The 60,216-nt window shown below is 40.0% G+C and overlaps 1 protein-coding gene across 4 annotated transcripts; it reads left to right on the top strand.

Moving 5' to 3' along the window:
- The first annotated feature begins 5,433 nt into the window (after nt 1-5,433).
- Nucleotides 5,434-30,198, top strand: EXOC5 (exocyst complex component 5). 4 transcript variants are annotated; one of them, XM_014947039.1, is made up of 19 exons: nt 5,434-5,554; nt 9,351-9,498; nt 9,888-10,082; nt 14,566-14,630; nt 15,534-15,562; nt 15,793-15,902; nt 16,397-16,416; nt 16,531-16,555; nt 16,653-16,793; nt 17,952-18,034; nt 18,497-18,706; nt 18,971-19,006; nt 19,904-20,051; nt 22,163-22,271; nt 23,000-23,120; nt 23,967-24,053; nt 26,586-26,694; nt 27,140-27,355; nt 27,807-30,198. In XM_014947039.1, exons 2-19 carry the CDS (start codon nt 9,394-9,396, stop codon nt 27,993-27,995), a joined length of 1,998 nt encoding a protein of 665 aa, XP_014802525.1. In that variant the 5' UTR covers nt 5,434-5,554; nt 9,351-9,393; the 3' UTR covers nt 27,996-30,198. The 4 variants fall into 4 exon arrangements, with proteins under 4 accessions (XP_014802525.1, XP_014802527.1, XP_014802526.1 ...); XM_014947041.1 differs by lacking the exon at nt 18,971-19,006; XM_014947040.1 differs by lacking the exon at nt 16,531-16,555 and having other exon boundaries at nt 16,397-16,441.
- The last annotated feature ends 30,018 nt before the right edge of the window (nt 30,199-60,216 follow it).

The raw sequence follows: 60,216 nt of genomic DNA, 5'->3' as shown, positions 1-60,216 counted from the left end.
GGGGGGGGCCGCGCTGGGCCTGGGAGGCGGTGCCGGTTTCACGAAGGGGATGGGGCGGCCGGGGAGCTCCTGCTCGGGCGGGGAGGGAAGCGGGGTTGGGGGGAGCAGCGCGATGCCGGACCCTGAGGGAATGGGCTGCCGGTGCGGGGGGTGGAGGGAGCGGGGTGATGCCTCGGGAGGATGCGGGCCCTCGGCTTCCCTCAGGCCGGGGCCTGTGGTGCCCCCTCAGGCCGGGGCCTCCTTCCCCCCGAAGGGGTGCTCCTAGGTCTGTGCACAGGGTCATAGGCCGTGCCAGGCCTGACCGCCGAGATAGCGCGACCCTGCTTCTCCTGAAAGCACTTAATTGACCCCCGCACCGCCGTAGCTCAGCACAGCTCCTACTCCTCTGAAATAAGGAAATAAATAATTTTCCCTGCCCTTTAACCGCCGTGGATCCGGGGCACAACAAGCCAAACAGGTTGGCTGAGGCTGTGCACGAGCAGGGCAAGGGTCTGGCAAATTCTTCTCTCCTGGCCTGGACCACAGGATCTCCTAATGTGATTAACATAAAGTGTTCGCCCCCGCTTACTAGTGCATGGGGATGTAAGTATCATTACCAGGTGTGCTGTAATTGCTCTCTAAGTCACACCAAGTTGTTCATATGGTGCCTTTAACAGTGGGACACGCTTTGCCCAGCCTTCAGGAAAGGTCTTCCTGTTTCTCTGGGAGATCCTTTATCTGCTTTATATAAATGCATTGTGTGCACTTGTATTTGTGAATCACTGTTGTGACACATGAGTGTTATGACTCACATCTTTTGGCTTGCCTGCCTTAAAAAAATAGCAAGACTAATATACCATGTTCTAGGTAGCTAGATACCAGGTTTTATACCCTCTCCAGCTGTCCTAGGAGTCTTGTTGATTTCTCAACGTGATGACAACGCGGTTGGTTCTGTTCTTTGTGGGAAGTTGAATGTGACATAACTTGCATGTGGAAAGGAAACTGTATGTTTTGGCTGCTTTGGATCAGGCAGCAATTTTTGCATTTTGCAATAGCAGTGAAGATGAAATTGCAAAGTAGGTGAGACCTTTGGCCAAAGATAGGCCTTGGAATTATGTTTTCCAATATAGAAAACAGTACTTCTTTCTCTCCACCTCTCCATTCTTTTCCAGTCCAAAGGCAAGGGAGGTTTTATTGACATTCATTAAATTAACATTGCCTACCATGTTAGTTTGAAGTCACTGCCATAAATGTTAGAACATAAAAACGTGTGCTTATTATGTCAGTAACTCTTAGCTGCATAGTGAGTGTAGTATTTGCCTGCCATGTTCACGTGTAAGTGTGTTTGAAAGTCATTTTCAGTATATATGTGTTGAAGGGTCTGTGGTTGAAACTGGACACAGCATGGACTCAGTTCTCTGTCACATAACTCAAAGAGTAATTTAACAATTATGACACTTCTAAACTGGATTTTAATGTGGCTGGGTCCAGTGTAGTTTCATATATACAGACCAGATCAAACCAGGTTATCATCCACTTCAGGCGTATCTCTTATTAAATCAGTAGTATTGGCTGAATAGCTAGGATCGCATTAATTCATCTAGAGCTAGAGGGAAGTTCAAAGCTGTGAAGAAATTGACTGTTGGGGCTCATCTGATAACAGGCAAAGGACTTGCAAATGACATTTGTAATAGCTGATTTTCAGCACTGTCTGCAGAACTGGATAGGAGACTTAAAATGGGAATTTAGGCTGTCAAATAGCTATAGGTAACTCTCTTATCAAGATAGCATTAAAAAGAGAAAATGTGTATGGAAGATATGATACCCAAACAAAACTAAAAAGTTTTGGGTTTGCAGTGGAAATTGTGAAATCGTGTCTTAAAATGACACTGTTGAACTTCATTTGTTCGTTATACATCAAATAGATTATTTTTAGCACACTCTCTGTGAAAATTTGGAAGAAAAAGCTCATTTTGCTTCTCTGTTGGTCAGTATTCTGCACATAAGAGTATCTCCTATGGTTACGATTTCTGAAGTAATGCAGAACAGGATTTATATGAGTAAAAAAACCAAAGGACAGGTCTCCTGTGAAGTGCCCTTGAAAAACAGATATTTTTTTCAGGTTACGCCCCCTTAAAATACTGCTACACCTGCCATCATTTAGGTCTGACTGAACTAATTAACATGTCAATTTTTTAAAACAAAATGCAGGTTTCTAACTTTTGCAGAAGAGCAGATGTTGCAGAAGGAGAGAGGCAGGGTGGGAGGTGGGATGAGCACTGTGGAAGAGGGGGACGCACGTGAGTGCCCGCGCTGTGGGAAGGGCAGCGGAGGGGACTGTGCTGCTGACAGCTCAGTTTGGCCTTGTGCCTGGTCAGGTGGCACTGAATTGGGGGTCAACCACAGCTTTTGTTGCCATGTGGCTGCCTAGTTTTGGGGGTGCAGGGGAGGGAGCTGCAGGTACTCTGTGTACACATGCACTGGAGGGAGCTTTGGATCACTAGGCATAATGGATAGAGCAAGATTGGCATCATAATTAATTTTTTTGAGGGTCTAAGGCATGTATATCAGATTTCCTCAGGAGAGGAGGCTTTCATAGGCTTGCAGAAAAACTCTTCCAAAAAAACCTCAAGGTCACTATGTGTGTGTATCTAATTATCTTTCAGTGAAGGGAGAAATGCAGAAAATGTTATATACACACACAGAGCATCAGTAAACAGTGCACCCTTTATATAGGGTTCTTCCATAGCACTATACTTGGCGTTGAGGTCCTTGTAACTAGAGTGGTACTCCAGCTGAATTATGGGATCTTCAGAGGAAAGATTGTGGTTGTGATTTTCATATAAAGGAGAAGTGCTGAGAAGAGGTAATATATAAGGTAATTAGGAAGCTGGAGGACTCCCCTGAAGGGAATGTTACAGTATCGAATGGCTCATTTCACCTATAATTAAAATTGCAAAATGTTCCCAAACATTTAGATGTAAGGATGACATAAGGAGAGAATTTACACTTGGTAGTTCCCAAACATTTAGATGTAAGGATGACATTTCACTTGGCGTGAAAACACTGCGTTATATCTTTTGAGGAAAAGGATTCAAGTGAAGGAAATTTAACACTGTGCTTAGGAAGAACCGCTGCGTTATATCTTTTGAGGAAAAGGATTCACGTGAAGGAAACTTAATGCTGTGTATCAGGAAGAACCAGGTTAAAGAGATGAGTGACTTGTTTGTGTGTGGTAGCATCCAGTTATTTTTGAAGCTTATCCAAGGAAGCTGAGCAAAACACAGTTACTCCAGTCAGTCTTTGAGTGAGGAGTTACTGGGTGATCTCTTGTATCCTGTGTAGCAGAATTCAGCATGTTGCAAAGTGTATTTTAAAAAACATTTGATATTTCCCTTTAATAGCTGGGCCCAACTGGGTAGGGCGTAATGTGATTTTGAGGAATGAACTGGCAATATTTGCTTTCCAACCCTTGTTTTTAGTTATTTAAATAATACTATAAAGCTGTTTCCTCTCTCCCTATTACTTCTGACAAGGTTTTAGACCTATTGATACAAGAACCAGTTTGATACTTGTGGATGTCTGTTTATTTTTTATTATTTTTATTTTTTTAAATCAAGCTTTATTAAAAGCAGGGGTGGCATGTTTCATTATCAGAAATGAGTTGTGGTAAGTATCACTTACTAAGCAGAGCCACTTCCAGCTCTGTGTTGGGTTGTGTTTCAGGGTTTTAGAACCACTGCTGCATGTACTTTAAGAGCTTTCTTTGAGTGAGGAGTTACTGGGTGATCTCTTGAAAGGGAGAAACTTCTATCCTGTGTAGCAGAATTCAGCATGTTGCAAAGTGTATTTTAAAAAACATTTGATATTTCCCTTTAATAGCTGGGCCCAACTGGGTAGGGCGTAATGTGATTTTGAGGAATGAACTGGCAATATTTGCTTTCCAACCCTTGTTTTTAGTTATTTAAATAATACTATAAAGCTGTTTCCTCTCTCCCTATTACTTCTGACAAGGTTTTAGACCTATTGATACAAGAACCAGTTTGATACTTGTGGATGTCCGTTTATTTTTTTATTATTTTTAATTTTTTAAATCAAGCTTTATTAAAAGCAGGGGTGGCATGTTTCATTATCAGAAATGAGTTGTGGTAAGTATCACTTACTAAGCAGAGCCACTTCCAGCTCTGTGTTGGGTTGTGTTTCAGGGTTTTAGAACCACTGCTGCATGTACTTTAAGAGCTTTCCATGAAATTCTGGTGGTTGTGAGAATACTTTGCTCAATGACCTTAGATGTGCTGGTGTTACCACCTAAGCAATTGTGGTAAGTATCACTTACTAAGCAGAGCCACTTCCAGCTCTGTGTTGGGTTGTGTTTCAGGGTTTTAGAACCACTGCTGCATGTACTTTAAGAGCTTTCCATGAAATTCTGGTGGTTGTGAGAATACTTTGCTCAATGACCTTAGATGTGCTGGTGTTACCACCGAAGCAATGCTACTAGGTTACCAATGAAGCTGAAGGGGTAAATACTTGATGCTACTAGGTTACCAATGAAGCTGAAGGGATAAATACTTGGTTTTTTTTAAGGACAGGTGTTGGACTGTGTTTGGAGTATTTATTATTAACTATGTGAAGAAATGTTTGAGCTGGTTTAAATATTTGGCCAATTAAAATAGGAGCTTTTGGTTTTATAATGAAGTCTCTGCCTTCAGAAAACATTGTTGGGGGGAGAAATAATCTTAACAATACTACACAAGGGTGAAGAGTTATGGAAGGTCCAGTAAATATTATGGAAGAAACTTGACTGACCTTGTGTTTTTAGCATCACTCATGCCCGGTTTTTCCTTCTTGTGAAAGTCCATCGTCTGTTTTTATTTTTGATTTGTGTTTTTCCTTTTTATCTGCTTTGTTTCTGCAGCTGCAGTTTGATGTTGCATAGCGTCCGGGGACAATCTTGTGCTTGTTTTTGCCACAAGGCAGGGCCTTGGTCAGTTCTGCTGGGGATGCTGTGTTGCAAACTGCACCAGAGAGTTGAGCGACTGCAGAGAAAACTTAACTTTGCCACGTAATTTTTTTAGACAGATCAGTTCTATCTGATTTGCTACACAGCTGATGGCTGGGCCTCATGATGTAACACCTCAAATCAGTGTAGCTGCAGCGTGGTACAGACACTTTGTAATGACAAGCCATAAACTCAGCTGGAAATAAGGCCAGGTAATTTAGAGCCAACTCTTCACAGCCCTACAGCAAATTCTTTGATAGTAGTAGTCTGACAATATCTAGCCTAGATGTTCAAACCCACCATATTGAGAACGGTGTTCTCTATATTAAATATGTAAACAGAAGAGGTGACGGGGTAATTGTCAACACTGTACTTGCTCTTGATTGTAGTAAAGCTTCTAAACGCTTTCAAAATGATGTGTAAGCAGCTGCTTAAGGAACAACCCGCTGTGGCACATTGTAAGGAGTTTTTATTCTGTGGCTAGGAGCCTTTTGTGGCAGATGAATACATTGAACGCCTGGCATGGAGAACACCTGGAGGAGGTTCCAGAGGTGGAGAAGCTTTTGATCCAAAAAGGTAAAATAAAAATGCATAATAGTCAAAGTGAATGTATCTCTAATTGTACTGTTTTATTACACGTATTACAAAAAGCCTGTATGTAGTGTTGGTGTGTGTCCAAGGAGGTTTTCATTTGGGAGAATTGCTAGAATTTGTGACCATGAGCCAATTATTCAGAACCAATTATTCAGTAACAAGAGTAGGGAAAGTCACTTTCTGATTTAGACCTTTTGAATGAAGGAGAATTGATGTTGTTTGTCCTTGTCAGACATGAATGTTCCAAAGCACTGGAGTTGCAGGATTAAAGCATAATGCGAGGCTTCACTGCTATGATAGTTAAGTTAATTTAATGAGTTTCTTGCTAGTTTAGCTCCCTGAGCTGGCTTGTTGTGAGACCTAGTAGTTTACAGTCCTGGTGCAAACAAAAGGCACAAACAGGTAGGATGGAAAGAAAGGCAGGAACGTTGACATAGATTGTTTTAAACTAAGTTTGTGTGAATTTATATAGTCTGAATCAAATGGAACAGCTTGCTGCTGCTCGGTGGAGATGGGCTTGTGCCCCTCTTCCTTGCTCTTAGCTACAAGCTGTGATGGCTCATGTTGAGCTAGCTCTAGGCACGTGATCTCATGATAAGCTAATCTAACTCACTAAAATATCAGAAAACTAACCTGACAAGAAAAAAAATCCACTTTTTTTCCTAGTTGGCTTAGCAATTTTGGGGGACTGGAGAAGCCTTGGAGCAAGTGCGAAGGGGAGAGGCTGTGTGTCTGTGAGCTGGTGGTGAGAAGGGATGGGGGTGTGGAAAGAAGCCAGGCTTGAATAGGGGAAGTGGGGAAGGAGGAGGTCGTGCAGGGCCTTCTCTTGTATGTGGTGAGCTGGCTTGGCTCTGCTGGGAAACCTCACCCTGAGAAACCAGCCACCATCGAGTGGTGCATTGGTAACTGAGATGCACAATCTTATACAGCAGTGTTCAACATCTAAGCTTCTGTAATTCATATGGAAAGGACCCTTAAGATCATCCAGTCCAACAATTAACTTAATGCTGCTGAAACCACCACTAAACCATGTCCCTCAGCACCACATCTACCCATCTTTTCAACACCTCCAGGGATGGTGATTCCACCACTTCCCCGGGCAGCCTGTTCCAATGCTTGATAACCCTTTCTGTGAAATTCAAACCTCTGGATCTTCTTTTGTTTTGAAAAGAGTGACTCTTTCAAATAGTGCTACTTACCAGTAGTGATAGTCTTTTTAGAAATGTAATTAACTTACATGTTTTCATTTTTCATGTGATTCTAACTTTGGAAGTGAGCTTGAGCTTCTTCCTGTTTGATGGTTATCAGAATGCTGTTGAGCTAGCAGGGTCAAAAAAAAGTTTAGCTACATGAATGTTAATTTAGATTATGGTATAAATTCAAAGTGCAAGAGCTTGTCCTTAGTGACTTCTCATTCACCTGATCTTATTCCAGATGGAGACTGTTTGTAGTAACCTGAGCTATAACTCTGAAGAAGTTTAGGAATTACTAACTCCATAGACAAGCTGCTGTTATTCAAAAGCAAATACAATGAACTTCATTAGTGTGGTCAAAAGACATTCCTTCTGGAGCAGTCTGGCTTTCTGGAGGCATGCAAGAAGAGGAAGGATCTTGCTGGAGTTCTAGCAAGATGCTGAACCCTTGACGTTCAGTCTGGGGCCTATATCCTATGCAGAGCTTTATATGTGATTTATGCAGAAGCCTGGAAATGCACAACATTGCTTCCTGTAGCTCTTCCTCCACAGCTGTGCCTCGTATATATTTTAGAATAGTTAATGATTTGTACCAATACCAACTCAGTTTAACCTGTCTTCTATGTTTCTCCTGGTTTCCTTGTGTTAACTTCTGTGACGTGTTTCTGTATTTTTCAGGACAAGTGGGAAAATCCTGCAACAGTAAATATTTTTCTTGTAGGATCTTAGAGTATTGGGCAGGGAGCCAAAATTAGTATCAAAAAAGAAACAGACCTTATAGCGTATGGTTTCTCTCTTCTGTTCTTAGAAGATGATGCTTTTGTTTGGTAGAATGTTGGATTCTTTGTTTCTGTTCTGAGAAACCTGACCAGCAGCTACCTCTTCTACTTGATTATTCTTGTCTCTCACACTATATTGAATACTATTGTGGAATAATTGCTGAGTTTGCACAATACCTGTTTAAAAAACAAACCCAAGACTAAAGGGAATTAGGTTGTTAAAATTAACAGAAACTATCTGTGTTTCTTTAGGCTCTTTTTTCTTTTCTTTTTTGAAAGTATGCTTTGAGTTCACTATCATTTACATTTAATTTTAAAAATACTTCTGTAAACTTAAGTCTGTTCTTGTGGTTTTTTATAGAATCTAATGCAATATGCTTACTCTTGGGCTTTTGGCAAGCAGGAAGTGGAGGAAAGAAGTCATAAACATCTGCCCCAATCCACTTTTCTTTAATAAGTTGTGCCTTTAAGTCACTTATTGGCAAGATACCACTTGAAATTGGTTTTTAGACAATACAGTGAACAAAAAGGCAATTCGATTGCTCCAAGCAGCAGGATAAAAGCCAGTCATTTTAGCAGCAGAAGATAAAACTGAAAATTCAGTGAGCCTCCATGCAGCTAAAGAGAATCACATTAGTATCATTTAGGTGTTGCTCGGAGAAACCTCTAGATGTTGGCCAAGAGAAGTGCTGTAGTTGTTACTGGGAAGGAGCCATGTGAGTGTAGAATAATACCTTCTGCTTTTTTCTTCTGGTTGCTGAGAGTCTCTAACCTGTGCATGGGGAGCCAGGAGAAGGACAGTGTGCTCCTTCTGCCTTTCAGCAGCACTGCAGGCTGGAAGGGCTTCACACTCACAGTGTACCTTCTGAATGGGGTATATGTGAAAATGCAGATTCCTGAGTAGTCTAGAAATAGCCCCCTGGAAGGGATTTCTGTTTCTTCTCCTCTTCTGCTTTGTCATTACACCTGGGCAGCAGAGCTCTCAAATCTTTTATATGTTTTCAGTTATTAGCATGAGTTTTATGGCTATGGAGGATCTGGAAATAATCTATTCCCTAAGCATCAGTGACTGGGATGTTTAGAAAAATATAAGCTGAAAAGATGACTGGAATGGGACGGAATGAGCAAAAACAGGAATAAGAGAGAGAGACATTGAGAATAGAAAGAAAAAGAATAGAGGAAATTTAAAAATGCATTCAGATGTACTGTGTTTGAGAAGAGTAAAATACGAGTCCGAAAGAAAAATCAAAGTGATGGGAAAGGGCAGAAAAAGCCCCTTTAAATGATGTTATAGGAGGAAAAGAAGTGAAGTCAGGAAGCAACATGGTTGTTACCAGAACAACATTATGAGACTACATGATTGTATTCATTGCCTATTCATAGGGTGCTGATTTACAAGTTCACAGTAACATCTACAGTACAGTAGAAAATATTTTCCTGTTATAGACCTTACATTGAAGGGATGTAGTAGCCTAAGCTCCCTTTTCCCTGATGAGACTTATTAGGGAAGATGAGGATATAGTGATCTTTGTAACTGTGGCAGAGCCACATTCTTGAGTGGTATTTAGGTATTTCCCTCTCCCATGGCCTACAATTTATGTGATCACATAGCTTTTATGTAGATGTGGAATTTCTGTGCAACCAGGGTGGTATAGTTTAAAACAAAATAGCATTTTTAAGCTAGACATGATTGTATCAGCCTCATAGGCAAGTTCTTTTTTTTTTCCAGAGGTTTTTTTAAGCTCTCTGTGGAAGACAGTATCTTTTAAACTAAAGTCTGCTTTACTGTATTTTATTTTAAATCAGATTATTGGAAGAATTTGTAAATCATATCCAAGAATTACAGGTAATGGATGAAAGGATTCAGAGGAAGGTGGAGAAACTGGAACAGCAATGCCAGAAGGAAGCAAAGGAATTTGCCAAGAAAGTACAAGAACTGCAGAAAAGCAACCAGGTAAAATCTAAAGAATATAGTCAGTGCTAAGCTGTGCAAGTTCTAAAAGCATCACATGGTCTATTAACATTTCTTGGTACAGCCTGCTACTGTTTGAGATAAAAATAAAGAGGGTTTGATGGAAAACAGTTTCCCCTGTCAAAGGGGGCTTATCTGCATGTTCCATTAATGAGTATTAGCTATTCTGAAAGTAGCAAGTCTTTGCAGTAGTTTAAAGGAAGACACTAAACTTTAAGCAGTTGTTTGTAGTTAATTAGTGGTTCTGAGATACGGCACCTGGAAAAGTGATGCCTACGTTCACTACCCTGCTTACTGAAGTAAATTTAGTGTTTCCCAAAGTACAGTAAATGGAAATAATGAGTTTTGTGTCCGTGTCTGTGTTATCCCAGGTTGCCTTCCAACATTTCCAAGAACTAGATGAGCACATCAGCTATGTAGCAACTAAGGTCTGTCACCTTGGCGACCAACTGGAGGGGGTAAACACGCCACGGCAACGGGCTGTGGAGGCTCAGAAGCTGATGAAATACTTTAATGAGTTTCTGGATGGAGAGCTGAAGTCTGATGTTTTTACAAACTCTGAAAAGGTAAGAGCTGTCAGCGGGATGAAAGCAGTTCAAAGCAATAAGCACTACTGCCCTAATTACAAGCTGCTACCATGACTTACCATGGTCAGACTTCAAACCAGTGAGTGACTGACTTGTTAAAGTTTCATTGTTCTGAAATGTAAATTAACAACACTAGGCTGCAGATTGCTGATAAAGCATTTGTATTCAGTGATGCTTAATGTGGCAATGTTGGCATTTTTCATTTTATGAAATTATCAGAGATTTGAGAAATGCCGGGAGGGCAACTTTAGAGTGCATACAATATCTGCCTTTTTCCTTTGAACCCCTTGCCTCCGATCCACCCTGTAATGCAGAACGTTTCTGAATACAACTTCTTTGTGAAACTTTACTCTGTTGGGTCAGTCCACTGGCCTCGGATACCTTTTTGTCACAGCATGCCTTTGGGCTTTGTATAGTCCTGTGGTTATGTCTCCACCCTCTGAATTTAGAGGAACCGGGCAGGAAAACTTCAAAGAAATGTTAAAGCATTTTGTTTTTCTTACACTTCAAGAGTATATTCATGAAGCAAATGTAATTTGAATGGTGTGGCTAATAGAAATAAACTGAAGGAAAGGTGTCCAGCTCTAAGCAAAGGGGCACATATTAGATTTCTTTGTGCAGTCTGAAAGATAAGTAAAGTTGTTGGTTTGTTGTTTGTTGGGGTTTTTTTGTTGGTTTTTTTTTTTTTTTTTTTTGAAGTATGTCCTGAAGAATCTTCCAGCTCTTCTTAAATTCTGTGCAGTGGTATGATTGTAGTCAGGAAAAAAATTACACTATGTGGAAACAGCAAAAACTTGGTTTGCACAATCAGCAAAAAATAGGTGCTTGAAATGCAGCTCGGAAAGGACCCAAGAATAGGTTAATAGTCATCCCCTCTCTACTGAGCTGAAGGTGTCTCTCATGGAAATGAAAAACTAATCATTTCATATAGTTGTATTTCCAAGAAGTCAGTTGCATAGTGACTTCTGATTCATGGTCTGTGGATATATGGTAATTGCCAGTTGACAGTTTGCCCTAGTGAAAGAGGGAGCACATAAAAACTTCTCTGACTTCCAAGGAAAACAGAAAAGTTTCAACATAACAAAAGTTCTTTCTTCTATGGATGCCTTTCTAGATCTGTGTAAGTTGGTTTTTTTTTTTTCCCCCTAAGTAGCAGTTTAAAAATATTTAATGGTAAATAGCAAAGCATAAGTTCAAGAGAATTGTGTGTTGTCTGCTGAAGAGTCTTATATAAAAAACAACTTTTACTTATAACTTAAAGTTTTGTAATACTTTCTGCTGGAGGGTCTGAAAAAAAATGGTACATAAATAGGATAAACCTGGAAATTGGTAAACAAATCAGTCTTTAAACACCCTAAAGAATAATAAGAGAGACAGCAAATCTGGAGGAAGACAAGTGTAGTAAAGTGAAAGTGTTGCACCAGTCTGCAGAGGAAGTGTGTGGGAGTGCAAACAAGATTTTCTGGATACAATTTATCTTACTGGGACTGATTCCAGTCAAGGTGGGTTAATACTATTACTGTTTTGGATTTTGTAATACTATTACTGTTCTGTAACTTTTTGCCACCTAGTTTATATAGCGAGTAGAAGTAGTGTTTATAAGAGAGCCCTGCCTAGGCATGTGCTATCTCATCTTCTGGCAGCTTTGAACTAAAAATAGTTCTAAAGTGTGAGATAATAACAAATATTCCTAAATGTAAAACCTTAATGCTTTGTCAGTGTCTTCTTATCTTCAGCTGATGTGGGTTTTAGATAGCATTTTGGAGGATGTTACGATTTATTTTTTTTTTTTTTTTTTTTGTACTATGCCATCCCTCTTAAGTGTGGGTTTTATTTTGAGACATTGAAGGCAGGGAATACTGTGAAAGGAGAGGCAAGAAAAGAATTCTAATGCAGTTATTTCCTAGGGAATTCATATTTTTCTTAGTAGTGTCAGTTCTTAAAATCTGTTGGAATCCCTTTTTTCCCTTACACTCAAGTTGTTGCTTCCCACATTACTTTCTCCTAGCCTTACTGAGCGATTTCTAATTTACTGTCTCTGTGAAGGTTTTTCCTTGCTGTCTTGTCCCGTGTTGTGTGTCGTGTGTCTTCATCTTCTGAATCCTTATAACATCCCTCGCACTGCCAGCTAACCAGTCCCTCTCCTGCACTGAAGAATCTTAAACTGAAGAAATCACTCCAGTTGAAACGATTCAACTATCAAAATGATCTAGCAGCTGACTTTATCACGCAATAGCATTGTCCTGTGTTTAATGTGTTTAACTATTATTCTTAACATCCTTTCCTCCACTTATGTTCTGTACTCAACATCAAAATGTTTTATATTAAAGTTCTCTTGTCGGTGATTTTTTAGATTTTTTTGAGATATATTATTGCCTTTAAGCTGTATTTCAGAGTCTATGCTTATTTTGATTTAATAGTTTACAGAAGCCTGATTCAATTAAAAATGAAGTATGTCCAGTTTTAAGTAGAAACCATGGCGAATTGATTTGTTGTGGCCTCTGTTGTACATAAGAAAAGGCCCCGAATTCAATAAAATCTAAGTTAGTTAACAGCTATTGTGTGAAGAGAAGACAAAGAAAATGTGGCTTTGGGGTGTTTTGTTGGTTTGGGCTTTTTTTTGGCAACATTGGTGAATAGCTGCTAGTACATAGGCTATTCTAATGACATGAGTATCGATCACGATTGTTAGGTATTAAGGTTGCTGTAAGCCAATAGAAGTAACTGCTGTTTCATTGGATTTATTTGAGGAGCGTAGCTGCTTTGGACTTAAGAGGCTATTGTAAGTTGACAGTTCAAAACATAAGCAGCTCTTAATAAGCAGAATGGATATACTTTATGAGAGGTTTTTTATTATGCCCCTGTTTTTGCTGGGCAACCAACCTGGTGTGATGCCTGTGCTCTGTGTTCTTACCTGTGTGTCTTAGTTCTATTCTTGAAAAGTTTTAATCCTAACCTGCTCGAAGTGGTGGGAGAATAGGATTTCGTTACTTCCTTTCCTCTCACTCCAGTTCCCTGGAACATGCCAAACAGGAAGAACAAGATAAACTGCATGTTCTCCATGTGCTCTGTTGTATCGACTTCTAAAGGTTTTGATTGAATGTTGTAACTGGAGCTTTCATCATTCCCAGTCACCAAGACCATGTAATAAAGCCTGTAGCACCCTCCCAGACCTGTGTCCAGTTTGGGCCAGTCAATACTCTGTGTTTAAATCTGCTGAACTTCATTGGCAACCAGCTGCCTTCCTCACATTTTGAAATTGGGGTTTCCTGTAGTTTGAGTCAGCGCAGTGAATGAACTTCATTGGCAACCAGCTGCCTTCCTCACATTTTGAAATTGGGGTTTCCTGTAGTTTGAGTCAGCGTAGTGAAACAGTCACTGAGCACTAACTAGGTGCACTCCCCATCTGATTGATCGTGGAAGAATAAATGGTTAAAGGTTTTGCTGTTCAGGACAACAGAAATTTGCATGCTGAGTTAACTTTATTTGTTAGCTTTTGTATTCATGTGACTATTCATATTTTGTGGATGCATGAGTAACTGGCTTTCATCTTGGTCTTTGCTTTGGACCTCAGAGTTTTTAATTTCTAATACATCTTCTTGGGAGAATGTGGGGTACTCCAATTACGCTCTGCTTTGATCCCCTTCCTCCCCTCTTCACACTGAGCATTGTCATGGTGTTTTGGGACACAGCTAATGGCACCAATTGCAAAGAATTCCCCAGTGCTTTTCCTGGCATGTCTGAAAGGGTTGCTGGCCATTTCACTTCTGAGTTCAACAGAGATCTCTTCTGGTTGGGTGTGATTCAGTTAAGACTTTTATCCTAATCCTTTTGAAAGTCTAATGTTGCAGTTGAGCCAGTTCTGTGTTACAACTATATATTTTATTCCCAGGTAGAAAGGGTGCAAATTTTCATGAGATTGTTTTAGCCACGTTCTGATCTAATCAGCCCTGAGGAATCTTTGGTTTCCAAGCTGTATAGCTACGTTGGCATTGTGCAGTCATGAGCTACTTGTCCAGGCAGCTGAGGCACCTACGCAGACATGCCCAGTGTGAAAATACAATAGAAGACTTTTCATCATGTTTTGTCCTATAGAATTTTATGTTAAAAAAACCCCCAAGCTTTAAGCATCATAAAAGTATATACAGGAACTGGAGCTACTTGTCCAGGCAGCTGAGGCACCTATGCAGACATGCCCAGTGTGAAAATATAATAGAAGACTTTTCATCGTGTTTTGTCCTATAGAATTTTATGTTTAAAAAAAACCCCAAGCTTTAAGCATCATAGAAGTATATACAGGAACTCTAAGGAGGTGGTCTCTTCCATGTGTGTATCAACTCAGCTGGCTTTAGAAATAGAAAGTACATGTATGAAAATTGGACCAGTGGAAGAGGAGGAAAGGAATAGCCAACAATCAAATCAGACCTTCCTTAATAATTCTGTCATGTTTTACTCTTACCAGATTAAAGAAGCAGCTGATATTATTCAGAAACTGCATTTGATTGCACAGGAACTGCCTTTTGACAGGTAAAATTTTATCTGAACACCTTTTTTTAAAAAAAGTAAAATCTTCATCTAGCTATAACTTTCTGATGCTTCCCTTGTCTGCTTTCTGGGCTTGGTCTCTTCCATGTGTGTATCAACTCAGCTGGCTTTAGAAATAGAAAGTACATGTATGAAAATTGGACCAGTGGAAGAGGAGGAAAGGAATAGCCAACAATCAAATCAGACCTTCCTTAATAATTCTGTCATGTTTTACTCTTACCAGATTAAAGAAGCAGCTGATATTATTCAGAAACTGCATTTGATTGCACAGGAACTGCCTTTTGACAGGTAAAATTTTATCTGAACACCTTTTTTTAAAAAAAGTAAAATCTTCATCTAGCTATAACTTTCTGATGCTTCCCTTGTCTACTTTCTGGGCTCTTTAGATTAAAGAAGCAGCTGATATTATTCAGAAACTGCATTTGATTGCACAGGAACTGCCTTTTGACAGGTAAAATTTTATCTGAACACCTTTTTTTAAAAAAAGTAAAATCTTCATCTAGCTATAACTTTCTGATGCTTCCCTTGTCTGCTTTCTGGGCTCTTAGTGATTCATGCAGCTTTTGAGATGGATTGTGTGCTTATTTCTCTCTCCTATTCTCGAATTTGTGTTCGCACACTCATGTTGTAGGATCATCTTTACATACACATCCTAAACTGCTTAACAGACTTTTAATGGGATAATTTTGCTGTGCTGACTTAATGCTAGATTTGAATTAGATGCTTGTAGGTTTTTATGGATATAAAGCGTGTAACTTTTCTGTCGTCTTTGTGTTCCATGTTTTCATTTTTAAGTAGAACGTCTGTTACTCATGACCTGGGATGTCTGTGATTTCTCTTGAGATGTGGATTTGAATTTAATCGCGGTATTTTTGTTGTTAACAGGTTTTCTGAAGTAAAATCAAAGATAGCAAGTAAGTTATCTTCCTATATTTGAATTGTTAAATACGATTAAAAGTCGCGGTATTTTTGTTGTTAACAGGTTTTCTGAAGTAAAATCAAAGATAGCAAGTAAGTTATCTTCCCATATTTGAATTGTTAAAGATTATTAAAAGTATGCAATACTGTCAGTATTAAGAGTTTTTGTCGGTGCTTGTATTACACAGCCTGATGGATTTTTGTTGTTATCCCCTTTTCTCTCCAGGTAAGTACCACGATTTAGAGTGCCAGCTAATTCAAGAGTTTACCAGTGCACAGCGAAGAGGCGAAATCTCCAGAATGAGAGAAGTAGCAGCAGTTTTGCTTCATTTTAAGGTAAAAACTGAGAAGTTTAATTTAAATGCATAAATAAAAAAACCCCACAATACATTAAGTGCCTGTCTTAAGTGATCATATTTGCGTGGGCACAACTACCACGTCAGATAACACATATAACTTTAAAAAGTATTGAGCTGTTCCATCCAAAATCAGCTGCAGGAGAAGAGGAGGCAAAAGATGAGGGATTGGAGGCAGTGTCAGTTGGGGCCATTCTAAGATAATCTTTTCTTGTATGTGTGTGAAGTGACTTTCGTGCTTGAGAAAGTATTGAAACCTGTGGTGTATGTCCATGTAGAGTGGTGATAAGTGACGTTACGTTAGGTTTGTGATAAAAATGGGTTTGAAGGAATCTGCACTCTTGATGAATCTATTTTACTATTTCTTTTTTGCAATAGCTTTTTCATGGGGTTTTTATTTACTTGATTTCATTCTATGAAACCAAAAGCATGGCGAACCTGCTTTAACATTGAGTTGTTTTGCTCCTTCTATAGGGCTATTCACATTGCGTCGATGTGTACATAAAACAGTGTCAAGAGGTAATGTGTTTTATTTTACATGTATCAATTTGTGTGTTGATTTTTTTTAGTCGTATACGTTGTTGTAAATATATTTTGAAATGTGCTTCTGTGTACATAAAACAGTGTCAAGAGGTAATGCGTTTTATTTTACATATATCAATTTGGGTGTTGATTTTTTAGTCATATATGTTTTGTAAATATATTTTGAAATGTGCCTATAAACCCCTAGGGTGCATTCCTGAGGAATGATGTCTTCGAAGATGCAGCCATTCTCTGCCAGCGAGTGAATAAGCAAGTTGGAGAAGTCTTTAGCAATCCAGAGACTGTGCTAGCCAAACTCATTCAAAATATCTTTGAAGTAAAACTTCAGGTAAATTCAAATTTTAACGTGCTGAAGTTCATTGAGGAGACTTGGCATCCAAAAATATTGTACCTAGTAACAACAGTTAATGAGAATTTGCAATATTTATAATTTTGTGTGAGGATGTAGAATCACAGCTGATTGCTCTGTAACAATTCAGACAGATAATCAAGCCTATATCAAATAAAGCTATTATCTGTCTGAATTGTTACAGAGCAATCAAGCCTATATCAAATAAAGCCGCTTTTACCCTGAAGACAGTGCAACTGAAAGTACTCAAATTCAATATGTAAAATTATAAGGGAATCAGTGTGTCCATTAGCTAATTCACAGAAAGTAATACGCATATTAGATTTCTTCTGGGTGCCCCCTACCAAGAATATGTCAGGAAAAGAAGTTTCATGTTTAATAAGTATCTTTAATCTGTTCATTCTTGGAATTGGGTTTCCTGTGTGAGGTTAGCATTGAATAAGTGAAAATAACTTACATTGTGAATACTGTCTCACAGCTAATGCAATATTTATATGAAAGTCTGGAGTAGTTGAAAATACTTAAGTTTTTCATCCTGTGAATACACTCACTTAAGTGCCTAAAGTCAACAACGTGACTATTTGTTGCTAAAAGCAATTTCCACATAGATGCTATTATCCTTATAGTGCAGAGATTGAGCTTATATTTCATCTCCAAATTTGTGTGTCAGTTTTGACTTAGTATTTTACGGTAAATGATATTTTTTTGTCCAAATATTCAATGACATGAAGGCTCTAAGCTTGTATCTGCTTTGTGTATGTATGATGATAAGCAAATGTGTCAGCATCTCCTTTGCTTACTGTCAACTGTAGAAATGCCCCTGGGCCTCTGGTGCTTTCGATTCTTAAAAAGAGGGGATTTTGTGTTTGCTGGTCAAGCATATTTTCAAAGCAATCTGTCTTTTGTCTTTGCTTCGCACACTACTGCTTTGTATTATTAAATAATTTTCTTCTAAACGATGCATCTATCTATCTGTAGATAATGCAGGATCTGTAAATTAGATTTAAAAGCAAAGACTGTATGAATTAACTTAAGAAAGGTATTCGCTTTGCTGTAAACTACATAAAATCCAGCAAGCAGTGAGTATGACCTGTGGTTGCTACTTCATCTTCTAACAGATGTACCCAAATTTTACAGAGTTATGTGAAAGACCAGCTAGAAGAACACAGGAAATCAGATGCAGAACAGTATCTTAAGAATCTCTATGACCTATATACAAGGTATTTATATATCGATGATGACGTTGTTGTAGATATTCTCTTGTAATAGATTGATTTATTAGCAAGATGCAGGAAGAGAAGCCAAAAATGTAAACTTCTCATAAAAATGGAAAGTTTTTTATGGCCATTAACCTTTACGATGATTACTTCCATAAAGAAAAATTAAAATTGCCATTATTATTTTTAATGGGAAGCATTTCGTATAGTGATCTTTGAGAGTAATTTTAAAACTGTGCAAAAGCCTGTCCTCCGCATCTGACTGGGGACTTATTTGATTGCAACTGTACTGTATGTAATTAAACGTGAATTATGCAGAATTCTTTACTTAAATGTAAAGCTGCTAGAAGTCTTAATCGCAATCAGGATTCTGTTGTGGTATGTACTTTACAAACATGTAATGCTGTAATTCATACAAATTCAACCTTTTCCTCCTCTCCCCTTCTTTGTTTCTTTTGCATAAAGAACTACTAATCTGTCAAGCAAATTGATGGAATTTAACTTGGGTACTGATAAGCAGACTTTCTTGTCTAAGCTTATCAAATCCATTTTCATTTCCTACTTGGAGAATTACATTGAGGTGGAAATTGGTTATTTGAAAAGTAGGAGTGCTATGATTCTGCAACGCTATTATGATTCCAAAAACCACCAGAAGAGGTCCATTGGCACAGGAGGGTAAGTTTCTTCTGTGAAGTTTTGTCCTTTTAAAACGGAAGGGAGGCGGTAAGGGGAGAAACGGTATTTGCTGTGTCAGATACAGTGATGAACTGCAAAAGAACAGGCTTCTAAAATGACCTACAGCTTTTTATAATTTGCTGTCACTTTATGTTAACTTCTGCTAAAAAGTGTATTGCTCTCGGTACATGTGAAAGGTGATGCATGGTATTTATACGCTCATGGGAAATGAAAAATACCAGTTAAACCTATGTTTCAACTTAGGATCCAGATCCACAAAAGGACTGAAGCGAAATTAAGGTACCTAAAGCATGTATATGTGTGTATCTAAAAGCATACATTTTTTTTCACCTGCCTAGGTCTTGTGGTCCCCTCCCAAGACCTAGGAAGGGGAAAAGAGCATAGCAATGTCAGTGAGAAAGCTCTTAGTGAGCCCAGAAGATGCAATGGACTTAGAGAAAGGTAAAACAAGACTTCATTATCCTCAGGGTAGAGAAACTCTAATAAAGGCGTAGTGACAAGTGGGAAAGGAAGAATTAGAACTTGTGTGAAGCAGAGGTGATAAGACTACTGCAGCTTTCAAAGAGCTACTGAGTTCAGTGTATCAGGAATGAAAAGTGATTTGAAGAGAACAGCAGCAGCAAAGGAATTACATGAGTTCAAAAACAAAAGACGAAAATTTAATTTTCGTGGGGAAAATTAAATTGATTGTCGTGACTGACTTTATGGGTTGTTTTATGCATGGAAATGTGTTGGAGCATGCTCGACTAGATCAGGACTGCTGAGATAGTGGATGAGGATGAGAGGATTTGTGGGCGTGGATGAGACAGAAAGCTCTCATTAGTGTTTTGAAAGTGCAGTGTGACAGAATGTATGGAGGCTACGCTTTGTCCACAGAGCACAAGTGCCATAAGATTCAATTGAAATTACCATTATTCCACAATGGGGAATAGCTGGTCCCCTGGTGTGAACCTGCCATGGTAGAACACAGTTGACCATGGTATCAGAGATGGTAGTTTTCTGTTTACTGGCAATTTTTTTTTAAGCTTGCAAGACTGTCTTAATGCTTGTGTATCCTAAACCGTGTCTTGGGTTCTGTTTTTTAAGTTAACAACTAAAACATCCTAAATCATTGTTGAATTTGAACATCAAAATTTCCATCCAGTGACATCTTCTTTTGGTGTATCTTTGTTCTAGTATTCAAGACCTCAAAGAGAGAATAAGGCAACGTACAAACTTACCCCTGGGGCCAAGTATTGACACACACGGAGAAACTTTTCTGTCGCAAGAAGTGGTGGTTAACCTTTTGCAGGAAACTAAACAAGCTTTTGAAAGATGTCACAGGGTAAGTTCACTTCCTGTGATCTCCATTAATGATAAAATTTTGGGCGTGAAATGAAATCTTGAGGTTCAATTTTCAGTTGAAGTGTGAAAGGAGGAAAGGAAGGACATTAATAAACAAATTAATTCTCTGTTGTATTTTTCACTGGATCTGGGGTCGTGGTGGAGGTGAAGGGTTTGCTTTTGAAATGTGGATCTAGTTGTCTTTTCTGGATTTTAATACTGTCTATTTTTGGAAGAAGTGGGGAGGGTTAAACCTATTGCCTGCATTGCTTTTCTTACTACTTTAGACCAAAGTCTTGAGAAGCCTTTAGTGTATTCTTTTTTCCTGCTTTAAAAATACAGGGAACAGTTCAACAGTTGTTTTCCTGTGTTACCTGCCATTTCTTCTAGTGTTAGAGATAAAATACTGAGAGGAATAATCTTTAACATGGTTTACTGTGGTAACCCTCTGCTGTTCTTTAAATGTTTTAGTCTAACAAAAAAAAAGTGTTTTCTTTCTAATTAAAGTTCTTTTGTCAGTCGCTGTTTGTCTGATACTTTGTAATTAAAAACCCTTAAAATTTAATTGCAGACTTAAATGATGGGGATTTTTATTAGCTAACTACATTGTTTTCTAACAAACTTTAACACCTCTAACATTCTAAATTAGCTTAGTGCAGAAAAACTTAATGCTTTAGATATTTAGAAGTTTTAATATTTTATATACTTAGAGGGGCCAAAGGTATAGCAAAATACAGGTACAGCAGTGTTTCCTGTACCTGCTGGGATGACCACCTTCCTGGTGGTGAAAGTCAGTGACTGCAAGTCAGGCAGGTAGGTCGTTATTTTTCTCAATATGATAGTTGCTAGAAATGGTTGGTAAGTTCATGATATAAAGTAACTTTTTCCAGTTGTGCACAACTTTTTTGTTTCCTATTGGGATCAGAATTTTTCATACTTGGTCTGAAAACAATTGTATGTATTGGGGTAGAAACCATTGCTAAAATGGATCTTGGTATATAAGGAGATTTTTAGAATTGCAGGTGTCTGATTTCTCCATTATACATGCTGCTGGGGTTTTGTTTGTGGTCAGGGCAACTCACTATGCAAAACAGAAGTTTAAATATGTCCCTGGCTAATTAATTGTAATATTTATATCACACGACGGCTGCATGCAGGTACGCTGTGTGTCCCAATTGTGACTGCTTTAGGCAAAATAAGTTAATAATTCTGAATGTAATCGTTTATTGCAACATTTTGGTGTTTTGTTGTTGGCGGGTTTTGTTTTGTTGGGTTTTGGGGGGGGAAGCAGAAATCTCTAGGAGTGTTGTTACGTAAATTAACTTAAATTGCAGTCATAATCTTTCTTACTCCTGGCTTTGTAAATTCTTCACATAATTCCTTAAAAACCAAAGTCGTATTTGTTTTGTGCAAAAGCCTTGTCACGTTTTTCTTTAGAAAAGGGATTTACTGACAGGTTGCTGTCCAAAATCCCATGTTGCTTCCAGCTCATGAAGGTACAGATGCTCTGGGTATATGTGGGCATTACTTCACTTAATAAAAATTTTCATGCTCTGTTGACTCCAGCTGAACTGTGATAAATGTAGTTGAAGTTCAGGCTGTGTTATTATTTTTTCTGCAGTAGTGTGGTGGTGCTAAAAGAGCAGCTGTGCTGGGTGAAACCGAAGATTCATCAAACCCAGTGTCCTCTCTCTGACTCTGGCCAGTGGCAGAAGCTTAGGAAAAGAGAAAGAAAGCAAAGCACAGATAGTCAGCTTTTCTGTTTGTTTTCCTAGCACCCAGCAGTATGCAGTTTAGATAATTCCTGAGAGTACATCTGGACAATCGTGTTTTAAGGACTAATAATTAATATCTCTCATTATTATTAACAACTGTTCATACTTCCACTTTTTATAGCATCCTGTGGCTTCATTTTACTTGTTAATCCAAAGGATGTATTGATATTAAAGGCTGTTCCTGAATAGTTCTCTGTATGGATACTTTTAGTTTAGAATAAAATTCCAATTATTTTGGAGTACTTGTTACATTCTAAGCTTATCCTCTATGCAATATTGGATAAACTTTCAAATGTATGTAGAACTGACCTTTAAAATATTTTTTTTTTCTTTAAAGCTCTCTGATCCATCTGACTTACCGAAGAATGCTTTCAGAATTTTTTCTATGCTTGTAGACTTCTTATGTACTGAACACATCGATTATGCATTAGAAACAGGCCTTGCTGGTGAGTTTAATATTTTTCTGAGCATTTCACCTCATTGGACTTTTTGTGCAGATGATCTTTGCGGGTCCTTGCTGTGCCTTATTGATTGGCCTTGTTCAGGGTGTATTGGTTAAATTAAATTTGGTTTGTGTATTTGAGAGTCAGCATTGAGTGTCTTCTATAGTGTAACTTCCATTTGGGGAATTGATGCACAGATGGAAACATCCTACTGTCTTTACAAACATTTGTATGACAGAAATTGGGACATCAGCACTCTCTACCTCTTTTAATTTTTCTCTGAGCTGTAGCAAGAGAACATTTTTATATTAAGGCTCAGTGTCTTATGTTTTCTAAGAATTTATAAGCTTTGAGGAATTCTATGCTTGTTTGTATACCTGTGCCTTTTAAAAAGTGATAATGAATAACAAAGCTACTTGTATTAAGTTAAAATATTGACAGTTGAAATTTTACATTCATGAAAGCATAATACATATGTACTGAAGAATTATTTAAATTGGCCATTCCATTTTGCTTTTAGAAGTTTTACAGGCAAGATATTTCTATGCTTATGGTTATTACCCCATATAGCTATGAGAAGTGCTCTATATATGGTACCATGGTAAATTTTTGAAACTCCTAAGCCTGTGATTTAAGCATTCATGGAAATATTCTGCATATTTCAAAAATCATCATGCTAATTATAAGAACCACTTATCATTACAATCCTAATGAAACCTCCTTTGCTTTAGGCATTCCCTCTTCTGATTCAAAGAACGCAAACCTTTATTTCTTGGATGTTGTCCACCAGGCCAATACTATTTTCCATTTATTTGACAAGCAATTCAATGATCATCTGATGCCATTGATCAGGTACCTTAGTTTGATTAGCATTTCCTTTGTGAATGGTCATTTTTTGGTGAAGAAAGCGGGTTGTTTTTTTTTTTTTCATTCTTCATCTCTCTTAAGAGGAGTTTATGGTTGGAGTGGTTCAGTTTGGTGTTGTGGGAAGATAAGAGGGGGGAGAAGGGAAGTTAAACAAGTTGGTACCTTGGAGAATTAATGTGAGAGAGGGAGCTCCAAGACTGTTGATAGGAAGAAGAGAAAAGTTTCTCCTCAGAGACCTCCCTGCTCCATTGCAGCACTAGAGGAGGCTTGTGGCTGCACCTGGGGCTGAGCTGGCAGTATCAGGAGGGCTGAGATTCCTGGGGGCACCTCACAGGCTCTGCAGAGGGAGCAGCTGCCCATGCCTTGGGAGCCACATGTCAACTATGTGAAGGCTGCAAGTTGGTGGGAGCCATGAGTGGGATACACTCAAGGTAGAGCTCACTGGTGGACACCGAATTAGTCTGCATGAAAATCTAGGTCTGCTTGCTCACCTGCCAGGGGGCTACTGCTCAGGTGACACAACGCTGCCTAAAGCATGTGGCAGTGTGTGTCAGCCCTCACCAAATCCTGCTCAGGGTCAGATGGCTCATCAGGCTGTGAGTTTGTTGCCCCAAAACTAGCTAACTCCATCTAAACTAGTCCTTTCTCATGGGATGGAAAAATCCCAACACGGTCCTGTTGTACATAGCAGACTCTCAGAGACCTCCCTGCTCCATTGCAGCACTGGAGCAAATCTTAACATGGTCCTGTTGTACACAGTAGACCCAGCAGACAAATTTGTTTTGATATTTTAACACCCTGTCCTGCACCCAACCCTTTCTACTGTTGCAGCTCTTCTCCTAAGTTATCTGAATGCCTCCAGAAGAAAAAGGATATCATAGAACAAATGGAAGTGAAGCTGGATATGGGCATTGATAGGCAAGTTGAAATTTAAACTTTCTGTTCATCATTAATTCTTGTAAAACTCCTTTGTGATATATGTTAGCTTTCCTTTCAAGGATTATTTATTTCTGAACACAAAGTTGGTTTGTTTTTTTAAAAATCCATAAGTCTGCACTATTGTGCATAGGAAACTTAGACTTTTTTTCCCAAGGGGGTCACATTTTCTATGACATATTTCTGACCCACAAATGCTTCTGGAAGGATGCTGAAGGAATTTACTTACGTTGAAAAAGTGCAATAATTCATTTTTACTTTACTGTCTCAAACTACTTCTTGCTACTTTAAGGGAAGGAAGAGTGATGATTGAAATAGGTTAAAGACTTGCAGGATTTCCATTAGGAGCAAAGTTTGACAAAAATAGGTTAGATGATTTGCTGGAATCTGTGCAGTGCCATGGATTAGACCTAGTCATAGAAGTTTATGGACCTGGAATAATTTTGATAATGACATTGACTTGCTTTAAGGTTCTGACTGGCTTATTTAATCCTTTTTTTTTTTTTTTTCCATTTCTCCAAATAAAAATGAGAAGATGGGTATAAAAATTGTAAATTAAAATCATAGCTGTTTCGTAGCAGAGGAAAATGACAAACTAACAAGCTTAGTATTAAGAAATAGAGCTGTTGTCCAGTGCCCTACTTTGGTCTGGGAAGCACGGAGCGTTCCCATTTTTCAAGGTGGCGTAAATCAATCTAGAACATGTCACCTAAGCCTTCTGTGCCTGTCCTCTCTCTGCAGTAATGGAAAATACTCATTCTTTGGGTAACAAGGGCTACTCTGGAAATTATTGTTGAGGTTTTTATAAGGATTGCACCATATTGGAGAGGGATGAGAACACTCACTGTACAGGAAAAACAGTCATTGCGTTTGTGTCCTGCTGGGTACTTTCTGCAGAGAGATGAGGAAGAGATTTCATATATTATTTGCACTTGCATTTTCTGCAGGTGCAAAAAGAAGGGTGGACGTAGAGGATGTGTAAGTGGCAATTGAGATTTTAGCTGCTCCTGCTGGAAGTGATCTTAGAGGTTTAAATAGAAAGTTTGGAATACTTGAACCGATGAGGCTTTAAGCTTAGATCTAGACAAATATGTCAGTCATCAGCATTAGGACAGTTTGTAACTGTTTGTGTAAAGCAATTAGTCTCCTAAAAGTGATAGTAAGAAACAAGTCTCAGTTGGAAAAAGGTACATTCAAAGGTTTGTAGATGGAGACTTCAAAAAATCTGTGCTTTGGCCCATGTAAAATAGATTAGTTTTGAGATGAATGTTACATGTCAAAGGTGTTTGTGTACCTGCTTACATGCTACTTTGTGGTGCCACTGATGCTATTGAGAATTCATTGTCGTGCTTAAACTAGATCGTTCCTTTAAAAAATAAAACCAAATTCTTAAACTTTGATGGTTTCAACATCATCCAATCTGGAAAAGTCCAATAGCTTCTCAAATGGCAAGCGTAGGAAAGTCTCCCTCTGTCAAAGTGATTTATTAGCCAAACAAAATCAGTACAACTGGTTTTCTTTCAATGCATATTCTGTCTGAACAACCTTGTGGGAGTGTTTATTGAAAACGGAAATTGAGGAGAATGCAAGGTATAATTTCTTTAAAAATCTGTTGGTATGGGGATTGTTAAATGAAGTACACCTGAAATGCAAGTCTGAGCTCTATGTATAGAAAAGAAGTTTATTCCCTCTTTGGATACATATATTCTTCTCTTCTTCACGCCAACTTGAATCTTTCAAGGCTGTAATGGCCTTGATGTGTTTCCTTTGGGGAGGTTTTGGGGGGTGAAGAGGTGAAGAGAAGGGGAGACAGAGGGAAGTTCCTGGCAAAGGTGGGCACTGAGAGGGGTATCCAGCCTCTGCTGGCTGCATTGCTGTGTGCCTTTTGGTTTGCACTTAAAGTAAACCAGGGCCTTGACCTTAGATAATGTTCTGAAAAGATAAATCCTATGAGGGAGAAATAAATGACACTGTAAAACTCTAGGAAATAGTTTCTGAGAAATACCAAGCTCTGGCAAAGGAAGAGGTTTTTCCTTTTTATTAGTGTTTTGTTGTTGGTGGGTTTTGGTGGGATTTTTTGTCCCCTCTATCCTTTTCCCAGTGTTTTCTGATGCTTACTTCTCAGTAATATGTGGGGAGATAAAATTCTGCTACACTCTTTGGAAGGTTTCCTTCAGCTTTCTGATTCCCTCTGCATTGAGGAATGCCATCCAGTTTCTCTGAAGAGCTGGACTGGAATGGATTTTTTTTGGCTAATTCTTCTTTTTCTAACTGTTTACATAAAATCAAGCATATCTTCTCTAGAGAATTGTATTGCAACTTCAGTGTGTGTGAATGTCTGTTAAGTGAAGTATTTCCTTTAACATGTCCCAGCACTGCTTGCATCTTATAATATTGACTTTTATAATAGATAATATTACTTTTATATAGAATCATGTTAGTATATATAAATATAAAAATCAAGGGAATTAGAATGTTCCCTTCAAAACCTAATTTGTATTTGTAACTTTAAAGGACGCTGAATTGTATGATCGGACAGATGAAGCACATCTTGGCTGCAGAGCAAAAGAAGACAGATTTCAAACCAGAAGATGAAAACAATGTTTTGATTCAATATACTAACGTAAGTAAATGAAGTCCCGCCTCATCAGTATAGCTTCAAATGCTCACAAGTGTTACCAGGCACAAGATGTTTCTTACCAAACACACATTAGATGTTATGTGTGCACTTCCAAACTCTGTTGTGGACTATTTTCTCAAGCTGAAAAGGAGCCTTAGCAGTTTTGTGTCTAGTGTCAGACACAAATTGGTAGGTGCTAGACAAACTTACATTCTTTCCCCTCCCAAGAGGCTCAGATTTGGAACAAGGTTTTTAGCTGCTAAATAGCTTTAAGCTATCAGTTTCAGAAAATCAATTGTCAGGAACTTTCTAGTTCCTGGGTGCTTTTTCCCTTTAGAATGTCAGGAGCATGACAAAGCACCACAGGTGTGGTGTGAGCATCCTTTGCTGCAGAACTGATTCTAGAAATTAAGTTACCTAATTCTTTTTTTTTCTTTTTATTATTTAGGCTTGTGTTAAAGTCTGTGGCTATGTTAGAAAGCAGGTGGAAAAGATCAGAAATTCTATGGATGGCAAGAATGTGGACACAGTTTTGATGGAGCTTGGAGTTCGTTTCCATCGACTCATCTATGAACATCTACAGCAATATTCCTACAGTTGCATGGGAGGCATGTTGGCCATTTGTGACGTGGCTGAGTATAGGAAGTGTGCCAAAGACTTCAAGGTAAGCATGTATGGACTGATGATGTACAGCCACGTCGAAAATAGTAGCAGGACTCTTTTTTCATCAAACAGTTTTAATTCATAAAAATAGTTACTGTTTGAACACCAGCATTTCATGTACTGATGTTGTATATTCTGTTACTATACTAGCGGTTCTTTATAATGTCCTAAAGAGCAGTTTCCTGATTCCATTTTATTGCTTGCAGGCTCTGTGTGTTTATTCAAGAAGTATTGAGTTTGCATTATTATGTGTTTATGTATAACTTTGCGTGTGTATGTATCTCCTTACAGATATGCATGCATCTATATATATTTATGCACGCATGAGAAGAGAAAGATGAATGCAAATCCTCTGTAGGGAGGAAGCATTTTGAAAATCTGGGTGGACATTCGAGTTCAAGCAACTCTAACTCTTAATATCTGTCTTTCTCTGTTTTTTCTCTTAACCACAGATTGCGCTGGTCTTACAGCTCTTTGATACCTTGCATGCACTTTGCAATCTTCTGGTTGTAGCCCCGGATAATTTAAAGCAAGTTTGCTCAGGAGAACAACTTGCTAATCTGGACAAGAACATCCTTCACTCCTTTGTTCAGCTGCGCGTCGATTATAGGTCTGCTCGTCTCGCTCGTCACTTCAGCTGAGAGCAGGGAAAGAAATGTTATACCTTTTTGGGCCGGCCTCAGTTGCTAGAAAGCACAGGGAATGATTTCTTACCAAACCATGGTTGTAACTTCTGTGGGATAATGACTGTTCAGAATAAAGCAGCAGCCATATTTAAACCTGACTGTGTAGAAGGCAAGCAGATAAAAATCTGAATGGTGTTTCATGTAAACTAAAGTTTTCTCAGTAAAGGATTTTGCAGATTTACTTGCTACTGTTTTGGTTTGTTTTTTTTTTCATTGGAAACATGTCAGTGTAGGAAAGCAAGTGGCGCATTGAAAGTATTTTAGTCTTCAATATTGAATTATCAGATACCATTTGTTAGACTTGAACTACAGAGCATAGCGTAGGTAATGGATTACATAGACTAGACCAGTGTAAAAACATTCTTCATCAATTTTAATGACTTAGACTTCAGCACAGCTAATCATAATCAAATTATCTTTGATTGGTGTTTCTAAGTCATTTCTTTCATTTAAAACGTTATCCTGCTCAATGTAATTTCTTGCTCTAATTAATTAGCTTGGAATTTCTTTGAGACGTAGGAGTAAAAGCAACACTGTCCCAGAAGGATGTAATTTATTCATTGTGTAGCATTCTAAACAGAACTAAAGTGGTGACAAGTTTGGGGTGGTTTTTTTTGGTTCTTTGGGGTTTTTTTGCACCTAACAGTCGAGGGCCCACCGGAATGTATTTGCCATTGTATGATCTGAGATTCTTGTCTCCGATACCAGCACACTGAATTTTATGTATGCTCCTCAAGTAAATGCAGCTGCCTTGTCTAAGACATTCTTATCACAAGGTGAAGGCGCCCATTGCTGAGTTAATATAAGAGAACTTTCTCCTGTCTATTGTTTTGTATGTAAATAAATTCAGATTATAACAAAGTGAAAGGAAAAAAATGTAGCCCAGTTGTTCATATGTGGGAGGAATGGACCGTGGCTCTAGCAAAAACCTAGAGTTGAAAATTCCTGTGCTGACGACGATTGATCCTCTCAGTGCCTGAGCAATATAAAATGTTGAAGTGTGCAAAAGCTTCTCTTCCACTGATAATAATGTCAATATTGGAGATGGGCTGCTTTTGTGTCCCTTATGCTCCAGCCTTTATTTGAGGTGTTTCTGAGATGGACCCATAGTGTGCATATAGTGAACTGAAGCAACAGTGATGTTTGAAACATCTGGAGTAGTTTTTCCACAAGCAGTTGAAAATTGTTGTAAATAGACCTTTGTTCAGAGTGAGCCCTTGTGGAAAGCAGGTTGGAACTGCTGTGGTTTGTCTTCAATCTGGCTTACATCATCCTTGAACAAATCATCTGTAACACTTTATTTCTACTCTGGGCTCAGCCTGTGTTCTGGAAACTTCTTTCTCTCCCATCTGCAGAGCAGCATTTCTAGAAATCTACTTTATGGGTCGGTCAAATAAAATTATTTTCCTGACTTCTAGGTGTAGTCGATATTGACAGACTTGTGAGGGACTTCTCTTGGTTAGTTGAGGTTCTTCTGCTTCATTTTCTATTCAGCAGAGCATTTTATTGGTAAACAAGAGAAAGGTGCCAGATTGTCTCCAAGTATTCGGGGAGACGGGCTGCTTTGTTGAGCTCTGGAGCTCTATTCCTTCGCCATGGCAAAGCCACAAAGAATTTGGGACACTAGAGGAGGCACACGCTTGTACTGCTGCCATTTATTTTCAAAAGCTCTGATGTGAATTCAGATGATACCTCTCTGTTACCTCTGTAACTGAAAGCCAACAATTTTAAGGCTGTGGTTTTATTAACCAACACAGAATCTTTCTACAAAACAATAATGTGTCAATTTGTAAACACTTCAGAACAGTGAACATCATCTTAAGATCGCAGATGACAGAAGTGCTTCGGGATTTGTTGTATGATTGAATTATTTTAAAGTTGTATGAAATGTATTTACCATATTTCTTGCTTTATTAGCTGTGTTTTCCATGCATATGCTCAGTGCAATATTTTCATTATGCCTGTTAACAGGAGGCAGCAAAAAGTAGGTGAATACTTAAACTTAGATCTGTAAACTCTTCCTCAATAAAAAGAATTCCTTCCAGACACTTTTTTTTCATTTCATTTCCATGTTCTTCAAAAATCTTTATACTCAGTTGTATAAGCCCTTCTATTTAAAAAAGAAGAATAAAAAATAAAAGTAATTTTACTGACCAAATTTATCACTGGTGTGAACTTTCCCTTTCCCCTTCCTTTGAAAAACTTCCACATGCACATACTGGAAGAGTTTCTATTTCCAGAGAAGACTATCGGTGAGTTTACTTTACAATCCAAGTTGGATTGGGGTGGGGCGGGGAACTATAATTTCCACACATTTTTAAGTTTAGAGCTCTTACAGCATGTAATTTGGGAAAATATTTCCAGTGGCTTCTGAATACAATAAAGTACTATCCAGAATACAAATATGCCTTTTGAATGTTTGTGTAATGAGTTAAAATACTGCCTTTCTAATGTTCTCTCCTAGAATACAGGCATTTAACAGGCTGGCAGCCAAATGAGCTCCTGAGAGGAGGTGTGTATGTGCGTGTGTAATTATGTTGTCTACAGTTGGGGAAAATGGCTTTGCAGTAAACGGTTGTAGGCTGGAAAAATCAGCTGTGTTTTTACAAGTCCTATAATTTATTAACGTGATTGGGTATTGTACTCTGTTTGCCTATGCACAGAGGGTAGGAAGGAGTTGGTGTTCTGTAAGAATACTTCTCTGCACAAATAAAAAGGTGAAAACTCGGGGAATGGAAGTGCTTGGAAAAATAAGCTCTAGGTATTTAGAAATAGAGGGTGAGAAGACATGAACTGAAAGGATATGGAGAACACTCAGTTTTAAATGAAGTAGCACAGCCCTGGAAGGAGGAGGTTAAAATGTTGATTAATTACAAACCTGATGTAGGCATCCACCTAGGAAAATAAGCAGGACTGGAATTGAAATCTCTTCACAGCTACGTCCTACCCTGAAACGAAGTGAGCCTCTGGAGGAGAGGGACTTGCTAAAATACTTTGCTGTGGAGCTGTTTGTTCATCTCAACACCGCTGGATTCAACAGAAGAGGTGGTCCATACGCGGGTGTACGTTTGCTCTGGAAGATAGATGGTGATGCTGGAACGTGAGCTCAGCTTTTCCACTAGAAGGAGCAGAAATGCATCAGCAATACACAGCCTGGTTGGAGGGAAGGAGAATTTGCCAGAGCTGGACTTATTTTTTTTTTTGTCTTTGAAGACTACCATCATCTGGGTAACGGTGAGTGACTGCTGGACTGCAGAAGGGCACGGTGTTGACAGCTGGCAGGTCAGTATCTCACCATTGATAGTAGAACTTGAGTTGGGGTTTTTTGGGGGCTTTTTTTTTCCCCATCTCATAGTTTTCACAAAGTTATTTTAAATCACTGGTTGTTTCAGTGTTTAACTCCCACAGGTAATTCAATTTCAGTTGCCTAAGGAGCAGTTCTCTGCCATGTATGTGGTGCTGGGGTCTTGTGATTGAGTTTTGCCACCATTTTTGTAGGCAACGTTGTAAATACGTGGCAAAAATGCTGCATCTTACAAAGCACCCTGAAGAGAGTGAGGCCCGTTGGGTTCCTTCACAGGTTTTGTACACGTTGGCCTGTTCTTCAGGAGCCCGTAGTTCCAGGTTTGTCAATCCAATCCTTGTATGACAGTAAACCTAATGTACTCAGATGTCACGACAAATTCTGAAATAGAAGGGTGGGTTAAGTTTTCATGGCAATGACTATCTTAATTTGGTTTAGGACTTGAGTTGAACCAGTCATGGATAGGGAAACCAGGCTGAGGTGGTGGTTTTTCCTATACGAGGGAAGCAGGTATCTAAATAATTGCTTGTCTAATTTTAGATGAAGGTAGCAGCTCTTCTCCTTTGCACCTCTGGTCCAATAGGGAGGATAAGCCAGCTGTCAGCACCAAAAGATACTCTTCTAGAGGACAACTGAAAGGTAGGAGCACCTTTCCTGTCCTCGTGTCCTGCTGGATATTGGCTTTAGGGCATGATGCACCACCACCACCTCCGTGCTAGTTATAAGTAGAGACAGATTTGTGTTTTGCTGTCTACATCAGGGTATTTTCTCTCTGGACATCAAGGCTGACGTGTCTGTTACTTCTTTCCTGATGATTCTACACCTGTTTTAAGGAAGGGATGGAGACAGATCTCCTGCTCGGTCATGTTCGCTGCTTTGCTTGTCTTTTTTTTCCTCCATCCTTGTTTCTTTTAGCGGTAGGAGATTTCTGTACCATAAGGAAGGGATGGAGACAGATCTCCTGCTCAGTCACGTTCGCTGCTTTGCTTGTCTTTTTTTCCTCCATCCTCGTTTCTTTTAGTGGTAGGAGATTTCTGTACCGTGCACCACCACCACCTCCGTGCTAGTTATAAGTAGAGACAGATTTGTGTTTTGCTGTCTACATCAGGGTATTTTCTCTCTGGACATCAAGGCTGACGTGTCTGTTACTTCTTTCCTGATGATTCTACACCTGTTTTAAGGAAGGGATGGAGACAGATCTCCTGCTCGGTCATGTTCGCTGCTTTGCTTGTCTTTTTTTTCCTCCATCCTTGTTTCTTTTAGCGGTAGGAGATTTCTGTACCATGTCTTCTGCTTATCTTAGAGTGGGGAAGCAGCTGTGTTTGCCTGTCGTCTTTTCTCTTGCATGGGGCACTGCTTACTCTGTGTCAATACAGCCCTTAGTGTATGTGCAAGCCTTGGTTTCTACTTCTATTCTATTAGCTTTATGTCCCTACACCCTGTTTTCCTTTCCAGATCTCAGGATGGCACTGTCCCTTCCCCTCTGATACCACACTGCCAGCGAGAGAGAAACCTTTAACTTTGCAGCGTGGCTTCTAGGAGACCTTGTTCAGTTGATCTTTTAATATACGATATTACTTGAAAGTTCACACTTTCAAATATTTCTTCTTGAACTGGTAAAGTTTCTCTCCTTTCACTGAAACTCCAAATTGTCGATAAGCCTACTGGAGCCAGAGGGTGAAGAAACAAATTCTGTTCTCCCAAGTGTTCAGCCTCATCAAGGCCACCTCTTTGCTTGAAAAGAAAGGTGAGACTGGAGAGATGATGTCCCAGGAATCGGTTCAGAGGTAGATAAACTGCACAGTATCAGGGTAAATAACCAGGTCTTTCAGCAGGAGCTAAAACACCTCAGTTGATGCTGCCAGTTGAAGATGGTCATTTTGAACTCTACGCTGTTTTGATGCGTGGCATTGGAGTGTTGTAGAGAAGCCAGCTAATATGAGCTTGTGTTTGAAACATTTTGCTAAGATTTTTCTGTAAACAATTCATTAAAATGACTTGCTAAGTCTTAGACAAGTGGATTTTTGAAGGTTGCTCATTTTACTTATCCACCCAAAGTCAATTTGAGTATGAATATATAACATTTTACTCATGATAGCAAACAACTTCAGAGAAGAGACATTTATTCTGGAGGCAGAGATTCAAACTAGACAGCAATGATGCATTACAAATATATAATTATTTGCACTAATATTTGAGCAGGTGGAATGGATTAGTACATGGTCAACATTGCACTGCTGATAACATGTATTTTTCTATATTAATATGTACTGTGCAACATGTATTAAAATTGTCAATAATTCATTTTAACAGAGATAGCAATATTTATATTGCTGTGTTCTACAGACAGCAGAGTGAATTGTTAAAATGTGCAAAGCTGGGCTAGATTTAACTTAACTTTGTTTCCCAGTGTGCGCGTTTTTAATTTCTCATTAAAAAAAAAAAAAATTTAAAATAACAACACCCTCCAACCTAGAAAGATTTTTGCTCTCCTGTGGAACTTCTGATCCAAATTGCTTTCACTCCTGCTCTTTCTAGCCTGTTAGGAAACATCTTGAAATGAGACTTCAAAGACCCAGCCCTTGTATTAATGCTGGAAAACAACCTTGGGTTAGGTGCTTAAATAGGTGGATTCCTTCTGGGGTTTTGCCTGAATTAACTGAAGATCACTCTTACCTTTTTTGTATTTTTAAGACAAGATGTTTTGTTTCCTGCAATGTTGGCCATTGTTTTTCCCTCTTACTACATTATTTTTCTGGAAGCCTCTGAGGGTAAAGTCATCCTGTTTAACTAGTGAATATATCTCCTTTTATAAAGGCAGAGAAGAGGAGAGACACCTCTCTGGTCCGTGTTGTCTCTGGAAAATCCCATGCTCAGCAGAAAATGCAACACAGGTTGAGCCACTAAGTTTTAGAGGGATATCTGGAATCATGTTGCCTGCAAGTCTTTCTTGACAGTTGCTTTGTTCTGAGATACAGACATGGGGGTGTCTTCAGGGAAAATAGTGGGTTTTGTTGCTTTTCCCTCCCAGGGATGTCTGTCTGCAGTCAGGCAACCGAGTTGCATGGAGGAACAGAGTTCAAAGCAGGCAGAATCCATCCATCCTTCTGAAGACTTTGAAATTACTTCTTTAATCCAATCAGATACAAGTTCAACCGAACTAGTGAATGTCTCTTTTTGTTTGGTTTTGTTTTTTTTAGTACATGCTGATTTATATTAATCTCAGAAGTGGCTGTGGGGATGGATTCCTCCTTCCTCTTGTTTAGGTAACTTGTTTATTCTGAAATAGTAGATTACATTTGAAAAGCTTCTTTAAAAGTGTACTGGCATCCTTCTGTGGTGTCTGAGCATCTGCCATAAACGTCTGCATGAACTGAGCCCCTCGTTGAGACTGAAGACAAGAAAGTCTTGCTTAGCTGTTGAGAATCAATTTGCTGGTTTTTAATTTACTTTTTATTTTCTTCCTGCAACAGTGAGAGCCTTAAATAGTAATTTTGAGGCAGGGCTTGAAGTCCAGGTCTTCTAAAGGAGACCAGAAATAGCCGGCTTATGTTTGTTCAATATATAGGGCACCGTGCCAAATTCACTGCTGGTGTGAGCAGCTGTAACTTTGCCAGCTTCAATGAAAATATGAATTTTTAAAAGTCCATAAGCACGTTAGACACATACCTTTGTCTTTCCACAATTAGTTTTGTTGCTTACATAGCATGAGGCTTTCTGTAGTACATAATCCAATGCCTAAATATAGTAATTCCAATGCACTTGAGATCAATTAGATTTGTACTTTTAAACTCAGTTTTGTCTATAAAGATAATGTTATATTGCTGAAGGGATTTGGTATTTAAAGTGTCTGAACAAGTCTAAGTGGCTCTTGGGCATTATAATTTTTATTTAGCTGCTTTAGGCCAATCACTAATCAAATTAAAACCTACCATGACTGGTGTATAACTCAGAGCAGACGGTGGAGCATTTTTAGCTGATAGCACTTAATTTGTTGGCGAGCGAGGTGCTAAGGTGGTGGTTTTGTTAGCAACAACAAATGCGTCTTTTCTCCAAATTGAAAAATAGCTTAAAGTGGCTTTTGGGGAGAGAAAACCACATATGTCCAAGGTGGTGATGGTCCCTACAAAGACGGGCAAAGAGCCCTTTGAAGCCTTCACACTACGAAGGCTTTGCTTTAAAGGAAATTACTTTATTTGGTCTCGATAAATAATGATCTTGCAAGGCTAATAGTGCCGGTTGTGTGTAGGGAGGAGGGGAAGGGTGTGAAAGAGCTGTCAGCTTCCCTCTAGGAAATTATTCCAGAACGTACCCTCAGATCAGACCACCAGAGGGAGAATGCCTCGTGTGGCAGCAATATGATCCAAAATCTAGTTTGTTTCCCATTTAAGACACTGCACACATTGAGAAAACCCAAGCTATTCTTTGTGCAACGCGTAATTCTCTCCATGTTGGTGTTTTCAATTCAGACCCACCGTATGAGGTAACGAACAGGAAGGTGGGCAGTTTTCTGTTTTGTTTCATGTAAAAATGGTACATTTAGCAACGTTGGGGACCTAGCTTAGAAAGAGAAGGCAGAAAATAATGATTCGACAGGAGTGCTTAGAGCTCAACTGTTCAGTCATGTTGCGAGGGCAGAAATCAACAGCAATATCAGCTAAAGAAAAAAAGTTCATCGTTGTTCTTTATTTCCAGGACTGAATAAGGTCCTAATCAGGCCCAGAAAATGTCTGCCCTTTACTCTTAGAAACTTGTAAGAGTCTGTCAACTTGATTTAAAAAATTGCATGAGTGGTATAGCGTGCTGTCAGATTCACTCTTACACTTGTCTCGAACTTTGCATTGAAGTGCTCTTTCCTTTAATTTTATGTGCCAGCAAATTGCTTCATGCCATGGAAGACGAGATGGCTCTCATTCTTGAGCCTGTATAAAATAGACATAGAAAGAACTAGATGTTCCGAGGAAGCTAGCGGAGAGTGGCATAATGGTTTTTAATTTTTTTTGTTTTTAATTTGGTGGGATGTCATTTTTGAATGTGAAACCATGTGGATTCCGAGGGGAAAATGGAACGGAGCCAATTCTGTGATGAAACACGATTGTAGGAGACAACACAGCTACTCTACACTGCCATGCACGACATCACTGGAGCCAAAAGAGGCAAAAGTGGAGCAGTTCTCAAGGCATGGTAACATCGTGAGGGACTGACACCACCGAATTCCCACTCTGTGAATTTAAATGTGTGCTGTGCTAGTTGTGTAGGCTCCTTACATCACAGACGAAGAGAGAAGGGAGCTATTCCAAAGTCTGATTCATCCTGGCATACAACTAAAGTAGGACAGATGATTTGCTTCCTAGAAGAGTCTCAGCTGCTTCATCAGTTATAAAGGGACACGAGCCACTTGTTCAGACCAGCTAAAATGAGATGCCTGAAGGGTAAGATTGCCTCACCTACTTGTAGAGGCCAAGGAAAGCCCACTGATACTTGTTATTTTGACCCCTGAAGACTGTCTGTAATGAATTCATCCCTTTCAGCTTGCTTGGCTCGTTGTATTTCTTTTTCCCTGGCAAATGGAAGAATCTAGAGCTGATTTTGTTTTCATTTGGAAGTCTGGTGGTAGACTAGAGAACAAAGAACTTTGCAGTGTTTGGTAGTTCTCTTTGCAAAGGCCACACAGTAACTCTGGCTGCCACGGCACAGTGTTGCATATGGATTTATCTCCAGTGGCAGTGCTGTGTGAAGAAGCGCGTTAGCATAGATGGTGAGGCAGGCATGAAAACTGCACTTCCTAAATTGCTTTGATCTTGGTCTCTTTGGTGATCTCAAAGCCAAGGGATGAGTCTCTTCTTGAGGAGCCATTCTGTTGTGACTGATGAAGAAAACAAGCAAATGGAGGAACAAGAGAAAAGAGGTTAAACTGGACAAAAGGCTTGGACTGAAATCTGAAAAATGCTTCCTTTATTTCTCTTTGCTTTACTCTAAACAAGTCTTTGATTTCTTTAATCTGACACTGGCTAACTTCAAACAAAATGAGTTTTCTTCTAGCTTGGTTCCCTTCTGCTTGGCATCTCTCTCCTTCTACACCTGCTGGTCCTTGGCAGAGAAGAAGAGGCCCTCTCATTTTGCTCCCCCTTGGATCCCAGCTCTGCCTGCATGAGTGACAGCTGCTGTCTGACCGTTTGGTCGACTGATGATTGTGCATTTGTCTAAGACTGCACAATGAGATACGATACAAGTTAGACAATCTACAGATGCCATCCATCTGTTCCGTCACTGGCTTCTTGTAGAAATGGACCTTCTTCTGTTGTCCTTGAAAGTTTCTTTTCTGGATCTCTTTTTCCACAGTGAACTTTCCTTCCTAGGTGGAGTTCTGCAGTGCTGGTCCTGGTCTGAGCGACTTCTTGGGCTTTTTGATATTTCAGAGCTGCTCTGGCAGTCTGTTGGGGTGCACCTCATGTCTGTCTGCTTCCTGTGGGGCTCTGTTTATGAGCTGCCCTCATATGTCCTCACTACTTTCACCCTCTTGTTTTCCAGGATCCATCTTCTAGCTAATGTGTTTCAGATCATAATGCTTCTCTGTTGTCCTTCCCGGGGGAGCTGAAGAATTAGTGGTTTTTTTCCTCTCTGCAACAATCAATGGTATTTCTAGCCATCATATTTCCATTTCTCTATGTTATGAGCTGTGAACCACAAAACATATTTTTGTCCCATCAAAGGACCACTTGGGCTTCCTGATTGGTTTTTTAAATTTTTTTTTAAAGCACTTCCCTCAAGTTAGGACTCTGAGAGGCTGAAGGCTACCATCAAGATGAAGAAGAAATTATTTATCTCCTTCTGAAGAAAATCCTGTGTTTGCCTGGACATCCTCTCAAATGCCCAGTTTCTCCTAGGGTGCTTCCATCTCACCTGCCATTCCCTTTAGACTCTGCCTTGGGGCTGCCTTACCTGGAGGCAGTTTCAGTCCTCGCCACTCCCTCCCCTCTCTTCATCCCTCCTCCCAGGCCACTGCACACTCCTCAGCCAAGGCACATTTGGCAGGATAGACAGGAACTAGTCCAAGAATAGGATCTTTATCAGTCAAGCAGTTGCTTGTCGTCTTGTCCCCTCCTGATTCACAGGTGGCTTTGAGTTTCCCCGTCTGGCAACACAGGAGGCAACTGCTAATAGAGCCTGGTTGATTCAACTCAACAAAACAGAAGAATTTGGAATGACAGGGTGAAAGACCACCTTTTTACACTGTGGTACTCTGAAGGCAGGCTTCATATTCTTCAGAATCTTGGAAATTGTGATTGACATCAGCCTTGATGGAGTGAAATGTGGGTCCTGTCCAACCCAAGTTTGCCTTCTTGTGTTTAATATTTGATTGGTTGGTTCATGGCATCACTATATGTCTCCTGTACTGTCTTGAGAGTATGCTATAGACTTGTTGTGCCAGGTTATCATATGTGAGCTTAATCTGTATTGACTTGGATATTTTTTGTAGTCTAACCTTTGCAGCTGGCCAGTTCAGCTACAGCTATCCTTAGGTGCACGGCAAGTATAGGTCTCACTGCTTATATTCCTAGGTGTATGATAGACAAGGGATAGCTCAGATGGAAAGGAACCTCAGAAAGTCATCTGGTCCATTCCCCTGTTTTTAAAGCAGGGTCAGTATTAAATTCAAGCCGTAAAGAACAAGGGGTTTAACAGCGCTGGAAAGAAGGATGCAGAGGTCTGATTTGCTGATTGTGTGTATCTAAGTCCTATTTTGTAAGGGGGGTGTTAATTGCTTTTTTTTTTTGTGTAAGGGTTGCTCTTTGAACATCTGAGTAAATCAAGTCTGATTTCCTGGGGAATGATGTCCAACAGGTTCCTCCCCCTGAAGACTCCCAAGACTCCCTTAAATCGCTGTGGAGCACCCTCCGTGCTATGCTGTGTCCCCCAACTTCTGGGTGGATGAGTGGCCGTCTGTGTTGTGGGTCCTTGTGAGATATACATTAATGTATGAGAGATATATGAGATATTAACATATGCGCTAATGGGATATCAGTTCACACATTTCGACTGGTCAAGAGATGGGATAAACAAACTACTGTTGAGCTTGGTCTGTAGGCTTTTAATGAGACTCAAATTTGTATTTCTGAACTTTGCATTGAATGATTTACACAAAATTTATTGGAGCATAGGATTTTTTTTTAAATTTTCTATGCCTCTGCCACATTTGGTTAAAATGGACTAATGGGCTAAAAAATAAAAACCCCGCTCCTAGAAATTCAGAGAGAAGAATCAGTTTGGATATATCCATGGTGAGACCCTGAGCTTACGTGCTGGTTTCAAGTCTGGAAAAAGCTTTAGGTGTAGCCCCAACATGGGAAACTGTGAAGCCCATAATGGAGGTGACATGCAAGGCATTGCAAGATCTGTATATTAAGGGAACAATTAGTCCTTTAGCAGGTAACTGTTGAAAAGTGCCTTAATTAGTGCCTTTAAGTGGTCTAGAAAAAGCATAGTGTTATAGGCTATTGGATTATGCACTGGAATAAATCCCAAATCCCAGGTTAAAGTTTACCCAAGGGAATGGGACTTTCTTGGTCTGTGTTCCTGGTATTCAGGTATTGCTGGTATGGATCACGGTGAATCACAGTCTCCTTTTATATAGGAACAGAAAAACAGCTTTAAAGTGTAAAGTAATAAATTCTTGGTCCAAGGTGGGCACTAGCCATTTTTTAAGTTCCTAGGCAAGGAAGGAAAACGTGAAACACTTCACCAAGCATTTTAATCGCTTAAGTTCTTGATTCTCCAAGGAAAACACTTTTTTTTTTTTTTAAATTTTTTATTTTTCCCTATATCTCTGTGAAATTTGTATTTTGTGATGTGGCTGTCACCTGAAGTTGGAGGAACATGGTTACTCCTCTCTCATTCCAATATGTGGAGTAGGGAAGGTGCCTCGCGCGTAACCCAAGCAGAGAAACAGTTAAGCATCTTAAGCTGTGTAAGCAAAAAAAGAGAAATAAAAGTTGCCAACATATTTTTGACAAAAGACAGGAAAATGACAGGCTGGTTGGGGTATGCAAAAAATTTTTCCTTTCATACATATTGACAGCCAGAGGGGGGTTATTATTGAGAATATGGGTAAAGTTACTGCCAGTTTCTGCTGGTACTCATGTTTAAAAAGAAACTATGGAAACCAGGAGTAGGAATATTAATTAAGTTCAAATTTGGAATGCCTTTGCCAGGAGTGGCTGCATGAATTCAATGAAGGAGCCTGTTGGGTTGCAATTCACTACGTTGTTTGCAATTTAATAGAATGCTGAACTTTTCATAAATTAACATGTTGTTTCAATAATCTGATTAAAAGGTTATATGTTGATAAGATTAGCCTTAGCTGAGTTTTTCCCCCTTCTTGCTTAAAGAACCAGTGTATATTTTCTTTAATCAGTATGCAGCCATAAACTGTACCTTAGGGGCAAGATCATTGACTTATTTAGATTGTGGGAGTGCAGAGGAAGTCGGTGCAGCTGTGACAATTTACACCAGCTGAGGATATGGCCCTTGTCCCCAAATTCTGGTGAGCATCTTAATTATAAAGATATTTCAAAAATACTTATTTTTGAAAAATTCTTATTAACTATGGAAGTTGATGTAATCCTATTTTTAAAGAATAGGGTAGCAGTGATGATACTTTATTCTCTTCTAGTTTGTTTTTTCTTCCTTATAACTTGGCTACATTACATACACATACGTTTATAACATTTTCAAACATATGGTGAGTGTGTATAAATGTACATATATAAAGAGAGAGAGAGAGGGGAAACACATTGATAAACAGATGTAGGAAGAAATCTTTGCTTATGGAGGGTGCCCTGCCCCAGGACATTTGAGGTATCTGCAATGGAAAGCTGAGCAGACAACACTGCAGCATCCAATTTAGAAGCTCAGATCCATGGAAGTATTGAGATGTTTAAATCCCACAGTTTTGAAGAGACTTTACATGCCCAAATAACTTTAATGGTCCATAACGTGGTGTACCTTAGTGCTCTGCAAGCATTAGCTGAGTCCATGAGGATGGATGTGAATGATGGGATGTGTATTGTTGTCCTTGGTTGTAGCCAAAGCAATGGAACCACAGATGGAAGTGCCTTCAAACAGAGCAGACAGGTCCTTGTTCATATAGACAGCTTCCTACTCTGCCTGATTCCTTGTGCAGTTTCTCTTCTGCGTGGATTTAGCCACAGTTGGGTCCCACAACTCTTCCCCTGTGTCCTCTGTCTCCATGTAACTTGTGGGTACATCAGCTGGCACGAAAGTTGTTGAGCAGAAGTAACCAAATGCCAAAGAATGTCCTGAATTTTTAAATCAAATAAGGAAAACCACATACCCATTTGCCTGGAAAATCAGGTACTAAGTGAGGAGTTTGGGGCCAACCACGACAGCCGGTTCTGTTACTTATTCCCATAAATTATTTCCAGTTTATGACCCAACCTGGAGCTCACTTTTCTTGAACCATCATACACGTTCAATGTTAGCATTTGTTGACCAATCTCCCTCTCCCGTGGCCTTTTCAGATGGTGAAGGAGAGACTTTGAAGGTGACAACTATCTTTGCAGAAGTGTCTCAGGAGGTGGCTCAACCAGGGGAAGATCGGAGAAGTGGTGGGGGATGGAGTAGGAGGGCTGAGTCTTGACTCTCTCATGTGCAGTAGGAGAGGGGGAGTCATCCATGGGATGCTGCTCCATTTTTTGGGAGCGCAATGAAATACATCCCAAGTAATTCTCTCCAAACCCTTCACGTGGAAGGCAGCGCTTCAGGAAGGCAGCCAGTTCTGTGTAAGAGTCGAGTAGCTGCTCTGGTTTTTAACTGCCTTACATCTTTGTGGTAGGAACAGTGACTGTGTTCAGAAAGCACTTATTAAGCCAAAAATAACCCCCCATTTTTCTGTGAAAAGCGAGTTATAAATATAATCACAGCCAGCAGTAGATCTCAAATCTAAATTGTATGCTTTGCTGAGACTTTTTATTTATTTTTATTTTTTTCTCTCCCCCCCCCCAACAGAGGTTAGCAGATGGTAAAGATGCACTTCCCTGAGATGGTAGAAGGGAGGCAGCCTTGTTTCAAGTAATACTGTTTCTGGGCGATAATCCAAAATGCACAGTAGGCAGAAGTTAAAAGGAAGTGCTTGCTTTTAGGTTTTTAAACTATATCCCTTAATCCTGGGTGATGATTGACAATCATGATTTAGAGTACGAGGTGCCCCTTTCTAATCCGGCAAGTTTGATGTTATTTGCGTATCTAGTATGGCTTTATTCAACTAAAACTAAATGGGAGCCTGTGCAATTGATGCCACGTTTCAGAGATGAGTCCTGGACTGGGAGTCTATTTACAGATTAGTGGATACACAGTATCCATAGTACTGGCCTTTTTTAATGTGCGTGTGTGTAATTTTCAAGACTCCAAAAGGCAAATTTACAATTAAAATGTTTCTTGCTGGGGAAGAATACTAGTGGGAGACTTCTTACATAATTTAATTCACCGTGAAGGGAAGCAATATACAAGATTATATTAATCCCAGTTTGATAATTATAGTAAAATAAGAATACATGTTTGTATTTAATAATGATAAAAAAAGCTATCATTTATTGGCTTTGTGGGTTTTTTTATTATAACATATGTGCTTGATCTTGGTTTCAACAGAAATGCTTCTCTTATTGCTGAAGTTTGCAGTTAAGTGAATGTAAAACGAAGAGGACAAAACAGTTAATGAGTATTTGCCCGCGGTTTGTTATTTCTAAAGGTGAGGTGACACTTCTTATCTTCTGTAATCAGCAGCTTTTAAATGAATTTTGCTTAAAGAAAAGAAGTAATAGATCATGATGCATTAGAAATGGCAAATAGAGGAAGCATTTGGGGAAAAAAAAAAAAAAAAAGCTGGATATAACTTAAGCATGTAAAGCTTTGCAGCATCTTCTGCATTTTCTAGGGTTTACTGTTGATTTACCAAAGGCAGACTGGCTAAGATGCACACTTGCTGATTTAAGCTTGGCATGTATATTTAGCATTAATCACAAGCAGCTGCGGTGGAGGGAAACCTTCTTTCTAGCCAGCCAGATTATATTAGATTAAAATGATCCATATGTAAGGTGTTGCAATACCTACTGCCGGGGCAGGGGGGAAATCACATTATACTTGCAACTAGATTAACACAGGGATCGAGCTGACAAATAATTCTCTCCTGCTTTTTATTTCGTCAGGTGGGAGAAATAAAAACGTGGCTCCGCCGGTGAGGTGCCCGGACGAGGCGTGTGGCTGTAATTGCTTTGGAAGGAAACTCGAGTCAACGGAGGATCCCGGCAGAGCCCGATGCTGCAGGACGTCCGCCTTTGAACACCACTTACACAACCCCCTCCGTGGGGAAGGTGGCTGCCCGTCAGCTGCCGTGGGCCAATTAGTGGATGATGTTGGGTGCCTCGTTTGGCACCTTGGATGCTGGGGAGGCTGCCCGTCAGCTGGCTGAGGTGGGAACCCACTGTTGGGAATTCCTATCAGCTGGGGACATGGGCTGCACCCCATAATCACAGAATCTTAGTGGTTGGAAGGGACCTCTGAGATCGAGTCCAACCACAAAAAACCAAAAATAACCAACAACAAACAAACAAAAAAACCCCCCCACACAACCACCACAAAAACAAACCCAAAACCACCACCCACCAACTAAACCCCACACCCACAAACCCACATACTCCACCCCACCACAAACCTATAATATTGGGCACTAGAGTGTGCTCTGAAGAGCCACATCTACACGTTTCTTAAATACCTCCAGGGATGGTGACTCCACCACCTCCCTGGGCAGGCTGTTCCAGTGCCTGACCACTCTCTCAGTAAAGTAATTCTTCCCAATCCCTAATCTGAATCTCCCCTGCTGCAGCTTCATACCATTACCTCTGGTCCTGTCATTATTCCTTTGGGAGAATGATCTGGTGTGCACCATACGTCGTGAAAGCGCGCTACCGCGAACGGGGCACGAGCACGTGCTGTGTGCTTGCACAACTCATCCAAGGGGGCAGGAATATTTTCCTCCGTGGCTCGAGACTGTCAGTGGAGGACAATACATGATGTTTTCTGTACTGTCGTACAGAAACAATAGCTCGGTAAAATATGGCACAGAGCGCAGGAGTTGGGGGGCAAGGGGGCTGAGCTGGATTTGCATAGCTCCAGCGTAGGAATTTGGCTGCTGGCGGGGCAGGGGGAAGCAGGGGGCTATAGAATTCACTCTCTTGATGGTGAATAGCACCGGGGGCTCCGCGCTGAACTACTGGGATGGAGCCGTGGTGGGCCTGGGCATGCTTCCAGCACGCTCTGTCGCAGAGGAAATTCCTCTCTTCAGTAGGTTTGTCTGAGCAAAGAGGACAGGGCCAGGATCCTGATTATCACTCTTGAGGAACCTGTCAGTATTGTCATCATGTTACAGGTTTTGCTGATTTTTTAATTTTTTTAAATGTTTGCTTTTTCTCCCCGTAAAATCAGATTTTGGGACATCGTTGGACCCTCTTTGAACCACATTTGAGGCTGTATTCTGGCTGCCATTCATTCCTATGCTAACGGCACCTCCTTACTACTTCTCTGGTCTCCTACAGTTTTCTGGTATGTGTCTACCTGTAAAGCCACGTGTCCTTGTGCCACAGGTGCAATGCAAAGGCATTTTCAAGAGGATGGAAGTGATAACTACAAGTGCCCAGAGCAACTTTTAGAGCTTATAATCTCACACGTTCAGGAATCTGATCTCTCATAGCCTGGGATGTGACCCCTGCTTATGAGCTTTGGTAATGTGTTGAGAAAGGCAAACTGCAATGATGAACTGCTGTTTTCTCCTTATGTAGGTCATAACTTGAACAGGGCTTGTCATTGCTCTAAGAATAAGTGTTGTTACCAGTCTTCTAGGGAAATTCTGTTTTCTACACATCTGTTTCTTGTAAATTTGTAGACTCAAACAGTGGTTGTTTGGACAATTGATGTCTTTAAAAGATGTCTTGTTCTGTACATCTCAATGAGATTTAAAAATCAATCAAAGTCTGAAAACTATATACTTTCCACAAACCTAATGAATGCATGTCTCTGAGAAATTGCAGCTTGCATTATATTTTGAATTAATTGGCAAACAGTTACATAAAGAGATCATATTAAGGTCTCTGAAGAAGGAAGCTGGGTTAAGGATGTGCTTTCATCTTTAAATCTGCTTTTTCTGACTTTTAAAAAGCTTGATTTGTCAAGATGTAGTTGACTCTTCTGTTTTGTCTATACATTTGCTGTCTTTGTTTTTCTTCTAAACAAAGCATGTGGGGGGGAAGCCAATATAACATCAAAGCATTAAAATAAAGAGCTTTAAGGGAAGGAAAAAAGATGTTAAGATTAGGTGAATGAGGGAAGGCAAAGGTGTGGAGAAGATATAATCAAGTAAATAAAGACATGGCAGTGAACTACTGTAGTGAGACGCTAATTAAAGAAAAGGATCAAATCTAATTAATCTCAGACATTTTACAAGGCATGAGAATGAGGCTGGCTGAAATATCAGTCCTGCTGCAAGTCCAAATTATTTTATTATTATTATTATTTTTTTTAATCTTCCCCTATGAAGGCACTGCAACCTTCCCTGAGATTTGCCCTCATGAATTCTGTGCTATTTTCCTTCTGGTGACACTGTTTCAGGAGGTGTAGGGTGCGTATTGTTTTCCTGGCTCTGCTTTCCACTTGATGATTAGGGAACCATATTTGGAACCTGGGTTTCAAACAATTTTCAGCCTCTGCTCCATCAGAAGAGTAGATCCCTGGGTCTTGCATTTATTCCTGGATGAGCCCTAGTTTAGGACTCACTGTGGTCGATAGCGTCAATTCCTATTAATTCAAACCTACCTAGAAATGAAGTGTGTGTCCCTGACCCACCCCTGTTATCCTGGGGTGGAGGGAGCAGCTTGGACCTTGTCTGCATCTCGTGAGCTATAGACTGGCCTGTGGGGTTATTGTTCCTTGACTAACCTCTGGAGAGGTTGGAGAAAAATGGAACTGTGAGTTGTTTGGACTGTGCTGAATTAAGCGTGAGCTGGAAAAGACTCATCAGCCAAATTCAGAGGCCTCCAGATCTCCATGTCCCTTGGTAAAAGAACGGGGGCATCCACCACAAAGCTGTAGGATCTCTTGGGACCAAGCACCTGGATGGTTGGCTTTGGGTTAGGTTGATGAATGATGATGAATTAGGTTGGCCCAATTCATCAGTGCCTGAACACTTGGCTGGGTCAAAGGTGTGAGCCTAAAAAAGCTATGAGAGCTTGATCTGCCTCACCTGAAAAGGAAGAGATGTGTAAAGATTATATTCTGAAAATCAGGCACAGTCACACTCAAGCCGGGGGGCGCAGATGTTGGCCACCCAGAGGCACAGCGACTGAAGCTGCCTCTTCAGAAGATACTGGCAAACCTTCTGTTGCCTTCAGTGGTCCGGATCGTTGTTGACCTGCGCCGTGATCATCGAAAAGGAAAGAACTTCATGACAGGTTCAGCTTTCAGGCAAGATTCCTTCCTTGCACTCAGCTCCTCCTCCTTCCATTCCCTTCATCCTCCAAAGAAAACTCGTGTGCCCTCGCCTCTTTGGCCGCCTTGGCGCTGCATTAGAATACTTGCAGCAAAAGGAAAGAAAGGGAAAAAAAATCCTGAAAGCCACGCTTTCCCCTGCAGGTTGGCACCATTGCTTGGGCTTTCATCAGCGGGGAGCGGTGTTGCCAATCTCAGGCCAGCACAAACAGATGTGACTCTAGAGCTTTGAGTGTCCAAAGAAAGAGGTATTTCTCCCCGAACTGCGCTCTGAAAGCCGCCAAATGCGCCAGCCTTCGGATTTTGATTTTTTTCCATTGAGACGGACAGTTTCTCAGAGCTTTGCTTCAAGGTGCCTGGATTTTGGGCTTCTTTATTTATTTATTTCCCCTTCCTTTGTGCGCTGACATTATTCCAACGTTCAGCATATGATTTCTGTTTCCTAAGAATGTTATCGGACCAGGGTAAGTGCACGGGGAAGGCTGTTCGCCGCTCTCTGAAAACCACTATATACATAATGCAGGACTGTATGTATAGGTGGGATGAAATGTATTCCACATGCATTGGGAGCTCACGTGTATTGAAAACTTGTGCAACAGATAAACTGTATTTTAATTTCCACAAAACCAGCCCGTTTTCATGCTATTTGAAATATATAAAGCAGTAAAATACGTACGATTCAGTACGCTCCGCTGAATCAGAAAAAGGAGGTGCTTAGTTGGCAAAACCACTTAATCCAGACATCTACAAGGGAAATCATGTAAGTCCAACGATGCTTAGTGGCAATGAGTGCCACTTAATAGGGATTGTACTTCTGCTTAACTGGGACACCTCCAGATGATTTAGTAGGCTTACCGGAACAGGGTGAACAATTTGCAGGCTGTATTCTTCCAAACATCCCTTTTTCCAATATGCAAAAGAAAATCACCGAATGGCCTACGGTAATTGGGACAGTAGTTGCTCCTCAGAATTTTGCAAAGGCCTCCCTATAGCTCCTCCCTGCACGGCCTGCATGTCCATACAGCAAGCAATTGCTGCTTGTTCATGAGCCTGAGCTGACAGTTGGCCACAGTGGATTAGCCAATTTTTGTCTAGGACTAGCAGGATCTACTGTGATCATCAGTCCTGACATCTGGCCTATATTAGCCAGAGAGCTTCATCCTGAAGTCTCTCCATCAGGCCTGTCAATTTTAGGTTGAAATACGGTTCAGTTTTTGTCAGGGTAGGAGTCATAAAACTCACTTCCTTCTTCCTGGTTTTCATGCAATAAATGTTAAATTAGAGATGAGATCCCTTCAGACCCAGGAGCCTCATACCAGAGTGGGAGAAGAAGCAGTTCTTAAATGGTGAACCATATTGAGAAGCAATGGTGTGGCTGGTCCATGGTCTTCAAGACAGGATCAATTTTATTTAAAACATTCTGGAGAGCTTTTATTTCTAACCTGGATTTAAGCTGCATACACCGTGATATCTTTTGGCGTTATTTCACTAGCTTTCACTGATATTGCTGCATTCCTTAAAGGTTTCTATGGTGTTGGATGTCCTGCTCCAGAAAGTAAAAGGTAAATCTATGGTTAGAAAACATTTCTTAAATAACTTAAGATCTAGGAAGACTGAACAGACCAAGAGCAAGTGGTATTATCCCCATTCTATGTGTGGAAAGCTGTGTCTTGGAGGGATTAAACAAGTTCTTCAAAACTCAGAAGCAGGGTCAGGACTTGAACTCTTCTAACTCTGCAGCCTGGTCCTGCCTTAACTGCGAGACTGAGCTTCCTCCTGAGATAAGGAACGCTCAAGGTAAGATTAGATTCAGAGACTGGAAAGCGAGTTGAATGCTGAGCTGTATGACAAGATGTTCTTGTGAATTTTTAATCGTTGGCTGTGTGGACATGTGTGTAAGGCAATAACCTGAGGAAATCTGTCCTATATTTCGGAAACTCTGGTAGTTTTGCAGCTCTTGGAATGAGTCTCAAATGAAAAATCTGTTCTGTTGCACATTCCCTATCATGTTCCCTCTAGATAAAGCTTTAAACCTGTCAACTTTGTGACTGTTGTTCCAGGAAACACCATGTCTGTGTGTTTGGAATAAGTAAGTGAGAGCATCTGGAGAGTCTTCCTTTCTCCTAAGGAAAGGCAGGACAGGGGAGAAAAGTTTCCATTAAAACTAATTCATATTTTTCCTAAGATTTTGCTTTAGATCCACATTGTATAATATTTCCTCCTGTTCTTTTGTTTATCTCAGGTTTGAAATGTTACTTAGAGTTTGTCCAGCGTGAGGTGAAGCCCACATTTCTAGAGAAAGAATTTTACTTTGCTGTGTCTTAAGGGCTCTGCTGCTGAAATAGATGGAAAAGTCAAATCTTGTGCGTTGCAGTCTGTAAATTCTTGCTCCGTAATCAGCTGCCGTCAGAACTGGCACACACAAAATTGAGGTCCAATGTTTTCTGTGGTTTTACTTTGTCCATTGGGACTAGTCAGGAGGTGGACTTGGGTATCAGATCCTTTCAAATTGTGTCCCATTGTGAAATATGGGGCAAAAATAACTTTATTGGGAGTGAGCTTCAAACTAATTTTTATTATTTTGACAGTAGAAGTGGTCTTAAGATGGGGTATGGGTGTCTTATAAAGTGTAATTCATCACTTGTATTTGGTCCTTACTTGCTTGTGAGATCAGACAGAGAGCCCATATCCAGCAGCAGCTTCTGTGCATGATTATTTGTCCGTTTCTTTTCAAGTCTGTAATTTCCTCATTCTGAGCTGGTAAGTGTTTGTAAATATCTGTGTGCATCAGGTGTAGATTCACTCAAGAGTTTAGAAATGATTAAACAACCATTACCAGTAAGTGGGACAGTGTGTGTTCCTCCACTGTGTGACAGCTGGGCATTGCTCCAGGTCCCCCTTTCCTATTTGGAACCAGGCTGAACCTATTTCTTCATACAATATCCAAATGTTTGTTGATTAATTTAAATGAAAAAAGGAACAGAACTTTCCATTGAATGTATAAACTATTAATATTAAGTATGTTGATGTAACCCCCTCTTTTGGAACTATATGAATTAAGTACCACACATTGTTTAAGATCTAAGAGAGAGAGCAACTGTCCAAGGTTGGGCCTGAATAATTAATCAGTAATGATTAATAGCACAGAATGATTTGCATGTACAGCTTGTTGGTTTAGCCAGGAGGAAACCTAAATGGGATGTTGATTCATCAGTAGGATGGGGAGACCCTTCATGGGTCTGCAACCACTGCGTTAGTACTGTCTGAAACAGAGGGAAGAACCTTAGAGCCCTATACTGTCCTTGATTTCCATCCTTTTTGTGAGTGGACCAGTCCAAGCAAAGTTAGTCAACACCTGGGATGGTAATGTAGTCCAGCTGATGACAATAGCAAAATTCCAGTGGACTTAGAAAGGTAGAAATATTCTCCATCCACTGGACTGCTGCTATGACCCTGATGGGAAATGTAATGCAAGGAAGGGCAGGTCTATGTGGCTGGCTTGATTCTCATCTGAAAACTGCAGATTTTCTTACCCTTCACTGGAATTAGACCTGATTTCCATAATTGAGAGACAGATGAATATGCCTGTGTAAGACTACATACGTATCGTTTAGTCCATATGCAATATCAGTGAAATGCAGGTGTCTGTGTAACGTCTAGTCCACATCCTATAACGTAAGGTGCAATTGGCATTTGGTTTGATATTGAAAATAATGTTTTATGCCCTGATGATCCCAATTCCATAGTTAACCGCATGGTCATTTCAGAAAACTTTCACAGGCAGGAGATCTTAATAAAACTGTCTGTTTTCTCTCCCTTTTGCTGTTTCTTTAATAGGCTGATGAGACAAACCGAGCAGTCGAAACATGTGAACTTTAAATCACTTAAAAGTTGGTGTGTTTGAAAGTCAATGGCTTTATAAGCCGTGCTGACGAAAGGTCTCCCAGTTAGTCCAGAGAAGTGGTTGGTTGGTTGGTTGTTTTTGGTTTGTTTTTTTTTCGCTGTCATTTCTGTCCTGTTAATTTGAGCAGAAACTGTAATTAGATGTAAGTGGTCTTGTTCCCACAGAAATGAATGGCAGCATCTGGAGAGAGACAACCGTTCCAAATGCTTTTGGCTACCGGCTCTCTACAAGTTAGCAGTATGGAGCAAGGGCCCGAATCCAGACTTCTGTCGGCCTAATTTTATATCTGTGGAAGCACACAACACTAAATCCAATATTCAAAAGCCGTGCCGTGATGGGTGTAGGACAGAGTACATTCCAGACTTTTATGTTGCCTGCTCCTCTTGGGAGGCAAGTCCTTGCCGAGTCTCCGGGTGGGATTGGATGCGTTTCTCCGAATGACCAGGGAAAAGGAAGGATGTTGGGGGAAAAAGGGTGTTTTTCTTCCTTTCTCCCTTTTCCTTTTCCATTTCATTATCCAGTTTGACAGTATCTGGGCTCTGCTTCCCCAGACAGGAGCAGGGCTGTGTTTGTAAACAGTAATTGAGCTAAAAGATGTTTTGTGTCAGAGCTGAGCTTATTTCTTTATTTGCTTTCCCTGCAGAAGGGCTGCTCGGGTAGGGAGGTGTGCCTGCCGCCCCTGAGAGCTTCTGCCTTGGAGCACCAGGTCCCTGCAAGGTCACACAGCTCCTTATCGCCACCAAAATACACCTTCAATGAGCATTTATCATAATCAGCACCGGGGTGTCGCGTTTTTATCAAACTTTCTGTCCCCTAAAGGAGAACCGGACTTGAAGCTGATAGTGCTATTTGGGAGTAAATATTTCCATTCAGCCTCCCCAGTTAATTGAAATGGGATGAGCTTCTTCCCTTTCTTCGGCTTTTCAAACTTATCTTTCTTGCTATGGTCAGTAGTAACTCGCAATCTTTTGGGAGTGTTTTCATCTCTGGCCCGGCCGCTGTATGCAGCTGACTTCACCTTGCAGTGCATGGCACTGGAACACGGCTGGCTTTTTGTCATTTGTCCCCATGTGGGACAAACGTGGTGGCACCTCTAAGTCCCTTTTATTAAGCTTTGCTACCATGCAAAGCCAATTTTCTTGTTTTACCTTGCTAACAGCAATAATAACATGGTCTCCTCTCTGCTCGCTGCCTTTCTCCAGGGTTGTGTCTAGTTTCTCTAAAATATGCAAAGGGAGGGGGAAGGAATTTAGTCTGAAATTTTTTTAGAGCTGCCTGAAGGATTTGCAGGAACGGTTCCCATGAGTCTAATGGGACTTGTGTATCTAAACCCTTTCAAAACTCTCAAATCTCTGACTTCTGCTGTTATGGAGGCATCAGTGATGGCCCAATAAATGAGGGGAATCGAGATTTACAGCTGAAGGGTTGTCTCAAACTTACTGTTGTGTATAAAAGAAAATACAACGTTTCTTCCCCAAAGCCAGGGTGCTTACCCGGAGTGCAGAATGAAAGTCTGAGCATTTACAAGTAAATCTGTTATTCAGTGTGGGAATTAAATTAAATTATTCATCCTTTAAGAAATTTAGGAACGTCAGACTCTTCTTTCCTTGATAATTTCAGTAATACGGTGATAAAGTCACTTCAAACTTGTCATATGGTTAAGGTTCAGTGACATTTTTTCTCTGTGTATTTGACACTGTTGTCTGTGTACATAAAATTATTGTGCAGTCATAAATAGGTATATTCTGTGGACAGTAATTCATACTTTGGATTTAAAGAATAGTCTTGCTATCACAAAATAATATTTTTACTCCTAGCTTTGCAGACAATAGAAATCTTTGCTGTTAAATGTTGCCCTCTTCTTTTTTTTTTTTATCTGTTAAGGACATACTGGTAATTCTCTGTAAAGGTTCATGGACCTCTGAATTTTTTGGAAATGCTCAATTTTATTTTTGTCTTCTTGTTGTTCACTCGGACAAATGTCTGTAGCGTGGCCTTCCCAGAGATGTCTAGCTCACCTCCCTTCAATCACACTCACCATTTGCAATCTATTACTACAATTTGGATTTCGTTATGCTCACTATATTTCCCTGTCCTTATATTTTCTATGCTTTCCTATTGGATCTTCTACAGGCCCAGAGTCTGAACTCAAGATTCCTATCAATGCTATAATTTGAAAGGAAGAAACTTTTTGCTTCATATACATGGTAATACAACCATCCATATAAGAACAAGAAACCCTTCTGTGTTCCAGTTTGGTCTTTTTTCTGACATTTGTGATGGTAGCTCGGAGATGCCTGATCTTGACTGGCATTTCCAAGGCCTGATTAATGATTCATGAGTATCCATGATCACAAACAGGAGGAAGAAGAGTTAGTTATTTTTGCTCCTTAGTTTTTGGGAGACTAACAGTGCTTTTTTTTAAAAAATTGTTCCTTTTCATAACTGCTGTTGGCATGGGGAGGTAAGGTATCTGAGTTGTTACCTTTGGTTACAGAGAGATAGATGGGCTTAGCCAAACTCTGACCTGTCTCTTGCCATTTCTTCAGGCATCATCATACTCTGGTTGGAGGCTGCATGTGAACAGCAGGAGAAGACTTAAGGAGATGATAATGAAGACTACAAAGGTCTGGGTGACTAGACCCTTAATTACTATTTTAATGAGATGGTGTGAGTTCCTTTGTGAAGGATTTTCTCTTCATTACTAGGGTGGTGATTTTTTTGGCCATCTTTCCAACAGCCTGCCTGGGAAGGTGGAAAATGCAGGTGAGACACTTGGGGGATCCCTCACACAAGCACTGTGGAGGACAGTAGCTGTAAGATCCCTGGCCATTTGTGCTGTTGGAGAAGGTGCACGACAGCACCACTGCAAGGTCAGAGGTTTGGGGATCCAGATGTTTCTGCTGCACGGGACCTTCACCAGTCTCCAGTGCAGCCTTGCACAAAGAAAGCAGGAGGTGGCCTGAAGCCCTCTGAAGTCTCTGCATGCTCAGACTCAGTCATATCACGGCATCTCACCTGCTAGATGGAGGAGAGGAGGAGTGCGGAGAGCACCTCAACCATCATCTCCAAGAGCCTCTGAGGCTTTGCAAGGGAAGTGATCTGAAATTTCTTCTGCAAACAAACAAACTTGCCTCTAATAAAGCATTTCCTGGGATACCACAGGTAAGATCTCTAGCAGCTATTAGCATTGCATGAGGTATCGCTTCTCTTTGTCCTTTCTAGACCAAATATTAATGACTTGAGGTAAATACAGTTCCCGGTGATTTTGTCTATGGTGCCATAAAACCTGCCCCATTCAGGACATCTCCTAGTCCTGTTTGACTGTCCCCTCGTGTTGTGAATGTGACAGAGCCAGCGTAGGGGAGGCAGAAATATCTCCACTCCTCCTCAGCTGTGGACTGTACTCCATACAAAATCCTTTGCTTTATTATGTATTAGAGGTGGGCAGTAGCTACGGTGCTGCTGATGACTGAAGAATAGAAGAGACCTCCTGGGTCATAGAGTTAAGTCACCTCCTGACCCACACAGTGATGAAGTGCTATTCGTAAATAGATCAAGGTTCATTTTAATCCCAGCTGGGGTTTGTTTTCTTGGGTGGAGAGAGAGAATTGTCCTGCTAGTCCAGTTAGCCAGGCAGCTCTGATCTTACACTTTGAAACCTTCCTCTAATTTCCAGTCTAAATAAGATCAAGGTTCTCTTATGTTCACATGCATTACTGTCCTTTAGCTTCAGTAGTTTCTCCCTCTAAGCATTAAATGTACAGATTTATTTAGAGCAGATCTATCCCCTCTCAGCCTTGTTTTGCTAAGGCTGAAGAATTATTCTTTAGGTTCTGTCTTTCCCCATCAATCCCTGTGACAAAGCACGATCCCACTTCTCAAAGAGTTATTGGATATCTGAAGCTGTTTTAGTAAGAAGTCACTTGGCTTTTCTCTCCACCAGCTCTTGCATTATTCCCCGAACAAAGCCACTTTGGTCTGCGGAAAGTCTAGAATTCGGCTCAATGTCAGAGTGACATCCAGTGGAAGAGCGGTAGAGCATCTCTATAGCACACCCACCTGGCAAAATCTCCGTTGTCGTTGCTTTAAATTTATTTTATCCTTGCTCCACTGAGCAGGGCAAAAACTTGCCAAAGTCAACATGTGATGAATGAAATGGCTTTCGTTGTGAGACCTGTCAATACACTTCAGCTTCCTCACAATAACAGGGTGACTCCTTTGACGTCTGGGACTTGCACCTGTCCTCCTTCTGAAAGCAATACATTCTCGATATGCTGAAATGCCACTCTTAGGAAATCAACAGAGTTAATCTATTGGGAACACTGAGGTCTCAGGGCCAGCTGTTCAGCTTTTCTTAGTATCATAGCTCCATTGATCTAAAGCAGCTCTGATGATACACACTGACTGCTCATACCAGATAAAAATCCCTTTTTTAGTTATTTTGTGCAAGGAGAATAGTGATTAAGGCTGATCTGGGAACAGAACAAAATGGATTATCATAATAAGTAATAACTGGGAAGGGGGAGGTCCCTATAGTTTGGCCATTTAATGTTTAAGTGAGAAGGGGTGGGGGGAAGCAAGAGATACTCTGGGGTTTTTCTGCCCATATTAAGTAGGTGGTGGGCAAAACGAACCTTTATTTCCCACTTCCATGTGGTTCCCACATGGCCCTTTTTCCCCATGAGCCACCAGGATCAGTGTCTGGGACTTCATTCCCTTCCCTTCCCCGACTTGCAGGGTTTGGTCAACAGGATATTTCCTTCAATGGGTTGTAAGGACTCCTGATGGTGGGCAGACAGTGGTTGCTGCTTCAACCCCGTGCCAAGCAGGACAGATGTTAGTTATTGACCCATTTATTTTGATGAGCTTTTAATCATCTTTTTAATTCTCCAAAGAAGGTGTTTAGCTTGTGGATCCTGGAGAACTTGTGGGATGCTGGGGGAGAACCTTTGACCAGGAAGATTTTCCCCATCTCTTCTAAATGTCTTACAGGCAAACAAGAGAAGAGCTTAATTCACTTGAAGAAGCACCAAGTGTTTAAGGTAATTTAAAATGCTTTATCTGTCAGCATTCTTGACAGCAATCTAGCACAATAGAAAATAAATAAATAAATAAAAATCCCGTAGCTATGGAAGCACACTTTAGATCAGATTTCTATTTGCATGCTTCATACATATACATAAAACATATTTCATGTACCAAGTTAAATAATGCACAATACTTAAACTATTCTTACTTTTTATCCTTTGGTTATTGTAATTACAAGTAATTTTGTGAAGGATTTTCTATTTTTAAGAAATCACACTTTTGTACTTGATCCAGCTAACAGGATTTTCTTACATTACTTCATAAAGAGACCATCTTTAAACTTCTAATGTTATTTCTTATTCATTAGTACATATGCCTGTAGGGTATGTTCATAAATGGGTTAAAGTTACAAAGTTATGCTTATAAAAGCTCATGGTAATTTGGAGTATCAGGAGGATTTATTAATTTTGAAATCTTAAAAGAGCAAAAGCTAAAATGAGATTGGATTAAGTATATTCTTGCATGCAGTTATTCTAAACACCCTTAAGGACCGCAGACTAACTTACAGAGGACATTATGCAAATATGAATATATCTCTAAGTGCCTCATAGGCTTGCTGATGTAATATTTTACATGGTTAGTTAAGTACATCAAGTAAAAGGTTTGACCTTGATATACTGTAAAAGGTACTTATCCCACAACACCCAATTGTTTTCAGTGCCATTGTGAAATATATCACTCAAATGTGCAAACAATTTTGTGCATAAATCTCATTAAATGTAGCTCCAGCAGCCAAACAGCTGTCCACAATACCCGGTCTCTTCAGAAGACCAAAGAACCGCTTTATAATTTATCTTTATCAAAATGCTGTTTATATTTATCGACAGTACCAGGCTGTACTTCTGTAGTGAGATGACAATTTCTTGTGAGGACAAATAGAGTTTCTGGGCTTTATTGCTGGCACCTGTTCCCATTACACAGTTCTCTTTTTTTTTTTTTTGAGGACATATAGAAGGTGGAGGACTACAATGCCCTGAAGTCAAACAATGTTTTGGGGAAGGAAAACAAGTTCCAGTTTTGATCTCAGCTCGGAATTTCTGCACATTCTTGGATTTACTTTCCTCTTTGATTATGCAGCAAAAGCTTGACTATAGGGACTTAAATGTTACATTTTCCTGTATCTTCACTCCTCCTGCATCCACTCCATTCCATATATATATGCCTGCGTGTATATTTATATTTTTTTTTCCCTTGACGTGGTAGTGAAATAGAATAGAAAAATGGATTGCTAAATATTGTGTGTTATCTTTTCTCTATGTGTATCTGAAGGGAAGATTGGCTGATGTGGCACCTGCAGATTACTTTAGGGTAAATCCTTGTTTGCTCTGTTTAGCATTTTTGTGGTTATCACTAACTGAACTGGAGGGAAAGACTCTGTAGATGGATGGGGTAGGTGTGGATTCCTTATATAAACCAGATGGAAAATACAGATATTGAGTCTTGCACACCAAGACGTCAGCCCCCTTCTAAAGTCTGTTTCATATCAAGCAGTTCCTGTGGGGTTCAAGCAGTAAAAAGTATAATCTCTCTCAAGTCCCTCCAAAGTGGCCAAAGTGTTCCAAAAATATTGATGGACTTCAGATACCCAATTGGGTTCGACTTTCTCATGTGGTGGTTTGAGAGTGATCGAATAATTGGGGGTATAACAGGTATAGACTTCAGATACCCAATTGGGCTCGACTTTCTCATGTGGTGGTTTGAGAGTGATTGAATAGTTGGGAGTATAACAAAAAAATAATTCAATAATGCCGTTTCGTCAGGGTGATGTTGATGGTGTGGGATATCACACTCTGAGTAGTGTTGTTTCATTAGGTCCATCTTAGGAAAAGGATGAATTAGCTGTGAAGCACTACTGGGAATGTTTCATTAGCATTTGCTAGCTACCTGGGAAAACCTGACCTGCTGGATGTGGCACAGAATGAAACATTATCCCAGAAAAAAAAAACAAACTAGAAGATCACAGCCCTGTATGAGTAAGAGCTATTTCTGTGACTGCCTGCCACGTTGTGGTTTTGCTCAGTGGAAAAAGCCAGTGGTTTCCATGGCAGATGAATGGCTCTTAGCTCTTCTGTATAGTAGGATATTACTTCCAAAACTGAGCTTGTGTTTTATGGTGAATCATTAGCGCTCAGATCCATTTGATTTGAGGTTTTGGTTTTGAAGATTGTGTCCCCCGAGAGGAGAAGAGTTTAGGGACAAGATGAGGTTTGAGAAATTGTGTTCATCTCTGAACCTTATCTGTAAGGAAGCCTGTAATGAATATGGTTCACTCTTGTTTGGCTGGCATTCGACATGAACCCATTTCCATGCCACAAAGACACATCCAAGAGTGCATGGCAATATGTCCCCAGAAGAGAGTAAATGGAATAAAATAGCCATATATAAATCACCTTTTCCTTGTTTCTCTCCCTTCTTCAGACCAATATTTTTGTGTTCAGCTATGTAGTTCTGGATGTGATTGGACTCAATGATCTGTGGTTGGACTCAATGATCTCGGAGGTCCCTTCCAACCACTAAGATTCTGTGATCTGTTTCTTCTGTTGGCTATATCCAACCATAGTAAGCCTGCTTGCTAAAGGATAATGAAAGAAAATCTGTTTTGGAAAAACTACTGTTTTGTTTTGTTTTTGTTTTTTGCTTTCAGTTGGAAAATATAATTAGTACAAAGGATGATTTCACTAAATGCAGAAGTTACCACTGGGATCTGCGAGGACGCGGTGCCTCTGAACAGAAGCTTCCATCTCTGCAGGAATGGATGTTCATAAGGCAAGGGACTATCTTTAAAGAAGTCTAGTACTTGAAGTAATATGCCACACACATCGTAATTTAGGACCTGATCCACAGAAGTGTGGTATTTGGATAAGCAGTTGGGTGCCTCATGAATTTACAAACACAATAAACAGATTAGATTAGGTTGGTAACTCACTGGAAATATTTGTTGGTTCCTTTTTGGCATCTGTCTGCAACTTTGGTCTCTGAGAAACCTGCCTGAATGTGCCTTAATTCTGCATGGTGTTTGAAAGAATTTCTTTTCTTAAGATGAGTTAATTAAGTAGGTTCTTAGCTATGCATTTGTTTTAGTCCCAGGGTACTGCTGTGTACAAGCACACTACATTTATCCTTTTTATCTACTAAACCCTCATAAACAACAAAAAAAGAGTCATTATTAATACATGCATAATGCACACATATATACAAAACCTGTATAGAAGCACATGTGGAGCAGTACATATGCACACAAAGCAGCAAGTGGTATTCCTCCATCCAGACCTGACTCATTTTAAATTCAGATAGGGGGGAAAAGTATCACTGGAAAGATAACTTATCGCGCTACTGAAGATAGCTTTTCTTTTCTTATTTTTTTTTTCCCCCACAGTGCTGAGTGTGTGCACACACGAGCTGTAAAAATCAAACTGAAGGAAAATATAGATCTCTCAACATGAGAATAAGTACAATGTGGTTCTTTAGCTTCCTACAGATTTGTATGAAGGCTTTCCATGTACATTCACTTTTCTCGCTTTCTAGATGACTGAAGAGGGGAAGATCTTTGTTTTGAACTGAAGTAGAAAACTGTGGGGTGAGAGACTGAGATTGTTCTACCTATGCCAGAGAGACAACGCAGCTTAATACAGAGGGACCTGGGTGGAAAGAGAGAGAGCTGGGGTAGGTTAACCCCAGACATACACTGCTGAGTAAGTGAGCATATGTGTCTATATGTCCACCAGACATATACAGCTGTACTAGTCCAAATGTGGTTCTGGTGGGAAACAAAGATGTTTTTATGGTAGAAACTGAAAGTTGACCATCTTTGAAAATGTACTTTAAGAAAAACTGAATTGCACCTGACGCTTGACTGATTTTACTGACTAGATCTTCAGAGGTTTTAGAGAGAACCCAGGTTGACTAACTTAGATATAACCATGTATGTATAGGCAGATGAAATATATTGCTGGAATCTAGTGCTGGCTGTACAACTAACTTATTCTTATCTTCTGTCTTATCATTCCTCCCATCTTCTACTTATGCTTTACGTGGCAACTTTGAATTAGGGTTCACTTCTGGCACTATATGAAATATAACATGACATGATGCTGATTCCAGCTGGGCTGCCTTGGTGCTGCTGAAATGCAAATCATGTTTTTATATTGTTATTTTTTTGTTATTGTTGCCCAGAGAAGCTGTGGCTGCCTCATCCCTGGAGGGGTTCAATACCAGGCTGGATGGGGCTTTGAACAACCTGGTCTGGTGGGAGGTGTCCCTGCCCATGACAGGGCAGGGTGGAACTAGATGATCTTTAACATCCCTTCCAACCCATTCTGTGA

Source organism: Calidris pugnax, unplaced genomic scaffold, assembly GCF_001431845.1.
Source record: "Calidris pugnax isolate Ruff unplaced genomic scaffold, ASM143184v1 scaffold127, whole genome shotgun sequence".
Classification (NCBI taxonomy): Eukaryota; Metazoa; Chordata; class Aves; order Charadriiformes; family Scolopacidae; genus Calidris; species Calidris pugnax.
The sequence above is the reverse complement of the archived record's forward strand: the minus strand, read 5'-3'. Positions and strand labels throughout refer to the sequence as shown.

Bases quoted from the DNA above. Each gene is read 5' to 3' on its own strand.
- EXOC5 (XM_014947039.1), top strand. From the start codon at position 9,394: ATGGATGAAAGGATTCAGAGGAAGGTGGAGAAACTGGAACAGCAATGC. The intron at 16,556-16,652 runs GTAATGCGTTTT...ATAAACCCCTAG, and splicing joins ACATAAAACAGTGTCAAGAG to GGTGCATTCCTGAGGAATGA. The intron at 16,794-17,951 runs GTAAATTCAAAT...CAAATTTTACAG, and splicing joins TCTTTGAAGTAAAACTTCAG to AGTTATGTGAAAGACCAGCT.